The sequence below is a fragment of the Pelobates fuscus genome, chromosome 11, assembly GCF_036172605.1.
Source record: "Pelobates fuscus isolate aPelFus1 chromosome 11, aPelFus1.pri, whole genome shotgun sequence".
NCBI lineage: Eukaryota > Metazoa > Chordata > Amphibia > Anura > Pelobatidae > Pelobates > Pelobates fuscus.
Window position 1 is genome coordinate 6833364 of NC_086327.1, and position 67649 is coordinate 6901012.

Below are 67649 nucleotides of genomic sequence, written 5' to 3' on the forward strand. Positions count from 1 at the left end.
GTGTGGGTGCACTTAATATCAAAGAGGTAAATTATGGTTGAACAGAAATATAACACAAATTCCAGGTTTAGAATGTGTACATTTGCCTTTGTCCTTAAGGTGTATAGATCAAAGAGTAAAGTGAGTTGACAAGCTGTAATTTAACTTTAAAACAGTTAATCTGAGCAGTGTGAGACCCAAAGCCATCGCTGAAGTTCTGCCAACGTGCCATCCATGTTGGCCCAGTGACAGATGCAGATAGTTTAACAGGATAATGTTAAACAGTAGCAGCAGAGTAAAAATAAATATATAAGACTGACAGATAGTATTTACCAATTGCTATCACAATTTTATGTGAAGGAGGGAGGGCACTCTCCGAGTCAGAACTTTCACTATTTTGTAACGTAAAAAGAGAAGTTACCCGCCCATGAGAAAGCCAATAAGTTGGCCAGACGCTGGGAATGTGGAGCAAAGAAGGAACGCTGGAACTTGGACAACGCACTCAGGTGAGGAGTTACGGATTTGGGATTTATTTAACACTGTTGGGGTTTATTCTTTAACTAGCTCAGCTATTTGGGCGTGTGCTCTGCAGTTCCCTCACCAAATAAATGCTATACAAATTTTCTGCATTTATGCCAAGTGCAGAATTTTAAAATTACAGTGTAATTCCACCAAAGTGAGAATGCAAAAGGAATTTTAGACTTAAGGCCAGAGCAGCCAAAATGAAAGCACAGTTAACTTAGAGAATTTTTCCAGTTCGGCCACTTTAAACTTAAATGTCAAGTTCACATCGTAAAAAACACTGATTGTTGTTTATTCAGTAAATTGCAGTGAATTATAAACCCCATCCAATCGGTCATATATCTAAGCTTTTTACTAAGCGGCTATTTTGTCCTCAGCTTTATCACTAGTGATGTCCCGAACGGTTTGCTGGCGAATAGTTCCTGGCGAACATAGCATGTTCGCGTTCGCCACCGGGGGCAAACACATGCGATGTTCGGTCCGCCCCCTATTCTTTATCATTGAGTAAACTTTGACCCTGTACCTCACAGTCAGCAGACACATTCCAGCCAATCAGCAGCACACCCTCCCTAGCAGACCCTCCCACCTGCTGGACAGCATCCATTTTAGATTCATTCGGAAGCTGCAACCATTTTTTTTCAATTTATTATTATTATTTTTTTTCAGTGCATATAAATGTTACAAGCAGATACTCCCCCCAGACACTCTGTATTACTGCAGATACTCCCTCCAGACACTCTGTGTTACTGCAGATACTCCCCCCAGACACTCTGTGCTACTGCAGATACTCCCTCCAGACACCCTGTGTTACTGCAGATACTCCCTCCAGACACCCTGTGTTACTGCAGATACTCCCCCCAGACACTCTGTGTTACTGCAGATACTCCCTCCAGACACCCTGTGTTACTGCAGATACTCCCTCCAGACACCCTGTGTTACTGCAGATACTCCCCCCAGACACTCTGTGTTACTGCAGATACTCCCTCAAGACACCCTGTGTTACTGCAGATACTCCCTCAAGACACCCTGTGTTACTGCAGATACTCCCTCAAGACACCCTGTGTTACTGCAGATACTCCCTCCAGACACCCTGTGTTACTGCAGATACTCCCTCCAGACACCCTGTGTTACTGCAGATACTCCCTCAAGACACCCTGTGTTACTGCAGATACTCCCTCCAGACACCCTGTGTTACTGCAGATACTCCCTCCAGACACCCTGTGTTACTGCAGATACTCCCTCCAGACACTCTGTGTTACTGCAGATACTCCCTCCAGACACCCTGTGTTACTGCAGATACTCCCTCCAGACACCCTCTGTTACTGCAGATACTCCCCCCAGACACTGACACAGAGCAGAATAGGAACTGTTCCCCCTACATAGGGTCACTTGGCAGATATGGATTGACACCTATCCTAAGGATCCCTGATACACACTGACAAGAGCAGAATAGGGACTGTTCCCCCTACATAGGGTCACTTGGCAGATATGGATTGACACCTATCCTAAAGATCCCTGATACACACTGACACAGAGCAGAATAGGGACTGTTCCCCCTACATAGGGTCACTTGGCAGATATGGATTGACACCTATCCTAAGGATCCCTGATACACACTGACACAGAGCAGATGGGTGGGGCCATAAATCACAATGGCCTACTGTCCTCCCCCCGCCCCCACCCCTGCGCGGTGGGTGGGGGCCATAAAATAATGAGAGGGGGGACCTACTGTCCTCCCCCCGGCCCCCACCCCTGCGCGGTGGGTGGGGGCCATAAATCACAATGGGGGGAGGACCTACTGTTCTCCCCCCGCCCCCACCCCTGCGCGGTGGGTGGGGGCCATAAAAATAATGAGGGGGGACCTACTGTCCTCCCCCCCTGGCCCCTACCCCTGAGCGGTGGGTGGGGGCCCTAAAAAAAACAATAAGAGGGGACCTACTGTCTCCCACAGCCCCCACCCCTGAGTGGTGGGTGGGGGCCCTAAATAAAAATCCCCGCCCCCCAATCAAAGGTGACTAGGGGTCCCCAAGTCCCTAGTCACCCACCCCCCCACCCCAAAAAAGTTACCCCCTACTTACCCCCCTCACCCTAAAAAATAGTGAAGGGGGAATAAAATAACTAACTAACCTGTAAAGTTCTTTGGAATTTTCCCACGCTGTGTAAAATGACAAAGAGCACTCTGATTGGTGGGCTTGGAATCTAACCAATCAGAGTGCTCTGTGTCATTTCTAAAGTTCCAAAGAACTTTCCCACGCTGTGTAAAATGACATAGAACACTCTGATTGGTTAGATTCCAAGCCCACTAATCAGAGTGCTCTTTGTCATTTTACACTGCGTGGGAAAATTCCAAAGAACTTTCCCACTTGTGTAAAATGACACATAACACTCTGATTGGTTAGATTCCAAGCCCACCAATCAGAGTTCTCTTTGTCATTTTACACAGCGTGGGAAAATTCCAAAGAACTTTCCCACGCTGTGTAAAATGACACAGAGGACTGTGATTGGTGGGCTTGGAATCTAACCAATCAGAGTGCTCTGTGTCATTTTACACAGCGTGGGAAAGTTATTTGGAATTTTCCCACGCTGTGTAAAATGACATAGAGCACTCTGATTGGCTTAAACCAGCCAATCAGAGTGTTCTTAGCCTAATTGCAGGGCGTGGCAAGGCTTCTTCCCCCGCCCTGCAGAGCTCAGTCTGCGCGGAGCCCTCCATGGGTGAAGATGGATCATTTTTGTTTGCGCCCGTTTTTTTTTGTTTTTTTTTAAATTGCGTCGGTTCTTTTGGCTTTTTATTTGAACTTTTTGGGGCTGAAAAAAGAAGACGTCAAATGGTAAGTTGAATTTTTCTTTACAGGTTAGTTATTTTATTCCCCCTTCACTATTTTTTAGGGTGAGGGGGATAGGTAGGGGGTAACTTTTTTGGGGGTGGGGGGGTGGGGGGGTGGGTGACTAAGGGCTTGGGGAACCCTAGTCACCTTTGATTGGGCGGGGGGGGGATTTTTATTTAGGGCCCCCACCCACCACTCAGGGGTGGGGGCCAGGGGGGCAGGACAGTAGGTCCCCCCCTCATTATTTTTATGGCCCCCACCCACCGCGCAGGGGTGGGGGCAGGGGGAGGACAGTAGGTCCTCCCCCCATTGTGATTTATGGCCCCCACCCACCACACAGGGGTGGGGGCCAGGGGGGAGGACAGTAGGTCCCGCCCCTCATTATTTTTATGGCCCCCACCCACCGCGCAGGGGTGGGGGCAGGGGGAGGACAGTAGGTCCTCCCCCATTGTGATTTATGGCCCCCACCCACCGCGCAGTGTGTATTAGGGTCTCTGAGGACAGGTGTCAATCCATTTCTGCCAAGTGACCCTATGTAGGGGGAACAGTCCCTATTCTGCTCTGTGTCAGTGTGTATCAGGGATCCTTAGGATAGGTGTCAATCCATATCTGCCAAGTGACCCTATGTAGGGGGAACAGTCCCTATTCTGCTCTGTGTCAGTGTGTATCAGGGATCCTTAGGATAGGTGTCAATCCATATCTGCCAAGTGACCCTATGTAGGAGGAACAGTCCCTATTCTGCTCTGTGTCAGTGTGTATCAGGGTCCCTGAGGACAGGTGTCAATCCATTTCTGCCAAGTGACCCTATGTAGGGGGAACAGTCCCTATTCTGCTCTGTGTCAGTGTGTATCAGGGATCCTTAGGATAGGTGTCAATCCATATCTGCCAAGTGACCCTATGTAGGGGGAACAGTCCCTATTCTGCTCTGTGTCAGTGTGTATCAGGGATCCTTAGGATAGGTGTCAATCCATATCTGCCAAGTGACCCTATGTAGGAGGAACAGTCCCTATTCTGCTCTGTATCACTGTGTATCAGGGATCATTAGGATAGGTGTCAATCCATATCTGCCAAGTGACCCTATGTAGGGGGAACAGTCTCTATTCTGCTCTGTGTCAGTGTGTATCAGGGATCCTTAGGATAGGTGTCAATCCATATCTGCCAAGTGACCCTATGTAGGGGGAACAGTCCCTATTCTGCTCTGTGTCAGTGTGTATCAGGGATCTTTAGGATAGGTGTCAATCCATATCTGCCAAGTGACCCTATGTAGGGGGGACAGTCCCTATTCTGCTCTGTGTCAGTGTGTATCAGGGATCCTTAGGATAGGTGTCAATCCATATCTGCCAAGTGACCCTATGTAGGGGGAACAGTCCCTATTCTGCTCTGTGTCAGTGTGTATCAGGGATCCTTAGGATAGGTGTCAATCCATATCTGCCAAGTGACCCTATGTAGGGGGAACAGTCCCTATTCTGCTCTGTGTCAGTGTGTATCAGGGTGTCTGAGGACAGGTGTCAATCCATATGTCAAGGTGTCAATATGTCATATGTCAGGTGTCAATCCATATTCATTGCGATTTAGGAATGTTAGGTGATTTATGCCATTTATGGATTAAAACCAGACTCTGCATCAACTGTGTAATTTTCCATGGGAGTTTTGCCATGGATCCCCCTCCGGCATGCCACAGTCCAGGTGTTAGTCCCCTTGAAACAACTTTTCCATCACTATTGTGGCCAGAAAGAGTCCCTGTGGGTTTTAAAATTCGCCTGCCCATTGAAGTTTATGGCGGTTCGCCCGATTCGCAAAAATTTGCGGAAGTTCGCGTTGGCCATTCGCGAACCGTAAAATTTTATGTTCGCGACATCACTACCTCTAACATGTAAGCTCACTGAGCAGGGCCTCAATCCCTCTGTTACTGTGTCACTATACCCCACTCCCTCTAGCATGTAAACTCACTGAGCAGGCCCTCAATCCCTCTGTTACTGTGTCACTATACCCCACCCCCTCTAACATGTAAACTCACTGAGCAGGCCCTTAATCCCTCTGTTACTGTGTCGCTATACCCCACCCCCTCTAACATGTAAACTCACTGAGCAGGGCCCTCAATCCCTCTGTTACTGGCACTATACCCCACTCCCTCTAACATGTAAACTCACTGAGCAGGCCCTCAATCCCTCTGTTACTGTGTCACTATACCCCACTCCCTCTAACATGTAAACTCACTGAGCAGGCCCTCAATCCCTCTGTTACTGTGTCACTATACCCCACTCCCTCTAACATGTAAACTCACTGAGCAGGGCCCTCAATCCCTCTGTTACTGTCACTATACCCCACTCCCTCTAGCATGTAAACTCACTGAGCAGGCCCTCAATCCCTCTGTTACTGTGTCACTATACCCCACTCCCTCTAACATGTAAACTCATTGAGCAGGGCCCTCAATCCCTCTGTTACTGTGTCACTATACCCAACTCCCTCTAGCATGTAAACTCACTGAGCAGGGCCTTCAATCCCTCTGTTACTGTGTCACTATACCCCACTCCTTCTAGCATGTAAACTCACTGAGCAGGCCCTCAATTCCTCTGTTACTGTGTCACTATACCCCACTCCCTCTAACATGTAAACTCACTGAGCAGGCCCTCAATCCCTCTGTTACTGTGTCACTATACCCCACTCCCTCTAACATGTAAACTCACTGAGCAGGCCCTCAATCCCTCTGTTACTGTGTCACTATACCCCACTCCCTCTAACATGTAAACTCACTGAGCAGGGCCCTCAATCCCTCTGTTACTGTCACTATACCCCACTCCCTCTAGCATGTAAACTCACTGAGCAGGCCCTCAATCCCTCTGTTACTGTGTCACTATACCCCACTCCCTCTAACATGTAAACTCATTGAGCAGGCCCTCAATCCCTCTGTTACTGTGTCACTATACCCCACTCCCTCTAACATGTAAACTCACTGAGCAGGGCCCTCAATCCCTCTGTTACTGTCACTATACCCCACTCCTTCTAGCATGTAAACTCACTGAGCAGGCCCTCAATTCCTCTGTTACTGTGTCACTATACCCCACTCCCTCTAACATGTAAACTCACTGAGCAGGCCCTCAATCCCTCTGTTACTGTGTCACTATACCCCACTCCCTCTAACATGTAAACTCACTGAGCAGGCCCTCAATCCCTCTGTTACTGTGTCACTATACCCCACTCCCTCTAACATGTAAACTCACTGAGCAGGGCCCTCAATCCCTCTGTTACTGTCACTATACCCCACTCCCTCTAGCATGTAAACTCACTGAGCAGGCCCTCAATCCCTCTGTTACTGTGTCACTATACCCCACTCCCTCTAACATGTAAACTCATTGAGCAGGGCCCTCAATCCCTCTGTTACTGTGTCACTATACCCAACTCCCTCTAGCATGTAAACTCACTGAGCAGGGCCTTCAATCCCTCTGTTACTGTGTCACTATACCCCACTCCTTCTAGCATGTAAACTCACTGAGCAGGCCCTCAATTCCTCTGTTACTGTGTCACTATACCCCACTCCCTCTAACATGTAAACTCACTGAGCAGGCCCTCAATCCCTCTGTTACTGTGTCACTATACCCCACTCCCTCTAACATGTAAGCTCACTGAGCAGGGCCCTCAATCCCTCTGTTACTGTGTCACTATACCCAACTCCCTCTAGCATGTAAACTCACTGAGCAGGGCCTTCAATCCCTCTGTTACTGTGTCACTATACCCCACTCCTTCTAGCATGTAAACTCACTGAGCAGGCCCTCAATTCCTCTGTTACTGTGTCACTATACCCCACTCCCTCTAACATGTAAACTCACTGAGCAGGCCCTCAATCCCTCTGTTACTGTGTCACTATACCCCACTCCCTCTAACATGTAAACTCACTGAGCAGGGCCCTCAATCCCTCTGTTTCTGTGTCACTATACCCCACTCCCTCTAACATGTAAACTCACTGAGCAGGGCCCTCAATCCCCCTGTTTCTGTGTCACTATACCCCACTCCCTCTAACATGTAAGCTCACTGAGCAGGGCCCTCAATCCCTCTTTTACTGTGTCACTATACCCCACTCCCTCTAACATGTAAGCTCACTGAGCAGGGCCCTCAATCCCTCTTTTACTGTGTCTAACTTGTCTGGTTAAAACCCACTTGTTTGTTCGTCCACCCATTGTAAAGCGATGCGGGAATTTGTTGGCGCTACATAAATAATAACATAATAATAATATTAATAATAATAATTTCGATGCCCATGATAAATATTTCTTCTGTTTGACCTGAAATCTCACTGTATTCTCCTGGTAATCTCTCTCTAAATAGCTCTGAGTTTTCTGTCCTGAGATATTTACGCATTCGGAAGATGAGACGCTTGCTGTATATCCTGCCCTTATTGACGGGTGAGTCCTGCGGCTACGCAATATACAGAACTTTATTGGGGTCTATTCACTGAACTGGGAATTGTAGAGAACTGACAATGGACTGCAAGCAGTTTCCTTCACATTCTCTGTTTTAGTAACTAACCAGATGTGTGAGTTAAAAAGCCCTTTTGGTATTAATTAGGAGTTTGGTACCTTGTGCATATCTACTGTGTTCCTATTCTATCAGCATGTGCTATAACTCAATTCACCTATTTCTGGAATATACCTTCAAATCCTCCATAAAACACAGACTGACACAAAAAAAAAAAAAATTAAATAAAAAGCCTTCTCTATGGTTTGCTTTATTTCACTAATTTCACCCAGAATTAAAACATCCATCTCTGCCCCTGTGTGATATAGAAAGTTATCAGTGGATGGAGAAGGTCTGTCTGTTATCCAACCACGGAGATTTTAGATATTCATTTCCAGTTGTCGCTGTGGTCCTCATAGCAAGCGTCATTTCTGGGATCCTGAATCCATCTTATTTTATTATTTTATTATCTCATAATTTCTGTGCTGGGACTAGACCCCCACATCCTAGCTACCCCTCCTTTCCACCCCCTAGAAAGGCATGGTGAAGAACGGATTCCAGTGTAGGGTGGGTGGGTATTTGTATTTGTGGGGCCCTGGCTGGTATCAGCAATGTTTGACTTATAGAAAGAACACATTGCTAATATATCATGAGAAGGAATAACTAACAACAGACTCTTCTAGTTGAGAAAACAAGGCTATTGCAGTGTGGGAATATATTTTCATGAAGGTATGACACTACATTCACGGGGATCAGCCTAGCGTATTCTTGAAAGTAGGAATATTTTGAATAATGTAGTAATTCGCTGTTACTGACAACATTGGCTTTGCATCTTTTGGTTTTAGTAATAGTGGCAGTGGCGCAGTGTGGTCTCCTGGAATTCGGAATCATGATACAGAGAGTTACAGGGAATAATGCGTTCCGTTACGCTTTCTATGGGTGCCACTGCGGACTCGGAGGCTACGGAAGACCCAAGGATGACATCGACTGGTGAGTGACCCGTTTCTGTTCAAAGTATCTTCAACAGAAATGAACATACAGACAGTAATCATTTTCTAACAGCATGAAGCCCTCAATGATACAGGTAACCATTATACAATATATGGTCCACACTACTAAGCTGCTACAACATGTCCAAATAATGTCCAGCCACGCATGGCTACAAAAATTGGCACTGTGAGCTGATCTGATGCCTAATTTCTGCATATTCTAATGATATAACTTCTACTGATGTACCTTCCAGTGATATACCTTCTAGTGATGTACCCTTCAGTGATATACCTTGTAGTGATATACCTTCTAGTGATATACCGTCTAGTGATGCACCTTCTAATGATATACCTTCCAGTGATGTACCTTCCAGTGATGTACCTCGTAGTGATGTACCTTCTAGTGATGTACCTTCTTGTAATATAACTTCTAGTGATGTACCTTCTCGTGATGTACCTTCTAGTGATATACCTTCAAGTGATAAACCTTCCAGTGACATACCTTCTAGTGATAAACCTTCCAGTGATATACCTTCTAGTGATAAACCTTCCAGTGATGTAACTTCTAGTGATATACCGCCTAGTGATGCACCTTCCAGTGATATACCTTCTAGTGATGTACCTTCTCGTGATGTACCTTCTAGTGATGTACCTTCTAGTGATATACCTTCTAGTGATAAACCTTCTAGTGATATACCTTCTAGTGATAAACCTTCCAGTGATATACCTTCTAGTGATATACCTTCTAGTGATATACCTTCTAGTGATAAACCTTCTAGTGATAAACCTTCCAGTGATATACCTTCTAGTGATATACCTTCTAGTGATAAACCTTCCAGTGATATACCTTCTAGTGATATACCTTCTAGTGATAAACCTTCCAGTGATATACCTTCTAGTGATATACCGTCTAGTGATGTACCTTCCTGTGCTATAACTTCTAGTGATGTACCTTCTAGGGATGTACCTTCTAGGGATGTACCTTCTAATGATGTACCTTCCTGTGATATACCTTCCAGTGATGTACCTTCCTGTGCTATAACTTCTAGTGATGTACCTTCTAGTGATGAACCTTCTGCTGATACATCGTATACTGATGTACCTTCTATTGATGTACCTTTCAGTGATATAAGTTATAGTGAATACCATTCCAGTGATGAACCTTCTAATGATGTACTTTCTAGTTATATACCTTCTAGTAATGTATCTTCTAGTGATATACCTTCTCGGGATGTACCTTCTAGGGATGTACCTTCTAGGGTTGTACCTTCTAATGATGTACCTACTGGTGATATACCTTCCAGTGATGTACCTTCTAGTGATGAACCTTTTAGTGATGTACATTCTAGTTATATATACCTTCTAGTGATGTACATGGCAACCTTTTTAGGGTCATTCCATTCTGATCCCAGATTGTTTTTGCTTTTTACCCAGCTTATATTATGTTACACTGTGTTCTGGAATCCAAGACATGGCTGATGTTTGGAGGTTGTGTATTGCTGCTGTCAGTAGAAACTTCTTTTTTTCCTGCCAAAAATGTTCTTACTTACATCTTTCTATCCCATTTCTGGTGCCCTACATATCTAGGTTACAGCCTGTATGTCGGAGATTTGGGCTGATACAACCCTATCATATAAAGCCCTAGAACACTGAGTTTGGTAATGAGGAAATGTCAGGGGACAATGTATTCCACATACAGGACGACAGCTTGGTCATTTAATCTTTCTGATATGACAGCAGGCGCAGTAATATAAAATCCATTGCTGATGGGGGGCGGCACCTAACCGCCGGGCTGGAAAGACGCACCGAGTATCAGCTCCTAACAAAAAGCGACTTAATCAGGGGTAAATACCTCGCAAACCGGAGCAATCACCAGCAGGACAGCATGAGGGACGACAGGGAATCCCTGGGGAATCGACTGATACCAAGAACGAGACATTTCCTCCCAGGGAACCCGCAACAGCGAATGGGGCCTAACCGGGACCAAGCCAGAGAGAGGCGGCCGCTCTCCGCGACGGCAAAGCCTCGAGTGAACCCCTCAGCATACTCATTGCCTACCTCCCCCCCACTCCTTTGACCGGAGGGGGTTATCCCGGTCCTCACTGCAAGTCTGGGGCAGCCAGCCTGGAGCGCAAGACAAGCGTGAACCCAAACATCAGAGTTACAGCCCTCCACATGGTGCTCCCAAGATGGCGGCTGATGGGCGGAACAAGCAGGGCAAGCTGCTGACACACGAGCAACAACCAGACCTCTCGCAGCGCCTGGAGGCGATTTTCAACCGCTTCTAGGAAGCGCTGAGAGATAAAAAACTAGCAGCCCGAACAGACTGGCTTGAAACGCAGACAGCGACTAACCGGAGCCGCAGGCGGCGAGAGGTGAGGGGGAAACTCTTGGGCGCAAAACTACCAAGCCAGTCCACTCACACTCCCCCTGGCCTACCCGGGCAGCCGACCGCAAGGCCGAAAGCCCGAAAGCACCGCCCACAAGCACGGAGACACAAGCACCACAAGCGAAGGCTGACCGCCAGATCCTCCGACCTTCCTAAACAGGGAGAACTCTCGGGCCCCAGAAAAGGCCAAGTATGCAGCCAAGAGACGCAGGCCTGCACACCACCCTGAGGCTGGAGTGACACTCTCACCCACCTCAGCGCAACTGTGGACTGCCGGAATCCACAGATAGGCCTCTGCCGCCAAACGAAAGAAGGCATCGGCTGACACCCGAAAGAACCCCAGACCACAGTGACTATCTCCACCATAGAATCAGTTTCTAACAAGCAAAGCATGTTTATTTTTTCTAAGTTTATAGCACACTAGAAGTTTTCGAAGGTTTATCAGCTGCCTAGCATTATCTATAAGAGTTATTTGGCATAAGTAGCAAATCAGTCCTTATAAAACATGTACTCTCTCAAGCGATGCCACATAGTATAGTCAGATATTGACCAATGTGTTCTCCTTCAACATCATGCGTGTACCACACACCTGATACTACACTACAGATAATAAACTTCTAGCTTGCTTAGCATGCACCACGCATGTAGCCCCATGTAGCCAGAGCGCAGCTAAGCGGAAAAAGGCCTTGACAGGGGTTAGGAGGCGGGCTTAGGAGGAAGTAAGCAAGGGTTGGATTATGGGTAAGTAGGATGGGCTATTTAAATGAGCAGCCATCTTAGGTGAGTCATTCTAACTTTCTACCCGGTTGAGTTTGTGTTCACCTCGGTGTGCGCGGACTTTGCTCGGTTGGATTTTTCTTTGTCTCCTCTGCAGGACCAATGGACGACGTGGAGCGATTGCTGGAGGGGATCAGGTCGGCGGCACGGCATCAGGGTGCGGAATGGCTACGGGCACAGCTCGGCCCTGCCCTGGCGGAGGCGGCGGATCGGGATGGCGATGGCGGGAGACCGGTCAGGGCCCGGAGGCCCCCGAGGAGGCTGAGCCCGGGCATGGGGCCCGGTGAAGTTGTCCCCGGTAACAGTGGGGTTCCGGTTGCGACTGGCAGCAGGCCCGGGAGCCGCGTGGTCGAGGCCTTGCCTCCCCGCGTGCGGACGGAGCCTCGGACGAGCACTCGGAGGCAGAAGGATTTCGTGGACGGGGGCGCTGCTGCTGTTGGGTCGGAAGTGGCCGGGCGGCCCCCTGGCGTTGCAAGACCCACGGAGGGGAGGTCCGGGCGGGCTTCCCCCCCATCGGAGAGTACCGAGGATGACGAGGCCGGAGCCGGGAGACCGCGTGACCGGCCTGGGAGGCAGCAGGCAAGTGCAGGGGGCTCCGGCCGGGGCCCTCTTGGCGGGAAGGGTGTTAAGGGGAGCTCTGCCACGGAGAGAGGCGGGAGTAGGCCAGTGGGGGGTGCCCAGGCCTTAGTCCCAAGGGGGGAGGGTCCCGGGGCCCCTAAGCGCAAACGTAGATCAAAAGGTTTGAGTTCCAGGGGCGGGGGGGGGTCTCGAGAGGTGGCCGGGTCAGATAGCGGGTCCCCCGTAAGGGTGGCGGGTAGGTCCGGGCTGTCGGGGTCTAGTCAAAAGGGGGGTAGGGGTAAAGGGGCGGGGGGAATAGGCGCAGGAAATAGGGTTACGGAGGTGGCCAGTCGGAAGAAGGCAGGAGGTCGGGGACCGGGATCCTCGGTAGAGGTCGGGCGGCGGGGGGGCCCGGATTCTGAGAGTGGTAGCGATAGTCCATCACCCGTTAGGTCGCAGGGGTCCCGGGAGGCGCGGGGGAGGTCGGGTCGGCACTGCTCCCCCTCGGACAGCTCGGCAGGGGAATGTGCGGCAGCCCCTAGGTATGGTCGGCAGGGGCGGCCTACTAGTAGAGACGGGAGGAGTCGTAGCCCCAGGGGGTCCAGGGTGCCACGTGGTGGTAGAGGTCAGCGGGAGGCTTCGGTGCAGAGCAGGCGCTCCCGGGGTCGTGACGGGAGGGGTATTGATGTCCGTTACACCCTACCCAGGACTTCTTCTCCTTGTCCTAGGTCTCGGAGCCGTTCCGCCTCCTCGCAGGCTGGGCACCGGGTGGGCTCCCCGGTCGGCGAGACAGCAGCGGAAGTTCCTCTTCCTGGATGTCGGGCGATCCGCAATGCAGCCCCCGCCGTCCCGGTTTCGGGGGGCTTGGCCGGTGAGTCCAGTGGGTCACTACACTCTAACGCATTAATTACCACACTTCAGGCACTACTCCACTCATTGGGGGCGGGGGGTGACACTAGCGGCATCGGTCAGGTGTGGGCTCCGGGCGTTGGGGCTACGGGCTCTCGGGTTGGGAACTCCACAGGGCCTAGTTCGGGCGGGGATATGGTGTTGCCGCAGGAAGTAGGGGAGCTTGGGAGCGAGAGGGCTGAGTTGACAGGGGGCATTCCCGACGCGGCTAGACAGCACGCGTATGTGTCATTTGCGGGCCCGTTGGGGGTCCATTTGAAGCAGGAAGTAAAGGATAAAATATGGAAGGGGGAGTTTTGTGAGATCTTCTCCCTCCTCCCCTTGGAGGACTTTATAGACCTCAAGGAGGAGGATAAGAAGGACGAGAAGAAGGAGGAGGAGGAGAAAAGGAAGCGGTATCGCAAGATTCCGAAATCCTTCGGGAATTGGCTGAGGGCCTTTTGCGTACTGGCTAGCGTGCTCGGCGAGAAATCGCCGGGGTTATGCTCCTCGCTGTTTTGTTATTTGGATGGCATTTGGGAAGCGTACCGGACTTACGGAGGGTTGGCGTGGTGGCGGTACGATGAGCAGTTTAGGCAGCGGCTGGCGGCTAACCCGGGTATGCGGTGGGACCAAATGGACCTGCCGCTCTGGATGAAGTTAATGATGGCGCAAAAGGCGCAGCCCTTTCAGAACTCGGCCGGCGCTAGGGGGCAGTCCGCCTCGTCGGCCGCCTTACCAAAGGGCTTATGTTGGCTCTATAATGAGGGCCAATGCAAATGGGGGACCGCCTGTCGCTTCAAGCACGAGTGCTCCGGCTGCGGAGGCGCTCATGGGCTCAACCGCTGCTTCAAGAAAGGGAAGTCCGGTGGCGCCGGTGCGGCGGCCGCGGCCGGTGGAGGGGGAGCATCCGCTTCCCCTGGGCTTAACCCCAGTGAGACTAAGCGCGATGGAGCCATGGCTAAGCCGCTACGTTAACAGGGCGGACGCCGCTGTGCTCCGGGCGGGTTTTGAGAAAGGGTTTTTCATTCCGTTTCAGGAGCGGGAGGGGGGATCGGGAAGGCTGCGCAACCTGAAGTCTGTGGCTGACTTCCCGGACGTGGTTAGGGAGAAGCTGGGCAAGGAAGTCGGGCTCGGCCGCATGGCGGGCCCATTCACAGTGCCTCCGCTGGGAGGCCTGCGGATTTCCCCACTCGGGGTGGTTCCCAAAAAGGAGCCGGGTAAATTTAGGCTCATTCATCATCTCTCGTACCCAAAGGGAGAGTCGGTGAATGACGGTATTCATAAGGACTTGTGCTCGGTGTCTTATGCGTCTTTCGACCGGGCGGTCGATTTGGTCCGGAAGGCCGGGCGTGGGGCTCTGATGGCGAAGGTGGATATTGAGGCCGCGTTTCGACTGCTGCCGGTCCACCGGGACTGTCATCACCTGCTGGGGTGTTTCTTCGAAGGGGACTACTTCGTGGACTTGTGCCTGCCCATGGGTTGTTCCATCTCGTGCTCCTATTTTGAGAAATTTAGCACTTTTCTCGAATGGGTGGTACGGGTGGAAGCAGGGAATCGTTTTATTGTACATTATTTAGATGATTTTCTGTGCGTGGGGCCGGCTGATTCCTTGGAATGCCTGCGCCTACTGCGGACGGTTGAGTGGGTGGCGGGCCACTTCGGGGTTCCGCTGGCGGCGGATAAGACTGAAGGCCCGACCACGTGTCTGAGTTTCCTGGGTCTGGAGATTGACTCTGGGTTGGGTGAATGCAGGCTGCCTCGAGATAAGCTGGACAAGCTTCGGGGGGCGGTGGCCGCTGTAGCGGGGGCGCGCAAGGTTACTCTGCGGCAGCTCCAGTCTTTGATTGGGCTGCTCAATTTTGCGTGTCGGGTAATCCCGATGGGACGGGTTTTCAGTCGCAGCCTGTCGGCTGCTACTGCGGGGGTTCGGTCTCCGCACCATTTCATCAGGGTGTCGGCGGCCATGAAGGAGGATTTGGGCATTTGGGATGCCTTCTTGCAGGATTTTAATGGGACGGTGTTGTTCAGGCAGGAGGGCCAGTCATCGGCCGAGCTTGAACTTTTCACGGATGCTTCGGGCAGTGTGGGTTTCGGGGCATACTTTGGGGGCTGTTGGTGTGCGGAGAGGTGGCCGGACTCTTGGGGTTCGAGCCCTCTTATGCGCAACTTGGCTTTCCTTGAGTTATTCCCGTTGGTAGTTGCGATGGCACTATGGGGCGACAGGCTGCGTAATCGGAAAGTGGTCTTTTTCTCAGATAACATGGCGGTGGTTCACGCGGTGAATCGTCAGTCTGCGGCCTCAAGGCCGGTGGTTAGGCTGCTTAGGCGACTGGTGTTGCTGTGTATGTCTCGGAATGTTGTTTTTCGCGCGCGGCATGTTCCCGGTTATTTGAATGAGGTGGCTGATGCTCTGTCTCGTTTTCAGTGGTCCCGATTCTGGCTGGTGGCGCCGGGGGCTTCGAAGGACGGGCAGGCTTGCCCGGACGAGATTTGGCAGCTGGGAACATCCTGCTTGGAGGACTTGTGAAGGCTTCTCTGGCACCGGCCACTTGGGCCTCGTACAGTAAGGTTTGGGGCCTGTGGGAGCGGTCGCTGGACGGGCTGGCCATGGACAGCGGGGAGGCCCTGCGGGACGCTTTCCTGTGGTACACTTGTCAGTTGCTGGCAAAAAGGGCGTCGCCTGCCATGGTGGACAGGTCCATGGCGGCGATGGCGTTTTGGTTCAGATGGCATGGGAAGGAGGACTTTACTAAGACCTTCATTATCAGGCAGGCCCTGAAGGGATATCGCAAGGGACGCAGGTCGCCGGATACCAGGCGCCCGGTGTCGGTTCGACTACTGGGGGATTTGGTGGGTTTGTTGCCCGAACTCTGTTTCGATGGGTTCGAGGCTTCTCTGTTTAAGGTGGCGTTTATTTTGGCGTTTTTTGGGGCATTTCGAATTGGGGAATTGGTAAGCGCTAATAAGATGGTGCAGGGGGGCTTGCAATTGTCAGGGGTTCGTGTCTTAGATGGGAAGGTGGTGGTGCACCTTGGCAGGTCCAAAACGGATGTCCGCGGCGTGGGCCGGGACGTGGCACTGGGGGCCTTGCCGGGCTCGGCTTTGTGCCCGTTGGCTGCTACGACGGAGTACCTGGCGCGGAGGCCAGTGATGGGGGGTTCCCTGTTGGTGCATGCCGACGGATCCTCCCTCTCCCGGTTTCAGTTCACGAAAGTTTTTCGGTTGGGCTTGGGGAAGTTAGGGCTTCATGCTGAAAGATTTGGAACACACTCGTTCCGTATTGGGGCTGCCACGGAGGCGGCTCGGTTGGGATTGGGGGACGAGGTGGTAAAACGGATCGGGAGGTGGGAATCAGTAAGATTCCGTTCCTATGTCCGATTGGGTCTGTTGGAATAATGAATTTGGGGACCGTTTTATGCAATAAAAAAAAAAAAAAAAAAAAAAAAACTGTATATGTGTTGGGGTTGAGCGACTTGTACCTGGCTGTACTGTAACGGTTCTCTGTGTTATTTGGGCTGGGGTGGGGGTCTCTGTCGGACTTCCCTCCTCATTTGTTTTTTCCCCCCAGGGCGTGAGGCATGGATCGTGGGCCATTCGTTTGTCTTCTGGGCCGAGAGGAGGGCCGCAGCTCGAGCGCAAGGCCAGCAGCTGGGTTTTCCGAGGGGCCAGTTGGCAGTTCGCTGGTTTGGGTATCGGGGTTTCTGCTGGGGGGATGTTTGTGGTAAACTGTTTGGGATGCTGGCGGCGGGATACGCGCCAGACTTACTGGTCCTGCATATTGGGGGTAATGACCTGGGTCTTACGCCGCAACGGCGGCTGGTGAAGTGGATGAAGCAGGACATCAATAAGTTGAGGGGCCTGCTTCCGGGGGTCATGTTGGTGTGGTCAGAGATTGTCCCGAGGCGCCGGTGGCGGCACGCTCGGGATCCGTTAGCTATGGATAGGTGCAGGAAGAAGGTGAATAGCTTGATGGCAAGCTTTGTGCGGAAGGTTGGGGGCGTGGTAGTAAGGCACTCTGAGCTGGAGGAAGGGTTGCCAGGATACTACCGCTCGGATGGTGTTCACCTCTCGGAGGTTGGTTTGGACCTGCTCAACTTGGGTTGGCAGGATGGTATCCGGATGGCTCTGTTTCTTCGGGGTGGCGGAGCTCAGACAGCTTAAGGGGTCAAGGTCTGAGCTTGTGGCGGGACGGGGAGCCGAAGGAGAGAAAATAGGCTCCCCTGGATGAACGTGAGGTGGAATAACAGATTGTGGTCATCGGTGGTTGAGAGGTTTCGAGTCCTGGAGGTGACTCAGAACCTGGTGGGGCAGGGGTATCCGGGTATACCCCTGCCGTGGTTAATGGTTGGTTGGTACTTTGGAATGTTGGTGTATGTTATAAATATGTTATAAATATGTATAGGTGTTATTATATGGGGGTCATTGCCTTTTGTATGGTAGCCGAAGGAACAGGATGCCAGGGGGCGGAGTATGGGGGGCAATGACCCATGTTTAATATGTTAATTTATTATTGTTATTATTATTATTATTATTATTATTATTATTATAATTATTGGTTAATAAAGCTGTGGACAAATTTCCCCATAATACTTAGTGTCTGTGTGTTATTGGGTTAGGTTATGGGGGTGGTTTGTCCTGGATTCCGACTGCCCAAATGGCGACTATACACCTGTCATGTAGCCCCATGTAGCCAGAGCGCAGCTAAGCGGAAAAAGGCCTTGACAGGGGTTAGGAGGCGGGCTTAGGAGGAAGTAAGCAAGGGTTGGATTATGGGTAAGTAGGATGGGCTATTTAAATGAGCAGCCATCTTAGGTGAGTCATTCTAACTTTCTACCCGGTTGAGTTTGTCCCACCCACCCTCCCTTTGTTTGTTATGTGTTTATTTAACCCGTTTCTTTCACAGCGGCGGGACGGGGAGCCGAAGGAGAGAAAATAGGCTCCCCTGGATGAACGTGAGGTGGAATAACAGATTGTGGTCATCGGTGGTTGAGAGGTTTCGAGTCCTGGAGGTGACTCAGAACCTGGTGGGGCAGGGGTATCCGGGTATACCCCTGCCGTGGTTAATGGTTGGTTGGTACTTTGGAATGTTGGTGTATGTTATAAATATGTTATAAATATGTATAGGTGTTATTATATGGGGGTCATTGCCTTTTGTATGGTAGCCGAAGGAACAGGATGCCAGGGGGCGGAGTATGGGGGGCAATGACCCATGTTTAATATGTTAATTTATTATTGTTATTATTATTATTATTATTATTATTATTATTATTATAATTATTGGTTAATAAAGCTGTGGACAAATTTCCCCATAATACTTAGTGTCTGTGTGTTATTGGGTTAGGTTATGGGGGTGGTTTGTCCTGGATTCCGACTGCCCAAATGGCGACTATACACCTGTCATGTAGAACACTATCTTACACAACCATCACAGACAGAAGGAAAAGCTTAAATTTTATATGCTATGTTTATCCCATGTCTATATTCCCTCTGAACAAAACAAAAATTGTGCTGTCTATTCAGGTGCCACGATTACGTGTATTATACCTGTTACCACACTGCTTGCGACGGCTTTTGTGGCTGAGTTAGCAAACTGTTAAACTTTGCACAACATAAAATAAAGAATTTAAAAACAAAATAATAATAATAATAATCCGTTGCTGATCTGCAGCTGGTCAGGTGGGAGCTGTGTTTAAGTTTATTTTATGAAATCCACGAACAGTAAAATGCTGAAAGAAATGCTCCAGGAATGAAAGATTCTTCATTCATATCATTATTTGCACACTGTTAGTCTATGTTTGTCAGGAGCTTAATTACAGCCTTTTAACATTCAAGAACTCGTGATATGAGAAGGTCCTATTGTGAAAGCATTCAGCCATAGTACGCCGTCACTGGATGCACGCCAGTCTCAGTATTTAGGCTCGAAATTAAAATATATTCAGTCTGAAACCAAACTGGCCATATTAACCATTTCCAGGGCTAGTGAATCCTTCCTTGCTCCCGCAGAATGATAACTTAGTCAAATAATATCTGAATATTGTTTAATATTATCCCTGCAGACCAGTAAATGGACACAGCATGTATAAGGGCCCACTAGGATGGAAAATGCAGGTTTGGGACAAGCTGTAAATAGTATACAGGAGATGATATGAACATTGATATGATAAATATGATGTGACTATGGACCGGCTGTAAATATTGTCCCATGGACAGAGCTGGATTAAAATTGCTCAGAGCCCTAGACAGGATGTCAGGAGCCCCCTACAAGAGAGGGGGGGGGGGCTTCTTAGGACCTCAGGTGGTACAGCGGAGATCATTCTTTTCAGGGTCCCTGGTGGTCCAGTGTAGACCATTCTTTTCAGGACCTCGGGTGGTCCAATGGAGTTCATTCTTCTTAGGACCTCAGGTGGTACAGCGGAGATCATTCTTTTCAGGGTCCCTGGTGGTCCAGTGTAGACCATTCTTTTCAGGACCTCGGGTGGTCCAATGGAGACCATTCTTTTAAGAACCCCTGGTAGTCCAGTGGAGGCATGCTGGGGTCTCTACCAATATCAGGTACAGATAACTATAAGACCAAGTTAATAGCAGTCCAATGATGATGCCAATGATGGACTTACTCCTCCAGCAGCAGAGGGGTTAAACTCTGTATTAGCAGAATTTCATAGTGAAATACTACACATACAGACTCCAGGCACCATAACCACTTCAAATCACTAATCTGATGTCCTCCATCCAAGGTGATGCCGTCATACCTCAGCTCCTGGTGGTAACCTGCTGGAAGCCGCATGGGTCAGGGGTTCTCAACAAAACGGGACCATGGGATTTTCAAATGTGAACACAGTCAGATGTAATAGACATCTACTGCTCATTGTATGGAAAGATGCGTGTTCCCATCAGCCATTGCAACCGATCGCTACTGAAAAATGGCAGGATGTGGTGGAGAAAGTTCTGCCCGTTGCCAAATCTTTAAATAGATAGATATAAATGATAAACACGGATTGTTTTTTATTTGGTGAGTAAATATTCCTTTATTAAAAATAAGTCCAGATTATTATATTTTTCATGGCAGCGCCTGCTTTGTTATTATAGCAGTTTCCCTCCAGCCATGATTCAACCTCCTGTAATGTCCTGAATGTCTTCCTCTCCCCAGGTGCTGCCACAGGCACGACTGTTGCTTCGATGTGATGTCTGCGGAGGGATGTAAGCCCATGTCTATACTTTACGATTTTGACATCACAAACGGGAATGTCACATGCGGTAAACATTTTAAATATTTTTTTTTTCACCAGTGAGCAAATCCTAAAGGAACATTATAGCATTAAACATATAAATGTATATTCCCAACGCTATAGTGCCGTAATCAGAAATCTAGGACACCGGGCCCCAGCTGCCAGGGCTAAAATGCTGGTTTTATTTAAAGGGAATCTCCAGTGCCAGGAAAACAATCCGTTTTCCTGGCACTGGAGGTTCCCTCTCCCTCCCACCCCCCAATCCCCGGTTGCTGAAGGGGTGAAAACCCCATTAGTGACTTACCTGAGGCAGCGACGATGTCCCTCGTCGCTGCCTCCTCCGCGCCGCTCCTCCTAATGGCTCCGTCGGCTGGTTGGCGAGACTGATCCCGGCCAAGGAGACCTAATGCGCATGCGCGGCAATGCCGCGCATGCGCATTAGGTCTCCCCATAGGAAAGCATTGAAAACAAATTTCAATGCTTTCCTATGGGGATTTGAGCGACGCTGGAGGTCCTCGCACAGCGTGAGGAAATCCAGCGACACTCTAGCACAGATAATCTGTGCTATAGAGCAGGAAGTGACCTCTAGTGGCTGTCTAATAGACAGCCACTAGAGGTGGAGTTAACCATGCAAGGTAATTATTGTAATTTATAAAAAAAACTGCAATAATTACACTTGCAGGGTTAAGGGAGTTGGCACCCAGACCACTCCAATGGGCAGAAGTGGTCTGGGTGCCTGGAGTGTCCCTTTAACTTCTCTCTCTCGCAGCCCTGGGTTTTGATAAGCAGTTCTGTCTCTTTAGCTGAGATCATTAAGAGCCAATCCAATGTTTTCCCATCCATATCGGTATGCAGGCAGCCATCTTGGTATTAGCATTATTAAACTCTCAAACTCTGCTGGGGACATGTGATACCAGCGCCAATCAGAAACGGGCCTCTCTTAAACTCATTAATATAAATCCATAAATATTCCTCATCGTGGGGTCTGGAACTGCATGGCTTTATTTATTTACCTATAGGAAGTTCACATTACCCGCAATCTTCTTTTATTTCATCTTTATAAAATTGGAAAAGCAGAGCAAGTCTAAAAATAATAATTACATGGTGTTGTAGGTTTTTAAAGTATTTCTAATTCCCAGAACACAATTTTAGTGAATTCATTACAGAATTGACCAATTTTGGCTAAATTGGGTAGTTGGGAAATTTTACAAAATCTGCACTTTTTGCCCAAATTTTACATTTTGGTTTACTATTGCCTGCAGTTCTCCATTTAATGGATTAACCCCCCGTGTTTATAAATCAAAGCCATGTTTTGTGTGTAACTGGGAGTTGTTTGGTGTAATTTTATATTCTAATTTTAAAGCTAAACACGGTATAAAACAAATAGAAAAAAAAAACGCTGGATATTCTAAATGTATTCAGGAATGAATTTATTAGTTTTTAAGGAATAAAATGTTGTTTTCCCTTGTGCAGATATTCTGAGTAACAGTTACTGTGCGAGACAGGTGTGTGAGTGCGATCGAGAAGCTGCCCTCTGCTTCAAGCAAAATAACCACAAGTACTCAAAGAAACACGCCATATATCTAAAACACTTAAAGTGTAAAGGACTCGTGCCAGAATGTTCCAATTATGTGTTTTAAAATAAACTATATTCTTTATCCGTGGAAATCTGTGATTTTTGTCAACTACCAACACATCAATATAATAAAGGAGAAGATATCTGTATATTGGTGGAACAAATATTGCAAAGCGATCAAGGAATGGGCTAAAACAAGTCAGGCACTGTCTGACAGATACCAGACTAGATAAGTCATAAATATCCATTAGTTAAGGACAACATCAGATTCTGTAGAGATTTTTAATTAAGATCTGGAAGCTTTTCTGGGGAAAAAAAATGAATATTCAGGAATATAATATTTAGTATGTGGGATATCAGATTGTTGAACCAAATATAAATCTTGAAGAAGACTTTTGTCACCCTAGATTACTACGTATGTAGGTCAGTTACATTTACACAGTTTACAGTTTTGCCAAAGCCAGATTTTAGATAGTAAGTGTAGAAAAAACAATCTAGCAAATATAGCAAAATTAGAAAAATACAAACCTTAAATCAGGGCAAAGTTTTAACATTGTAACAGGTCTTCATCAAGCCCTCGGGAAGGAGAGATACCATGCAGGTATCAAACTGGACAGTTGGAGACGCCGACTTAAAACGCAATGTGTGACCAGTTTGCAAGGCTCTTAGTAGATAGTTACAGTTATTGTGAAATAAGAACTCCCAGAAACCAGAGCTATCCACTTAATAGATTGCAGCTTTTATCCAAATGTTACAGAGGTTTACATCTACTTATCCCCGGCTTCTTTAATAGCTTGCTAAACCTTGCAGACACCTCCTGCGTGTGATTAAAGTTCAATTTACAGGGCAGGAAATAAAAACTCTTAAAGTAATTTACATCTGATTGAGAATTAAACCATTTTGTTTTCATGCTGGCTGGCTGTCAGTCTCAGCCAGGGGAGGTGTGACTAGAGTCATCAGAAATAATCACCCCTAAATCCCTTTCCTCAGATGTTGAGGTTAGGAGTCTATAAAATATTCTGTACTCTGCCCTTGGGTTTTTACGTCTAAGATGCATTATCTTGCACTTATCCACATTAAATGTCAGTTGCCACAACTCTGACCATTTTTCTAGTTTACCTAAATCATAGCCATTTGGCTTATCCCTCCTGGAACATCAACCCTGTTACATATCTTAGTATCATCCGCAAAAAGACAAACCTTACCATCAAGACCTTCTGCAATATCACTAATAAAAATTTTCGAGAACATACGTTGCAGGACAAAGGCCTGGCTCTGAAATGTCATATTTTCACTAAGATACGTCCCAACCGTCAAGTCACACGATGTTGTGGTGACACAACCTGTGCACAGTCCCTCTGATCCCCCAACTGGCTGTCAGGGGACTTGCTGTAAAAAGCAGAACGACATGTTTCAATAAAAACTCTTGGAATGTAGTACAGGGCATTGCAGCCATTACGTCAGAGCTTTAGGAGTAATCCGTGAATGGACAGCCATGATTGGCTATCCTGAAATCAGCAGATTAGCATTTATTCATATCCAGAAACAAAAAGAAGTCTCCCCAACAACTATTTACATCTTTATTTAAAAATATAATTTATCATACAGTATATATCTTTTTAATTAACTTAAGGAATGCCATGTTATCTCCCAGCATGCATCTCACTTTATTAGGGAGGAGATAGCTGGGGCAGACAAGGCACTAAAGGGCTTTCACAGGATATGTAGATTTATAACCGCCATCCTGAACGCGTCCAATGTGGTCCTCTAGAAATGAAAGAGTCTGCCAGGCTGGCACAGAGACGTCAGATATTCAGGGCGGCGACCGCCTTCACTACGGTTCTCTGTGATTGGTCCAGGTCTGCTTCTTGCCGGTTGTTATCAATGTTATTGCAGCGTGTCTCCAGCACTTTCTGCCTGTGTCGCTCCTCCTGACGCTTTTTCTTCTGTTGTCGCAGCTGCTCCTTCCTTTGCTTGTTGCTCACCTAGGAATAAGAGCAGAAAACGTATTGGAAACCCATCACACGATCAGTTAATATACAGCGACAGTTCTACCAACACCATCAGCTATTGTACAATGCAATCTCCCTCCACAGAGCAAGTGTGAGTGCTCTGTCATTGGTCTCCCCATTGCAGTTACCTTTATCTGACCAGAGCTTTCATTACTTTCTTCTGCTGTCCTGGAATTGTCCTCGGGAGGAACGTCCTGGGGGGTATTTAAATCTGGTTTGCTCTGTGTGTTATGGTCATTTAATTTGCTGCTGATGTTGCCCTTTACTTGCAATGGTCTGGTCTCTGATCTTTCGGACTCACTCGGGTCCCAAGCGTCGCTCCCCTCAGCCACACAGTCCAGGTCACAATCTGTCAATAAAAGGATAGAATAACAAATACACAAATAACCTCTCAGTGTCAGAGTGGACCTGTCATGGCGTTTCCTTAAAGGGACAGTTAGGTCATCATACAGCACCATAGCAACTTCATCTAAATAAATTGCTTACAGTGCCAGAAGGCTCCGGGCATTTTTTGTTTATTTTTTTAAGTCTAAAAATAAAGACAAAACTTCACATTTATTAACATTTCTGCCAACATATAGATAAAAAGTTTTATGTTCTTTAATATAATGGGATCCATTTCTATGTTCTCTAGGACGTGCTGCCGTTACATGAAGTTGAGAGACACAAACACGCAATATTTACCAATTTGTTTCAGTTCCACCATCTGCAGAACGAACTGGATTGCAGACTCAATGTCGTAGCTTTCCGCCTCCAAACTCCGCAGGATCAGACTGACATCCTAATAAGAGAAAATACACACAGTGTGTCAGCAACAACTCTTATTATGTGATAATGTTAGTAAAGCTGACTGAATGACCATAGGAAATTAATTGCTATGTTTTCCCTGGTACTAGTTACAAGGGTGGCCGAATGGAGCAAAACAATCACCATTTGGCTGGGGGATGTTAGAGGGAGTACCATACACACCTGGGGAACTCGGAGCAGCTTTTATCCTTTCTTGGTTTTTGTGGTAATGTAGAACAACTATAGCCACTGCATGAACACACATGGTTAACTGATTGCACTTTCAATCCAGAAACACTAACCCAAATGAGGATATAGAAAAGTGTGCCTTAAGGAAATAGACAAAGCTCCCCACCCCCCTTCAATAGATTTAATGGTTTAGAACTTCCACACAAAATACTCATCTGATAATATTATGTAAACAAAGGTTTTCACATTCATCGCGGTTTTTAAGCTAGTGAGAGGGAAATCTAGCAACTACACTCACTACTCACAGTCGTTGATGTGCCGAAACTGCTGGAAGGACTGCAGTCCTTGAGGGTTAGCTCATTTTTTTATTTTATTTTTGTAAGCGGAGTATTTTAAGTGGGATTACTACACTACTATAGTGTTAGGAATTGAAACATGTATTTCTAACATTATAGTATTAAACTAAATGGGTGACTAGCCCCCCTCCAGTCTCAATAAAAGGAGATTTTACTCTCTCTTTATCCCTCACTGCGCCAGTCTCGCCAAGGCTGGCTCCACCTCCATGGCTGAGATAATCAATCTTGATGATCTCAGCCAATCCAATGCATTCCCATAGAAAAGCATTGAGAAGCAATTGCGCAGGCGCAACAAAACGCCATGTTACACCAATCAGCATCTCCTCATAAAGATGCATTGAATCAATGGATCTCTATAGGGAGAGTTCAGGGTCTCGATGCAGAACGTGGCGACACTGAACATAGATGCTGCACACTGTGGAGTGACTGTAACTAAAGGTGTTACTAGCAATGTAAACACTCCATTTTCTCTGAAAAGGCAGCATTTACATTGAAAAGCCTGCAGGGGCTGGCTATAAGCACAGTGTCCCTTTAAGATTAGTTTAATTCCAGACTCACAAACAAGTCTAAGCAGCGTTGGACAATGGCATACAATTTCCAGAATTTAGATATATATTGAGGGGCCAGAGAGTGTTTCAGGTGTCTGCTGCAACACAAGCCATATTACAGTAGCTATTTGTGAAATAAATGTCAAATTAAACACTTTTAGTGAAAGAATCACCATTCAGACATTTTGTGGCACGCACCGCACAGCCAGTTGCATTGCGCACTTTCTGCACAGCGTCTCCCTGCAGTTCTGTTTGGTCCTCTTTGAGGTTTAACCTAGGTTTCCCCTTCCGATTGGACTCGTCTTTTGAAAGCATCTGAAAACGAACAGAAAAGGAAGAGTTAGATTACCTGTTTAACCCCTTAAGGACACATGACATGTGTGACATGTCATGATTCCCTTTTATTCCAGAAGTTTGGTCCTTAAGGGGTTAAGGATTGTCAAAGCACGCTCCGGGATCAGGGAAAAGACTCAGAATTACGTTTTCCTGCCACTATCAGGACTCCAAGCTATGTGAGACCAGCCTCTGCACTAAAGACAACCTACAGGCATAGTGTACTCATCTGTCAAATGGAACTGACTAGGTGGATAATAAAATGAAATGTATAAACGTAAACATATCAGACTCCAGGAAACAAACAACCCGCTGAGTGCAACACATAAATGTGGCACAGGGGGAGTTTGATTTTAGGAAGGAGTTACAAAGCTGAAAAGAGACATGTGCCCATCAAGTTCAGCCTTCCTCACATTTGTTTTTTTGCTGTTGATCCAAAAGAAGGCAAAAAAAACCAGTCTGAAGCGCTTCCAATTTTGCAACAAACTAGGAAAAATGTCCTTCTTGACCCCAAAATAGCAGTGATGTCATGTCTAGCAGCCTTTATTATACATTGATCGCGTTTTATTTCTGTTTAAAGATAATCTACCCTAAGTTACTGGACTTGGCATTTGAGGAGAGTGATAAAATGTTGATGCCTTTAATTTTACAGAACGGCAAGATCCTACCGGTAAGTACACATTAATATCACTTGAATTGCATAGAAATGCAGAGAACAGGGCAGAGAAATAAAATATTTCAGAGACTTGCAATTTACAAATGTGTGAAAGGTTAGTGCAAACTGAGGTTAGGAAAAGTAATCTATTCAGTCTGCTCCAATAATCTATAGTAAAAACATAGATTGAATGCAATTTACTAAACCATTGACTTCTGACATGCGCACATAATGCGCTATACATAGCGATATCACGCTCATATATGTTAAACTGAATGCACTCATACCTCCCCTTCAGCTGCCATACTTAAAGTAAACAGCTGTGATGGCTTAATTACATGTTAGAAAATAAAACACTGAAATGCTACAGCCATAAAGGGGAATATAACACCCACCTACTTTATTTAGGGACAGATCACGTAAAATGTCCAGGTTATTAAAATGTCAAATAAATGGACATGGGAATAACACAATAAAATTGACTGTTAGAAGTAATTTAGGATAAATAAACTCTCTAGATTGATAGGGGAAAAAAAATCAATTGGAAGATGAAGCAGAGTGTTAAAAAATAATAATAGACACATAAATAGATACACACACACACACACATCTGTATGCCTCGCTACGCTACACCATGTGAATTTACTGAAAAATGTATTCCATCTCCTGTAAAATGCAGATTGACCTCTGTATGTAGATTTGCTGGGGTCTCTGTATTATCATTAATACGTCGGACGCTGTCGTAGTGTTCGCCGTAGCGATAGGCGATGTGTAGCTCAAGGGAATTGGCTTTCTCAATCCCTCGGATCTGAAAGGCACAAAATAGAAAGGTTTCCTTAGTGATATTACAGCTGACATTTAATTTGATCCCTACAAATATTTCCTTTGGCACGACATTTAATTGAGAAGAACAAACAGACTGACACTTAGCAACGACTGAGAAATAATGCACCAAATGGAGAGAGACAAAAAAAAACGCCTGTCACAAATTCATTCAATTCTGCACAAGTACAAAAGATGACCCAGGAGACTTGTCCCTACAGCCCCCTCTGATACCATCCCGGCTATAATCTACATTTACATCAATGGTCTGCAAGGACATAAACGTTATCTTGCCAGAGTGAAAATACCAAATATGTCCTGCAGGAGACTGATGCATACACTCACAGAGCCAAACAATAAATAAACGTTTAATGTGCTCAATGGAAGATGCCAGAAGACAAAGATTAGAGTTACTCATACATTAAGCAAACAAGATGAGGCCTGTACACCCAAAGAGGGGTCTGAACGTGAACATGGGATGGGATTTAGGATCCAATTTCATGCAGAAAATTAACTTAAGAAATAGAATACTACAGGAATAATTGCAGGACAAACATTTTCATGTAGCAGATATCTATAAGTTTAGGTGGAAACATTTTGTGGCGATTTCTACTGTGTGGACAAAAAGGTTAATTTGGCTGCATATTGTCAAAAAACATGACATGGGGAAAACAATTCTCAATTGGCTACAAATATCAACTTCCTGAAATTAACAGCTCTCAAATCCAGATGGAAAGGGATCTCAACCAGATAGTGTTCTCCCCCCCCCTCCCCTGTCCCATAGTGTTCTCCCCCCCCCCCTCTCCTGTCCCATAGTGTTCTCCCCCCCCCCTCCCCTGTCCCATAGTGTTCTCCCCCCCTCCCCTATCCCATAGTGTTCTCCCCCCCTCCCCTATCCCATAGTGTTCTCCCCCCCCTCCCCTATCCCATAGTGTTCTCCCCCCCCTCCCCTGTCCCATAGTGTTCTCCCCCCCCCCTCCCCTGTCCCATAGTGTTCTCCCCCCCCCCTCCCCTGTCCCATAGTGTTCTCCCCCCCCTCCCCTATCCCATAGTGTTCTCCCCCCCTCCCCCCGTCCCATAGTGTTCTCCCCCCTCCCCTGTCCCAGTGTTCTCCCCCCCTCCCCTGTCCCAGTGTTCTCCCCCCCTCCCCTGTCCCAGTGTTCTCCCCCCTCCCCTGTCCCAGTGTTCTCCCCCCCTCCCCTGTCCCAGTGTTCTCCCCCCCTCCCCTGTCCCAGTGTTCTCCCCCCCTCCCCTGTCCCAGTGTTCTCCCCCCCTCCCCTGTCCCAGTGTTCTCCCCCCTTCCCCTGTCTCATAGTCTTCTCCCCCCTTCCCCTGTCTCATAGTCTTCTCCCCCCTTCCCCTGTCTCATAGTCTTCTCCCCCCTTCCCCTGTCTCATAGTCTTCTCCCCCCTTCCCCTGTCTCATAGTCTTCTCCCCCTTCCCCTGTCTCAGTCTTCTCCCCCCTCCCCCTGTCTCAGTCTTCTCCCCCCTTAATGTTCCTCACCCCTCCCTCTTTTTTAGTGTTCTTTCCCCCCTCCTCCCCTGTCCCATAGTGTTCTTTCCCCCCTACCGTGTCCCAAGTGCTGTATTCTTGACTTTTCACATTGTCATTACTATCTTTCATTGTGATATAAAATCATCTGAATTGTTAATGCAAGCATGTCTGTTAAACTATGCACTAAAAAGAAAAAACTTTATTTTTTTTACATTTCGGCAAATTTGACCCGTTTTCGGCCAAGAATTTCGGTGCATCCCTAGCATGTATTATATAAATAATGCAAATTTACAAATACTAAAACGAAAATACTTTTCACATTTGAGGCGTTTGATTTTTACGCAAAGCCATAAACCACGAATCGTCTGCAGTGACCACTTACAAAACCAGGAATCAAAATCAGCCAGCCAATCTCACTACTTGATATTAAAGTGCTGACCGCCCGAGCTTTATAGGCAGAACACGGGGGTCCTGAATGTCAACTTTCTAGTACACAAAACTAACTGAACTACAATGCCCAGAATCCTAACATGACATCATGTACAGAAATTATTTTTGTTAGAAGATAGAGGGGCAGAAAGGGTGATCTCATGGAGCAAAACTACTTAATATTATTTCATATTACAAAAACAACACAACTAAAGATAAATGAATAGAGAAAACAATAATACCTCCCACATAACCAATTGTTAACCTCTATTTTGCATGAGGCTGCCAGGAGTCTCCCTTTAACAGACACAGCATTAGAGTAAATTCTGAGTTTAGATTTTGTCACGCTGTTGTATGAGAAATCAAGCCAAGTGCAATGATTTTCTACATTTAAAGGTCTATGCACCTCTGAAAATCTGGAGCACAGACCTAACTGTGAAATTACCCTCCTTTTAATTAGCAACGAATGGTTACCTGCCACAGGGGATTATTTAGTTGGTGTATCACCACGTTCACTTGATTATTCCGTGCAAATGCCACAATAGCATCATTGCCGGCAAACGTGCCAGGTTGTGCCAAATTAGCAACTAAAAGAGAAAAGGACATTAAGATCTTGTTGCTGTCTACTGCTAACACTATAATCCAACTTCTCTATACTGTGCTCACCGTGCCTGTCAAAAGGGACGTCATCTTCAACAAAGGGTTCAAAATCATCCCGGTGTTTGACCATGTAATCCACCGTCTCTTGCCGATGTTTCAGGTGGTTTCGGGAATGTCCCTCGAACTGATCGCCCAAAGCTCGAAATAAACAGTTCCTGCAGCAAAAAGAAAAGCATTTTTTTTAAAAGTATGACGACTTGTTGAATTTAACAAACTCAAACTTATCATTAGAATTTACAGCCAGTCCCCCAGATCAGAAGAATAAATTAAATTACCATCGAATGGAACCAGACCAAATCATCTCATCTTTGTAGACACTGTAATATTTACATCGCAGTTTCCTGACAGCCACTAAAGTAAACCTTGGTCCTTTAAATCAAATGTTGCTTATAGCGGCAGTGATTGGAGAATTTTGGAACACATGGCCATCGCGTCCCCAATGCTTCCCTATGAGAAGCATTGTACTGGACAAGAAGAAAAGAGTCAGCAGACTCTTACCTTTAAACATAGCATGCATTCTGACAGTCCCAGGCACTCTTCTCTCCTTTGAGAATGTATTTCCAAAGTAATATAAGCATCTCATAATGAGCCCATCGCAGGGAGCCCTGTTGTATCTAACACCATTGGAATCATTCAAGTTATATCTCAGCTCTACACCTAGAAGTATGGCAATCAGTCGCTGGCACTCTGCCTATTGAAGATTGTGTTTCTAATGATAATCTGTACAGCAATAAAAGAAATGAGTGTCAAAGTTTACAGCTGGAGGACTTTGACACATAAACAGGGTTATTCACTACGGGGGAAATTTATTCCATCACAAATTAACAAAAAATATTCTGTAAGTTTTCTATGTTTCCAGCTCAGGTGTTTTGAGCAGAAATTTGCAATTCCCTGGTGAATTCACAACATCCCGATGCATAGCGACACAGAGGTGAAACTGAAAGAAAATATACTTCCTTCTTCCTGTTGCTTTATTCGCCATTAGCCCGCATCACTGCTGTGCCCTCACGTACGTACAGGAGGACAGCACTGAGATATATCACAAACAAAGAGCTTTGTTTCTGCTGTCACTTACAGACTGGGGGAAGATAAAGGCAGAAGGACCTACACTTTTGTCAACTTCAGACGTGACCAAAAGACAAAGCAGGGCTAACTTTACTTTTTCAATGAAATTTTATCTGAAATAATATTGGGAGTGAAATACTTCATAAAAGTTTACACTTCGGGAACCATAACATCATCGCAATGAAGCTGTCATGGAACCTGAAAGTCCTGGGCGCCATCTTAGTGTAAAGGGTTAAACGGTTTACTTTGGAGTCACAATAGACATATTACATGATTTCTGGTAATGGGACACTCAGGGCAACAAAACCAAAACCACTTTGTGTATCACTACAGCTCACTGTGGTGGTTATGTTCTTTAGGTTGACTCTTTGAATTAATCTAGTAAACAGTGTAAGTAATCACAACCATCATAAATCTAGATAATAATGATGGACTAGGGGTGGCTCCAACAAATGGAAATATGTCATCCCCCATAATGGTACTTAATGGTTTAATAATCATTGGGCGCTTACAGGGAAAGTATAGACTAAGAGCATGATCTGAGAGAGGGATCACAGCTGGACATTCAGTCAATAAATCCAGCAGCTCATTCCATGTATTAAGGGAGTACCAAGATGGTGGCGGACCCCCCTAGAAGCCTGAGAGTACCAAGATGGCGGCGGACCCCCTTAGTAGCCTGAGAGCACCAAGATGGCGGCTGTGTATTGAGAGCACCAAGATGGCGGCTGTGTATTGAGAGCACCAACATGCCGGCCTCTCCTCAGACTCTCTCACTGACCCGTCTCCCGGTACTTCGCGCAGGCGGAGGCCGAGAACCTGCAGCTGGTTCTTGAAGCTGACGAACTCCCCGGCGTCGGCCGCCTCCCCCGCCTGGTTCCTGCGCTCCCTGGCCAGCGCTCTCCGAGCCGCCCTCTCGTCCCTCTTCCGCTCCAGCTCGGCCTTCTTCCCGGGCCGGCTCCGCACTGCCTGCTTGCGGGACATGGCTCCCGGAGTCTGGGTGACTGGAGCCCGAGGGCTGCGCTGCTACCGACACTTCCGGTCTCCAAACAGCTGGGCTCCGGAAGCTGACCATAGAGAGGAGAGAGCGAGAGAGAGTCCGAATCATAGAGAGACCGGGGAATCGATACCAGACACGCCCTCACAGCTCAGCCAGCCTGCTGAATCCCTCTCTATGGAGCCAGTGATATATAGAATTATAGCCTGTGATAATGAAGATATTATTCATCTAACTTTTATATTCATTCAAAATGTATGGAAATATTATAAACTGTGCAATATAAATAATAATTAATACAGTATTAATATACTAACCATATTTCTACACATTTCTGATATAATAAATAGTGATGTCCCGAACAGTTCGCCAGGAACCATTCGCCAGCGAACATAGCGTGTTCGCGGTCCGCCCCCTATTCGTCATGGAGGTGGGAAGGTCTGGGAGGGAGGGTCTGCTGATGATTGGCTGGAATGTGTGTGCTGACTGTGAGGTACAGGGTCAAAGTTTACTCAATGATGACGAATAGGGGGCGGACCGAACATCACACTATGTTCGCCAGCGAACGGTTCCCGGCGAACAGTTCGGGACATCACTAATAATAAACAATGATAACCATACTAAATGTTATTAGTTACATAAATTAAATTGCCTCTTGTTTCTGTAAAGTAGTGATACCGGAGAAACTGACGGAAGCCAAGCACAGAGAGATGGACACAGGTTTCTTCAGGAAGGAAGAGATTCTTTATTCGGTTCACCGATCGGGACTCAGAGGGACTAATGTCACCAAAAAACAGCAAAGTCTGAGTCCTGATCATACAGTGTAGGTCCCTTATATAGGCATGTAGCTCCTCCCATAATCAGTTCAACCTACACATACTCTTATCTAATCAACCGAATAGAGACTAAAATCCTGTTTGACCACATGGCTTGCCCAGCACAATGGAGGAGGGGAAATACTCGTATATCCTGTATTCCTACTTATGCTCCTTACAATACTGATTGTATCTTAGCTACGTGTAACTGACTTAACTGGTACATCAACATATGCAAATGCACATACCATGTGGCAATCTTGTCCTAGTAAATTTATTTTTACTGAGATTCCACCACAGTAGTAGATTTAATCTTCCGCTTAAAAATAAAATAACACATTTGCCACGTAAAGGGGGGCATCAAGATGCCACCTTGAAATCAATACCATATAAACTAAATTCTGAATCCATCTTGGCCATGTTGGCATTGATTTCCACACACTGGACACCCCTCCTCATCATAACTGGCACAATTAACTCATTTCAATGGGGATTTCTGTATATTTGAAGGACATTGGGGTAGCCCCCGTAATTACCACATAGAATGGTGTTCCAATGCCGTTTTTGTAACAGTGTGGTAATCCTTCATGGAAAGAATGGCGCTCTGTGGCTGGTGCGCAAGTTTTGCATCATATCCGTTAATGGCGTTAATAGAGGGCATTGAGTGATCAGACAGAAGGAGGAGTTTAACATATGCCCAAGCAGCGAGTGAAGGTGCGGAGTATAGTAAGAGGAATTCATCCAATGAGGGAAATTAGAGAAATTTTTATGGGGAGAACAAGAGTTCCAAAAGAGAGATCTATCACCAACTACTTCAAACCAAGGGAGGAGGTGATAACACACCCGAATCGGTTTGCACCCCTCTCGGTGGAAACACCACCGAAACGGAAGAGAATGGAGGAGTACACAAATCCTTTGAGAAGGGAACACATCTCCCCTCACAAGAGATAGAGAAAGGTATTTTTAACATCTCAGGAAAGCTATTATCCAAACAAGAGATTAATTTGTTAGAAAAAGGCATGAAATTTGCCCCAAATCAAAAAGCTAATGATTTCAATTTGTATATTGATCTGAAAAAATATGTTCGGAATTTAACAGTTAAAAGACATTTTTTGAAATATCCAATACATTATCAACAGGGGGAACCTAAAGATTCTAGTAGATTGAATTTTAAACCAAAATCTCATTTCTATCCTGTGTATAGTAAAGGTTCACATCTGGAAACCTTTGAGCATATGGTGGAAAAAGAATTGCGAGAATCCACGCAGTCACATAAGAATTCGAAACATCAGAGGAATGATAATCTAACGAGGGCAGATAGAGAGGGCCTCAAAGCCCTTAAAGAAAGAGATGATATTATCATCAAAGAAGCGGATAAGGGAGGGGGGATAGTGGTAATGTCCACGGAATATTATATGAAAGAAAGTAATAACATCCTACAAGATATAAAAACATATAGAAAACTGGACAGTGATCCCACTTCAATATTCAATTCCAAATTGAATGAATTACTAGTGATGGGAAAAAATGAGTTATTTCACAGAAAAACTTTGAATTTTTGTTTAATAAATATCCCACCATTCCAATATTTTATTTTATCCCCAAAATTCACAAAAATCTACACACCCCGCCGGGAAGACCCATTATTAGTGGGATAGATTCCATAACGGCCAATCTATCTGCCTTCGTGGACTCATACCTTCAACCATATGCCCAAGAGGCCTTATCTTACACAAAAGATACTAAATCTTTTTTACAGGAAATAGAAAATTTAGAGTGGCAGGATAACTACAGTTGGGCCACGTTGGACGTGGCATCTCTCTACACGGTGATAAGCCACACTTTGGGGTTGGAAGCGATTAACCATTTTATGAGTAAAGACAAAGATTTATCTAATCATACAAAAGAATTTATTTGGAAAGCAGTATAATTTATTTTGGAACACAATTATTTTTACTTTGATGGGTGTTTTTATTTACAAACCACGGGGACCGCCATGGGCACCAGGTTCGCCCCCAGTTATGCCAACACATACATGAGAAGATGGGAGGATCTTTCTGTGTGGCGAGGGCATGACTGGGTGGCGGATCTGGTGCTATGGCGGAGGTTCATTGATGATGTGCTAATTATTTGGAAGGGCACACACACGTCGTTTGTATCTTTTGTAGGTTATCTAAACGATAACGACTACAACTTACGTTTTTCACCAATTTGGAACAAAAATGAAATACACTTTTTGGATTTGACTTTATTTGGAGAAGGAAGGGAGATAAAAACCAAGTGTTATTTTAAGCCGACAGATGGGAACAGTTACGTCCACAAAAAAAGCTGCCACCATCAACCATGGTTGAGAGGGATTGCAAAAGGACAACTGACGAGGGTGAGACGTAACTGTTCCCATCCTGATGATTTCATACAACAGGCAGATCATATAAAGAAAAAGTTGGTTAAAAAAGGTTATAATAAAAATTCAATAGATAAGGAAATTAGAATTATGTCAGGAAAAGGAAGGGAGGAATTATTACAAAATAATACAAAATTTAAGCAGGATGGAGAGAGATTTCGCACAGCCTTCATAACTCAATATAATACCGATCATTTTAAAATTAAAAAAGTTTGGAAAAATTTTGGCCAATCCTGTTGGGAGACCCCCTCTTGGGAGAAATATTGCCGAAAAAAACAACACTAATATATAGAAAAAATAAAAATTTGAAAAATCTTTTGGCTCCAAGTTATGCCATAAAACAAAGACAAGAACTTTTAAAAAAGGAAGCAAATGGGTTTAAAGGATGTAAAAGATGTAAAGCATGCTCCACTGCTAATTTGGGAACCAATACACACTTTAAAAGCAATATCACAGGAGAAAATTTCCCGATAAAAAACAATATTGGCTGCCTCACGGACTATGTGGTTTACCTACTACAATGTCCGTGCGGTAAGCAATACATAGGCCGCACAAAAAGGGCTTTCAAAATCAGAGCAATGGAACACATTAATAACATCAAAAAAGATTTAAAATCCCATTCAGTACCGACCCACTGCAATTCCTGCCCCTTGTTCAATTTAAAGAAACTAAGATGTACAGCTATAGAGAAAATTTCCCCGCATTGGAGGGGAGGCAATAGAGATCAAAAACTGGCTCAGAGGGAGACATACTGGATCCACAAATTACAGACACTTAATCCTAAGGGATTGAATGTCGATGTGGACTTAGTGTGCTTCCTGAATTAACAGTTATGAGGTATCCATCTGGTCGGAAAGGTATTTCTATAGAAATTAGAGAATAGGCATCAAATAGGCAAGAAGAATGAAAAATAAATAATAAAATAAAAAAGGTTTCGAAGAAGGTATGCAAGACATACACGTAAACAGATACACATATATATACATATTTTTTGTTCAATGTTAATGTTTAGGATTTCTAACAGACAATAATACAACAATTGACTAAAATAAGTATTTAAAAAAGAGAGGCATAATACATACACAAAAGTAAGTTAATATTTGGAAATAATTGTTTTTAGAAATGAAGACACTCACAATAATAATTGTATATTAATAATAATAAAAATAAAAATATTGAGAAAAATTATCATATGAATAGGAGATAAGAGGGTAACTGAAAGATAGATTATGATTGTTAACTGTGTTCATTAAAGATATTCACCAGTATGCAATGTCCTGACTATATATATAATGAAATATATATACATATATATATATATAGTGAAAATATGGCAAAATAGGGATATATTTAGTGAAATACCTTTCAAAATGGGTTATTAATAACTAACACCAAGATCCAATATTAAAAATACAATTAGAGGTTTATAGAGGTTTATAGAAGGACAAGTGCAAACTGATGAATTAAATAAAGAAAAATGATTGAAAATATGCTGAAAATATGTAGTATTTGAAAGAAAAAAGAATGTAAATCAACATGTTGTCTCCTTCCATCTATCTTTTCTTTTAAATGGACGTTAACATCATATATATCCATGATATTACCTCTGGCGACCACCAGAGGGCAACGATTCAAATTTGAACCACTGAATCCAATGGAACGCACAGCCATTTTAATGAAGTCACAATGGAACGCACGGAAGTGCGCCGAACCGGAAGTGAAGACGGACAGGAGATTTTGACCGCGAAAAAAAGATCGAACTAAACAGAAACAGCTGAGACACCCTTCACACTACAGATAGGAAGCCCAATAGGAAGAGGATTCGGTACCAACGCCCACCACACCACCAATGAACTCCCAGCTTGAACATATTTAAGGGTTTGAGAGGGGAGGGGGGAATAGGCTTATTTGTACACTTGATGTTTTGACAGTGTATGTAAATTGTGTGTTTTAACTTGAAATTTGATATTTGGTCCCTGAGGAAGTTTCCTAATGGAGACGAAACGCGTAGGACCAGTAATATCATTTTATGATTTTATTTTTACACTTTAAAGCCAATAAATTTCCTTTTTTACCAACCATTGGGAGTGTGTGGACTTCCTAAATTTGGAGTTGGCGTGGCAACCAGACAAAAGGAGCAACCCCCCGAACTACAGGGGAGGCAACCTGAGGGCTTGAAAAAAACCATCAATTTGTGAGTGCAACCTTGAAAGATGAAATGAATATTTTAACTTAACTTTATTACACTATGTTGTGTTTTATGCTTATATTCTAGTGATACAAGCTGAATCCCTGGTCGATTTGTAGTTTGTAATAGTTGTATATGGTCACCAAGTTGGGAGGTGACTAAAGGGAAGCAAGTATCCGAAAAAGCTAAGTTTTTATTGATATTTTCCACGGGTGAATAGGTGGAAGTTATATTTTTTATTGAGTGATCAATGCCTGTTAATATAACTAACACTTTGTGTTCACAGGGGGAATTGAATATAGGACATTATTTTATACACCGCCGTTACAGATCTTGTGGTATATTAATACCATTGATGTCATGCCAGCTATAAGTTGGCATCACATCATTGGTTATTGATTACCATCAAGAGCTGTACCCTCCGGCCTAATGCCACGGTTATTATGGTTTCATGTTCACAGTGTGGATGGCCACATTTATTGCCACTTCAGAGGAATTCAGGCACTAAAATCTCAGGGGATTCCTGAATGGCCTGATATAAAGAGCCAGTCGATTCACATAACTACCCCAAAATGTGTCGACCCATAAATGTTTCTCTGATATTTAAAACAACTCCAGCACTTATCTACATCCCTGCAACTGCCTATGTACCATGTCATTCACCACACACACACAACAAAGATGAGCGAACTGGACACTGTGGGGATATTTATGGGATAATAGTAGGAAACAGTTGAGAATTGCCCACTATTTCAATTCTCAGATCCCAAAGATCGTTATCATGTAAGTGAAATGTATTCCATATAAATAAAATCACAATTTGTTATAAAAATAGATACAATTTATTGTGACATTTTAAATAATAATAATAAGTAACATGCGTGACAATAATCAATGAATATTCAGTATAACATCAGTATGCATACAATGGCAATACATTCCAATGGCTGACACAGTATAGAATCTACAACATTAGCTGTCAAGACAAGATTTATGACGGTACTTCACAGAGAACGAAAGTGAAACTTACAAACACATAAAAGTTTCTTTCACACATCTTGCAGCGTAAGGCCATAAAACTTTAGCTAAAAACTAGAATAACCCTTTCAATGCTGGCTAGACCTCCTAGGTAATTAAGACATATTCTCATGTAATTTTAAATAAAATAACACCTAAACCAGCTCATTAGTCATTTCCTGGAACCATCCAATAAGAGTAATCTACCATGTTCTATAAGCAGAATTTTAACTTGCCTAAACAGATATTTTATCTTATTTTAGAGCAAAGCAATACATCTGGATAAATAACACGATATGCTAACGTGATTGTAACCACATTAATATATAATTATTATTTTCCCACCTGCAGAATGGGATGCTATAACTATATATTCTTTAGTAACTAAGATTTCTAAATATCAAAATCTGATCGTGATTTATCCAGTCATATATCATGCTATTAGAACATTTTAATTAATTTAGATTAATTAAATGAAACCAGTATAATTACCAGTTGAGTAGACATTCTCATCAGATGTTCTCAGGTAGCTAAGTGTCAAGGAATGTTTCTTTCTCGCTCTGACTCTGCTTTTCTTTCTTAGCCTGCGATCCTGACTTCTTACGATCGCCTCCACTGCTCACTTCCCCCGACTCTTTGACTTAGCCCCTCTCTCCCTTTGTCTTAACTTTTTAAAGGGAAAAATTATCTGTTCATCACTAGGTGATAGACCAATAGAAAACTGGAGGTGTGGTTACCTTCCAGATAGCAATTTAAGTATTTGGTCTATAGAGGGCAGTCTCGTCCCACTAAACATTCCTATCCAGGAAAGAGTTAACGTTTCCTGGTGACAATTTTGACGTAATTTGGCTTATCTTTATGGTTGCCATAATTTTAAGTTACTTGTCAGTTCAAAGAGTTTCTTCAATCTTTGTGTCTGCAATTTCTGCTGTAATTTATAAATTGACAGTTTAAACTTAATTTCAACTTTTACTTTACAATGAGACCTTATACAATTTAGAAAGTAAAATTAATTACTGATCTTCTCTGTCACTAATGTCTGGGTTTAGAAATATTTCTATTCCATTAACATCTAGGCAGAGCATCCATCCCCCTGTCTCCTTTCTTATCACTTGGATTGTTTATACAAAGCATTCCTTAGTTCAGGCTAGTGTTTAGTTACAAAGAGGATAGAAATGTTGTGTCTCTTTGTTAGCCTGAAATCCAAAATGGAGTGGTTTTGATGTAAGTAAACCTTGGTTACTTGTTCTGGAATCCCCATTGAAATGCATTGAGTTGATGGTGCCACTTTGGTTCCAGTTTGTAATAAACAGATTAATTAAACAGATTCCAGGAGGGATATCTGATATCACTGTCCAGAAGATGCAGTTCAAGGACCAGCTAAGATACTGCGCAGAACCCTCAGACTCCCAGACCTCTGGTAGAGGACTCGAGAATGAGGAATAAATAATGAATATACCACCCAGGAGGGGTGAGAAACTCTTTTTCCTTTTTTTTTTGGATTATATTTGAATTTTCAGTAAACTCCCAGTCTGTGCAGGATCTTCTGTGAGCTCTCAGCCAGCCAGGAAGTGACGCAGACATTCCCAATTCCACATTACTACCATGAGCAATGCTTTAATGAAATGGTAGATGTTCCCGGGATTTGAATTTCATATTTTTAATGTAAAAAGGCGGACTACAACTCCCAGAGACCTAAGGCATGTCATTGTGAATAAAAGTATGTTTAGAGCAAAAAAAGGAAACACTGCAAGATGGAAGTAAAGGGGCAGTTAAATTGGGCATAACTATTAAATCAGTATAAACACCTGGTAACCTACCCTATACATTGCACCAAAATAAATACCAGTAGAGTCAGATGCAGCCGGTTACCGAGCAGGTCATTTGCTCACGCTGCTCGTTACATGAAAGGTGCTGCCATGCATGATTCCTTGTTGACCTATATTTTAAATATATATATTTGTGCAGGTAAACATTGCCTGAAAACAGCCGCTCTGAGAAATTCTTCCTACGGGTGGAATTCTACCATCATAGCTGGGAGAAGAGACTTAAAGGGCCACGTACAAGTAATGCTCAGACATACTCTTTACAACCCCTGAAATATTTGAATTCACATGAGATGGTGCATGGTTTAGTTGTTTAGAAGGATTTTAGGCAGCACCAATGTGATCAGTTTGTTGGATCTGAGATTACTAACATGAAGTGTAATCTGTATAATGAACGGTAGGTGGCACTGTCTGACTACCTGTACTTTAGCTGATATGTATAGCAGGGCCAAAGGCTGGATTTATTATACAAGCAGGTAACAATAATGCATCAATCACCAGAAATTAGTTTCACATTAGTTTATAACAATATTTCGAGCTTGTTTGTGTCATTTTCAGCTCAGTAAGCTATTTAGTAAATCCAGCCGGAATTAAGATCTGTCTGTGCTCCGCGTGCTGCAGTAAGCGGATGGGGGAAGTGAACCAGGCGATATTCTGGGGGCAAAGTGCTGAATTTTGGTAACTATGGTGATTGCTCCTTATTTAGCACTTTGTCCCCAAATAGCACTTGTTTGGGAAGAGGAAAAGACTATTTGAAGCACATTATAAAGATATAATTAGGTTATTCACTAAATTGTGAGTCTGTAGTTTGGTCTAATATTCACATTGCGTTAACTTTGACTTTTCCACCGCTCTCACTGCAGTAAATAAAAGACTTGTGCCTGGTGGGAATGTTTGTTTAGGTCAAATAATTTTTAACCGAAATTTAAATATTATTTGGGATGTCCGATGCTCATTAATGAGACAGTCTGGATCTGCCAAATGTCCGATGTGGCGGATCCTGCAGCATTACTGTGGATTAACTGGTGCAGAACTACTAAACTAACACTTCTGGAAAATCACCCCATGCCACCTTCTATCCACTCCAAGCCCCTACCACACGGAGCGCTCCTTCTCCAGACCGCAAAACTGTCCCAGGAGCCCGGGCGTGAAGAGAGACGAGGTAGAGGAGAGACAAGCTAACAACGCCTACAAAAGTGCTAGAAGGAGCCCCTTTCTCCATGAGAAAACAGACTATTTTGAGGACCGGCACCTAGCCGCACCAGCGTAGCCTAGCCTGGAACTCCACGCCCAATCGGGATGTGACCTTAGCCTGGTCTGACTGCATTCACCGATTTCTCGGTCTAGGCACATCTGATCTGGGTGGTTTTTGGTCACTTTGCTTGGTGAAACAAAACCTATCTGGGGATGTATGATATGTACCGTATATATAACTTATGTTAAAAGCATGCTTGTTACATGCTTTATCATCATGACTCCCTGGAGTCTAGGGATTGAATAAAGTTAGCTGTCCTTAATTATATTATCTCCCAGGTAACCCATTGTTCTTGTTTGTGAACCTCTATTGTTGTTATCCCTAGAAATACAACTGTTGGTGACAATAAAAGGGGGTTCTGCCCATTCTAAAGGCACAAGTCTAGTAAGTATTCTGAATGGGGATTTAAGTTGGGTTTTCAGGAATCGACAAGAAAATTGCAAGTTTTAGGTCTACAAATAGCCAAACCAGAGAGATCTGTGAGTTGGAGAATTGTTCCAATTTGGCCTTAAATGTGCAACTCCCTGGTGAACTCACCCCAATTTGCAATGAATAAAACACATGGTGTCTGCATACTTCAGATTGACCCCTGCTTTTTATTAGACTCGGATCAGGGGCACCTCGTGGCCAAGGTGGAGAAATATGATTAAAGTTAGAGAGACGTTAATCTTGGGGAAATGTGCCTGATCCATTTTCCAGGTTTCTTGAAAGTGAGATATTTCAGGAACTATTTAATATATTTTACTTTGAATTCACCAGGGGCCATGTTTGAGCAGTACCCAGCAAGGTGTCTCATCACATTTGACTGTAGGCACGGATTTGGAAATGTTTTTTTTCCGCCAGACTCAGTCCTGTGTGAATAAACCTTTTTATTTCAGAAATATTGTTTCTGTTTAATCATTTATAGCTCGACATAAAAAGCCAGTGATGTGAAATCTCGTCTGTGGATGTGACTGCTGAGCTCGGACCTAGAGCTCTGCAACGTTCTCTGATGGTAAGTACCGATGGATGCAAGAAACGCATTCACGGATGACTGAAAACACGAATCCGACAGGTGATGGACCAATATATTCTGCCGCCACGTTCTTTGTTGAAAGGAAAATGTGTCCGACTTTCCTTCTCTTTATGTGTCAGTCCCAATCTTAAATGAAAGTCCTTTGTTCATTTCTTTCCATAAGCCGTTATATCCGATCCATTTCCCCATAGTCTTCTCTGAAAATGAGATTTGAGCTGACAATCTTTATCTAGTTATCTTGCATTTTTATATTTTTTTATCCTACTTTAATTGATGGGGTTTTTTTCTGTGGTTTATTATATTCTGATAAAATTCCATTTGATTTGAATTAAATATTTTTTTTCCAGTTATATCTGTGTCTATTATTCCAGTATAACCCCTCCTACTGCGCCGTTTGTCAAATATGGGTCTCTAATGTTCCTTCCGATTTCTTGGTGACCCCTGCTTGCTCGGTTAATTCCTTTTTGTGTCTTTCAGTCTCTTTCAGTACGTTTCCTTTGTTACGAAGATACGCAGATTATATAAATGTATTATATGTCAGCCCTGAATCCTGTTTAATGTTAATTGACTCCTCTTGTGACCAGCTTGACGATAAGAGATCATTGCTGGCAAACCCACTCAAGGTTATTTACGAAAGTGAGGACTGTTGGGAACGCAAAGTGAATTTAATATTTTAGTCTATAATAGTCTTATTTTAGGAGAAACAAATCATTCTAGCACATGGAAATCGCAATTTGAAGCAGAGGAATTCGGCGACTGCTGCAGGTGGCTAGATAAACCCCCAAAATAAATGTTCCAGGCAGTGAACTGGAAAGGAATAGGGGTCATTGGCAAATTTCAGGAGACCAAAATAAAAACTAGTACATTATGGCCTGCCAGCGCTGCCCACAGAAAGGGATGTCTTCATCTCTAACCAATTCCAAATGTATCAGCTGCCTTTTTACCCTGCCATTCATTCTGTGCAAACCCTGCTGCACAAACCACCCTATGTCCTACCCCCCCCCCCCCCCCAGATCGGTCCATGCGCCCTGGTTCCATGCGGGGATGCTGGCGAAGATTTCAGTGGGCGAGATGGGAAAATATCAGTCACACTCAAATATCCTATTTTCTTTTCTCCCTCCGTGGGCGATGTTAATATTTCATTAATTGTCTGGCATCGGGACATTGTCAGTCTATACTTTATTACCGAGAAATGCTATTCATCCCTCGACATGTCATGTGTGTGGGCAATGAGTGCATCCGTCCTGGCATCCAAGAGGTTAAACATTTAATAATATACTTATTATACAAGCTTTTTTCAAGATGCAGTTGTTAAGACCCTGTGCCGTTTCCTGAATAATTCAATTTAAAAAAAAAAAAAAAAAAGGATGTCTTCTGGACATTAACCCTTTCCATGCCAGTTTGGGGCAAAATGTTCTGGCTTTTAACAACAAGGTTCACTGCAAACACAGTTATTGGTTTTCAGAATAACAGGAACTGCACAAAATAAACATAGAAAATGAATATTCAAGGCCAGAATCGCTGATATGTAAAATAGCCAAGGAAGATAATGAGTTAATTCACCCTAGAATTATTGCCATTACAGAGATACATTACTGTGAACACTGGGCCTTATTCAATAAACTCTGAATTGTAGCAAATTCAAGCCCCAAATTCAGGCTAGAATAGTCAAGCTGTGATTAAACCAAAGTTGGGGATTTTTTCAAAATCAGCCAATTTTCCCTGAAATTTCCAATTTGCGCTTTGAATTGCTACAATCCAAGCATTTAATTAATCAGTATGACTAAACAGTAAAGTATAGTAAATTGAAAACTGCCAGGATTATTGACTATTTATTTATAAAATATTTTACCAGGATGGATACATTGAGATTTCTCTCGTTTTCAAATATGTCCTGGGTCCACAAAACATTGCATTGATACAATAGGGCACAATATTACAAAAACAATATTAATACACGGCACAGAACAGGTAGGAAATATATAATCAACCATGACACGTGCATTCTGTTTTGAGATGTACTGGAAGCAGTAAAGGCTAACAGTGATATAGAAAGGGCAGTAGATACCTGGAATAGCCTTCCAGTGGGAGCAGTAACAGTGATATAGAAAGGGTAGTAGATACCTGGAATAGCCTTCCAGTGGGAGCAGTAACAGTGATACAGAAAGGGTAGTAGATACCTGGAATAGCCTTCCAGTGGGAGCAGTAACAGTGATATAGAAAGGGTAGTAGATACCTGGAATAGCCTTCCAGTGGGAGCAGTAACAGTGATACAGAAAGGGTAGTAGATACCTGGAATAGCCTTCCAGTGGGAGCAGTAACAGTGATATAGAAAGGGTAGTAGATACCTGGAATAGCCTTCCAGTGGAAGCAGTAACAGTGATATAGAAAGGGTAGTAGATACCTGGAATAGCCTTCCAGTGGGAGCAGTAACAGTGATATAGAAAGGGTAGTAGATACCTGGAATAGCCTTCCAGTGGGAGCAGTAACAGTGATATAGAAAGGGTAGTAGATACCTGGAATAGCCTTCCAGTGGGAGCAGTAACAGTGATATAGAAAGGGTAGTAGATACCTAGAATAGCCTTCCAGTGGGAGCAGTAACAGTGATATAGAAAGGATAGTAGATACCCGGAATAGCCTTCCAGTGGGAGCAGTAACAGTGATATAGAAAGGGTAGTAGATACCTGTAATAGCATTCTGGTAGGAGCAGTAACAGTGATATAGAAAGGGTAGTAGATACCTGGAATAGCCTTCCAGTGGAAGCAGTAACAGTGATATAGAAAGGGTAGTAGATACCTGGAATAGCCTTCCAGTGGAAGCAGTAACAGTGATATAGAAAGGGTAGTAGATACCTGGAATAGCCTTCCAGTGGAAATGGTAAAGGATAACAGTGATACAGAAAGGGTAGTAGATATCTGGAATAGCCCTAGATCTCACAGAACCCCTAGAAGTTAAAGAAAAGCAACTCCCTGTGGGCCTTTTGAAGGAAACATGTCAAAGCATTCTGAAAAGTGAAAAATATAGATTGTTATTAGCACTGATATAAATTCACTAAGAGAAGCAGCCTACATACTAACAGACGGAGAGCGGTTATACTAGGAATATCATTAATAGCGGACTTTGCACATCATTTATTAGTCTGCTGCTCTAACGATTGATTCCTCAGCAGATTTGATGCCAGTCTGAGTGACCCGTTCTCATCAATACCTGCTGCCACATCAGCTCCGCCTGAGAGCCCCATAAACTCATTACAGGGTGCCCTCGGCTGAATTTGGACTCAGATTATCTCCCATCCAGCGAGTTATTATCTTTAAAGTTCCTAATGGTACAGGGAGTGCAGAATTATTAGGCAAGTTTTATTTTTGAGGATTAATTTTATTATTGAACAACAACCATGTTCTCAATGAACCCAAAAAACTCATTAATATCAAAGCTGAATATTTTTGGAAGTAGTTTTTAGTTATAGCTATTTTAGGGGGATATCTGTGTGTGCAGGTGACTATTACTGTGCATAATTATTAGGCAACTTAAAAAAACAAAACAAATATATACCCATTTCAATTATTTATTTTTACCAGTGAAACCAATATAACATCTCAACATTCACAAATATACATTTCTGACATTCAAAAACATAACAAAAACAAATCAGTGACCAATATAGCCACCTTTCTTTGCAAGGACACTCAAAAGCCTGCCATCCATGGATTCTGTCAGTGTTTTGATCTGTTCACCATCAACATTGCGTGCAGAAGCAACCACAGCCTCCCAGACACTGTTCAGAGAGGTGTACTGTTTTCCCTCCTTGTAAATCTCACATTTGATGATGGACCACAGGTTCTCAATGGGGTTCAGATCAGGTGAACAAGGAGGCCATGTCATTAGATTTTCTTCTTTTATACCCTTTCTTGCCAGCCACGCTGTGGAGTACTTGGACGCGTGTGATGGAGCATTGTCCTGCATGAAAATCATGTTTTTCTTGAAGGATGCAGACTTCTTCCTGTACCACTGCTTGAAGAAGGTGTCTTCCAGTAGGACTGGGAGTTGAGCTTGACTCCATCCTCAACCCGAAAAGGCCCCACAATCTCATCTTTGATGATACCAGCCCAAACCAGTACTCCACCTCCACCTTGCTGGCGTCTGAGTCGGACTGGAGCTCTCTGCCCTTTACCAATCCAGCCACGGGCCCATCCATCTGGCCCATCAAGACTCACTCTCATTTCATCAGTCCATAAAACCTTAGAAAAATCAGTCTTGAGATATTTCTTGGCCCAGTCTTGACGTTTCAGCTTGTGTGTCTTGTTCAGTGGTGGTCGTCTTTCAGCCTTTCTTACCTTGGCCATGTCTCTGAGTATTGCACACCTTGTGCTTTTGGGCACTCCAGTGATGTTTCAGCTCTGAAATATGGCCAAACTGGTGGCAAGTGGCATCTTGGCAGCTGCACGCTTGACTTTTCTCAGTTCATGGGCAGTTATTTTGCGCCTTGGTTTTTCCACACGCTTCTTGCGACCCTGTTTACTATTTTGAATGAAACGCTTGATTGTTCGATGATCACGCTTCAGAAGCTTTGCAATTTTAAGAGTGCTGCATCCCTCTGCAAGATATCTCGCTATTTTTGACTTTTCTGAGCCTGTCAAGTCCTTCTTTTGACCCATTTTGCCAAAGGAAAGGAAGTTGCCTAATAATTATGCACACCTGATATAGGGTGTTGATGTCATTAGACCACACCCCTTCTCATTACAGAGATGCACATCACCTAATATGCTTAATTGGTAGTAGGCTTTCGAGCCTATACAGCTTGGAGTAAGACAACATGCATAAAGAGGATGATGTGGTTAAAATACTCATTTGCCTAATAATTCTGCACTCCCTGTATTAATAGTATTTAAAGACACAAACTCTCATTTTGTTAACGCTGTTTCTGGGTTTAGATGTTTTCCTGTTCTGTTTCATTTTGCCAAATAACAAACACAAGTATGTCAAATTAACCCAACTCTCAGACTGATGGCAACAGTGGATGCCGCCATTTTGATGTTGACATTGAACACAGCTTCCCACGATTCTTATCTTCCTATGAAATCATTGCACCACACTCACAGCTTGGAATCCTGGGAGTCATGTTAGTCGATTTACATACATCTGCATCACATGCCATGTTTCAGGGGGTAATTCTAATTCAGTGGAAAATGCATGTTTAATTAAATTGGTATCATATAGATAGAAAAACAGTACAGTACTAAACAGTATTAGTACTAAACAGTACTAATAACATTACTCCGATAATTGCTGTGATATGTTTTGGGAAACAAGGCGTGTTTTGTGAACTCATGCGAGTGTCTCTGTACACAGGGATGACTCAGTTTTGAGTGTGAGTCAAGTGTGTGTGACTCATATTCGGCAGAAATGGGCAGCCATGGGAATGGAGGCTGGAATGGGGGCAGAGGGCTTACTGAATGCAGCAGAGATAAGAAAGACATTATTGATCAGTGTCTCAATGATCAATCACTTTCTCCAGAAATGAATAGAAGACAGAGATTCGCAAAGTTCAGATTGTAACCTAGCAGCAGATACCGAGGTGCTACCACAATTTATTTGAGGACAAAGTTTAAGCAGCAAACGTTTCAGGCAGAAGCCCTTTCTCAGGACATTAGCATTGCGAAAGGGCTGCTGCCCGAAACGTTCCTCAGGACATTAGCATTGCGAAAGGGCTGCTGCCCGAAATGTTCCTCAGGACATTAGCATTGAGAAAGGGCTGCTGCCCGAAACGTTCCTCAGGACATTAGCATTGAGAAAGGGCTGCTGCCCGAAACATTCCTCAGGACATTAGCATTGCGAAAGGGCTGCTGCCCGAAATGTTCCTCAGGACATTAGCATTGCGAAAGGGCAGCTGCCCGAAACGTTCCTCAGGACATTAGCATTGAGAAAGGGCTGCTGCCCGAAACGTTCCTCAGGACATTAGCATTGCGAAAGGGCTGCTGCCCGAAACGTTCCTCAGGACATTAGCATTGCGAAAGGGCTGCTGCCCGAAACGTTCCTCAGGACATTAGCATTGCGAAAGGGCTGCTGCCCGAAACGTTCCTCAGGACATTAGCATTGCGAAAGGGCTGCTGCCCGAAACGTTCCTCAGGACATTAGCATTGCGAAAGGGCTGCTGCCCGAAATGTTCCTCAGGACATTAGCATTGCGAAAGGGCCGCTGCCCGAAACGTTCCTCAGGACATTAGCATTGTGAAAGGGCTGCTGCCCGAAACGTTCCTCAGGACATTAGCCATAGGCGTGCGCAGCCTATTGCATTAGGTTGTGCACCCTAAAGCACAAACACACGGCGCATGTGTATATATGTAATATATATATATATATATATATATATATGTAGGAAGTAGATAGAGCACTCCAGAGGTCTTGTACAAAATTATTTATTCGGTGAAGAGAATCAACTTTTCGACCCTAAGGTCTTTATCAATACCTTAGGGTCGAAACGTTGATTCTCTTCACCGAATAAATAATTTTGTACAAGACCTCTGAAGTGCTCTATCTACTTCCTACATATATATCCACGCTCTGCAGCACCGAGGCTTTTTTGCATGTGAATCTATTTTAAGGTAGAGTGCCAGACTTTGAATATTGTATATATATATATATATATATATATGTATATATATATATATATACATACATACATACATACATACATACATACACACAAATACACACACACATACACTCCTGTGTATGTGTGTGCTGCTCGTGTGCTGTGTGAGGGTGCTGGTAGTGTGCTATGTGGGTGAGGTTGTTTGTGTGTGTGTTTGTTAGGGTCCTGTTACTGTGCTGTGTGAGGGTGCTGTGTGTGTGAGGGTGCTGTGTGTGTGAGGGTGCTGTTTGTGTGATGTGTGCATGTGATGGTGCCGTTTGTGTGATGTGTGTGGGTGTCGTGTATTTGTGAGGGTGCTGTTTGTGTGTTGTGTGTGAGGGTGTTGTGTGTTTGTGAGGGTGCGGTTAGTGTACTGTGTGTGTGAGCGTGCGGGCTGTATGTTTGGAAGGATTGTGGAGGTGGGGGCAGATTAGTAAATATCCCCCCTCCCTACCTTATATAGGGAGGGGGGATCCTTGCTGCCATGTGCCATCCCTGGTGGTCCAGTGGAGAGTGAACTCTAGCCTGCGGGGCTAGAGTTAACTCTCGCGAGATCTGAGTGTTGCCGTGGCAATGCTCAGATCTCGTGAGAGGAACCTGGCGGAGCTGCTGTCTAGAGCTCCCCGGGTCCTCTACTGCCTCCCTCCATGTTGCTGTGGGCTAGTGAGGTAGATCTTTGATCTCCCCGCCAGCCCATGGAGGCTTAGAGCAGAGCCGGCACTCAGATAGCGCCGACTCTGCGTGAGCCGACAGGGGAGATCCGGAGATCTCCGGTGAAGTCCTGGGGAATAAAGTGTGGGAACTCTTTTCCCACCCCCCCCAAAAAAAATAATATACACATGTGTGTGTGTGTGTGTGTATATATATATATATATATATATATATATATATGCGTGCACACGCAGACTGACACATACACAGACACACATATATACGCGTGCACACACACACACATTCACAGACACCCACACACCTACAGACACACACCCATACACACACACACATTCAGAAACACACACACTCAGAGACACACCTACATTCACAGACACACTTACAGACACACATACATACATTCACAGACACACACAGACACACACACATACATACATTCAAAGACACTCACTCACAGACACACAGACACATACACACAGACACACACACACACATTCACAGACACACTCACTCACATATACACACAGACACACACACACATACACACATTCACAGACACAATCACTCAGACACACTCACTCACAGACATATACACACAGACACACACACACATACATTCACAGACACAATCACTCACAGACACATACATACAAATTATTTTTTTTTTTAATAAAAAAATGTCCACCCAGCCTCCCTACCTGGAGTGCTGGCGTGGACTTGTCCCTGGGGTCCAGTGGGTCGGTCAAGCGCCGGTCTCCACTCAGCCGCGGCGAGGGAGCTGTGTGCTCTCTGCTTCCTCTCACCGCGCGGGCTGTCTGCTGTAGCTGGGAGCCGGAATATGACGTCATATGCCGGCTCCCAGCATCAGCAAACAGCGCACGGCGAGAGGAAGCAGAGAGCACACAGCTCCCTCGCCGTGGCTGAGTGGAGACCGGCGCTTGACCGGGGGGTGGGGGTCCTTCACCACCTGCCCCCCCCATGACAGGGGGAACATAGGGTGATGAAGGGGGAGCTGAGTGCCTGCAGGAACAGCGTTCCTGCTCAAATAAAAGTGCAGGAACGCTGTTCCTGCAGGACTCAATACATAGGCGTGCCACGGGGATTAGGGTGTGCCCAGGCACACCCGGCACACCCCGTGCGCACGCCTATGACATTAGCATTGAGAAAGGGCTGCTGCCCGAAACATTCCTCAGGACATTAGCATTGCGAAAGGGCTGCTGCCCGAAATGTTCCTCAGGACATTAGCATTGCGAAAGGGCCGCTGCCCGAAACGTCCCTCAGGACATTAGCATTGGGAAAGGGCTGCTGCCCGAAAAGTTCCTCAGGACATTAGCATTGAGAAAGGGCTGCTGCCCGAAACGTTCCTCAGGACATTAGCATTGCGAAAGGGCTGCTGCCCGAAATGTTCCTCAGGACATTAGCATTGAGAAAGGGCTGCTGCCCGAAACGTTCCTCAGGACATTTAGCATTGCGAAAGGGCTGCTGCCCGAAACGTTCCTCAGGACATTAGCATTGCGAAAGTGCTGCTGCCCGAAACGTTCCTCAGGACATTAGCATTGCGAAAGGGCTGCTGCCCGAAACGTTCCTCAGGACATTAGCATTGCGAAAGGGCTGCTGCCCGAAACGTTCCTCAGGACATTAGCATTGAGAAAGGGCTGCTGCCCGAAACGTTCCTCAGGACATTAGCATTGCGAAAGGGCTGCTGCCCACAACGTTCCTCAGGACATTAGCATTGCGAAAGGGCTGCTGCCCACAACGTTCCTCAGGACATTAGCATTGCGAAAGGGTTGCTGCCCGAAATGTTCCTCAGGACATTAGCATTGAGAAAGGGCTGCTGCCCGAAACGTTCCTCAGGACATTAGCATTGAGAAAGGGCTGCTGCCCGAAATGTTCCTCCGGACATTAGCATTGCGAAAGGGTTGCTGCCCGAAACGTTCCTCAGGACATTAGCATTGAGAAAGGGCTGCTGCCCGAAACGTTCCTCAGGACATTAGCATTGCGAAAGGGCTGCTGCCCGAAATGTTCCTCAGGACTTTAGCATTGAGAAAGGGCTGCTGCCCGAAACGTTCCTCAGGACATTAGCATTGCAAAGGGCTGCTGCCCGAAATGTTCCTCAGGACATTAGCATTGAGAAAGGGCTGCTGCCCGAAACGTTCCTCAGGACATTAGCATTGCGAAAGGGCTGCTGCCCGAAAAGTTTGCTGCTTAAGCTTTGTCCTCAAATAAATTGTGGTAGCACCTTGGTGTGCACACCTATACAAAATGCACAGGACACTTGTTTGTTTTTTAGTTGTTGTATACACACTGTTGGAACTTCAGTGTGGAGTATCTGTGGAGGTCTAGTTTTCTTTGTTTATACTTTGAATTCTGTAGGCATTTTTTTGCCATAGTTATGGAGGTTAGTTGAGATCTAATAGCGCTAGTTATGGAGGTTAGCAGCACTTACATAGCGCTAGTTATGGAGGTTAGTTGCGGTCATATAGCGCTAGTTATGGAGGTTAGTTGAGGTCTGATAGTGCTAGTTATGGAGGTTAGTTAAGGTCTGATAGTGCTAGTTATAGAGGTTAGTTGGGGTCTGACAGTGCTAGTTATGGAGGTTAGCTAAGGTCTAATTGCACTAGTTATTGAGGTTAGTTAAGGTCTGATAGTGCTAGTTATGGAGGTTATTTAAGGTCTTATAGTGCTAGTTATAGAGGTTAGCCGAGATCTGATCGTGCTAGTTATGGAGGTTAGTTAAGGTCTGATAGTGCTAGTTATAGAGGTTAGTTGGGGTATGACAGTGCTAGTTATGGAGGTTAGCTGAGGCCTGATAGTGCTAGTTATGGAGATTAGCTAAGGTCTGTTAGCGCTACTTATGGAGATTAGCTAAGGTCTGATAGTGCTAGTTGTGGAGGTTAGCTGAGGTCTGATAGCGCTAGTTATGGAGGTTAGCTGATGTCTGATCGCGATAGTTATGGAGAATAGCTAAGGTCTGATGACGCTAATTATGGAGGTTAGCCGAGATCTGATAGTGCTAGTTATGGAGGTTAGTTAAGGTCTGATAGTGCTAGTTATAGAGGTTAGTTGGGGTCTGACTGTGCTAGTTATGGAGGTTAGTTAAGGTCTGATAGTGCTAGTTATAGAGGTTAGTTGGGGTCTGACTGTGCTAGTTATGGAGGTTAGCAAAGGTCTAATTGCACTAGTTATGGAGATTAGCTAAGGTCTGATTGCGCTAGTTATGGAGGTTAGCTACGGTGTGATGGCGCTAGTTATGGAGGTTAGCTGAGGTCTGATAGCGCTAGTTATGGAGGTTAGCTAAGGTCTGATGGCGCTAATTATGGAGGTTAGCTAAGGTCTGATGGCGCTAATTATGGAGGTTAGCTGAGGTCTGATAGAGCTAGTTATGGAGATTAGCTAAGGTCTGAAGGCGTTAGTTATGGAGGTTAGCTGAGGTCTGATGGCGCTAATTATGGAGATTAGCTAAGGTCTGATGGCGCTAATTATGGAGGTTAGCTAAGGTCTGATGGCGCTAGTTATGGAGATTAGCGAAGGTCTGATAGTGCTAGTTATGGAGGTTAGCTGAGGTCTGATAGCACTAGTTATGGAGGTTAGCTGAGGTCTGATAGCGCTAGTTATGGAGGTTAGCTAAGGTCTGATGGTGCTAGTTATGGAGATTAGCTAAGGTCTGATGGCGCTAGTTATGGAGGTTAGTTAAGGTCTGATAGTGCTAGTTATGTAGGTTAGTTAAGGTCTTATAGTGCTAATTATAGAGGTTAGCCGAGATCTGATAGTGCTAGTTATGGAGGTTAGTTAAGGTCTGATAGTGCTAGTTATAGAGGTTAGATGGGGTCTAACTGTGCTAGTTATGGAGGTTAGTTAAGGTCTTATAGTGCTAATTATAGAGGTTAGCAGAGATCTGATAGTGCTAGTTATGGAGGTTAGTTAAGGTCTGATAGTGCTAGTTATAGAGGTTAGTTGGGGTCTGACTGTGCTAGTTATGGAGGTTAGCAAAGGTCTAATTGCACTAGTTATGGAGATTAGCTGAGGTCTGATGGCGCTAGTTATGGAGGTTAGCTGAGGTTTGATAGCGCTAGTTATGGAGGTTAGCTAAGGTCTGATAGTGCTAGTTATGGAGATTAGCTAAGGTCTGATGGCGCTAATTATGGAGGTTAGCTAAGGTCTGATGGCGCTAATTATGGAGGTTAGCTGAGGTCTGATAGCGCTAGTTATGGAGATTAGCTATGGTCTGATGGCGCTAATTATGGAGATTAGCTAAGGTCTGATGGCGCTAATTATGGAGGTTAGCTAAGGTCTGATGGCGCTAGTTATGGAGATTAGCGAAGGTCTGATAGTGCTAGTTATGGAGGTTAGCTGAGGTCTGATAGCGCTAGTTATGGAGGGAAGCTGAGGTCTGATAGCGCTAGTTATGGAGATTAGCTAAGGTCTGATGACGCTAATTATGGAGGTTGAAGTGTACATAGTGTAAATCTGCATTAGATATTTAGTAAGTGATCATGAAATGCACTCACGAGATATAGATGAAAGATAGCGTTCTAGGGTGCCTCCCCCGATAATAATGGGGGGCTGATGCCTTTCTCCACTTGCTCCAAAACGATAAGTGAAAAAACAGGACTTCCAGGGTGTTGGAAAACATAAAACAATTTATTAAGCATGAATCATCACCCAGTAATGAAAGTTGAAATACAGGCTTAAAATGGAGGTTAGCTGAGGTCTGATAGCGCTAGTTATGGAGGTTAGTTAAGGTCTGATAGTGCTAGTTATAGAGGTTAGTTGGGGTCTGACTGTGCTAGTTATGGAGGTTAGCAAAGGTCTAATTGCACTAGTTATGGAGATTAGCTAAGGTCTGATGGCGCTAGTTATCGAGGTTAGCTGAGGTCTAATAGCGCTAGTTATGGAGGTTAGCTAAGGTCTGATAGTGCTAGTTATGGAGATTAGCTGAGGTCTGATGGCGCTAGTTATGGAGGTAAGCTGAGGTCTGATGGCGCTAGTTATGGAGATTAGCTAAGGTCTGATGGCACTAATTACGGAAGTTAGCTGAGGTCTGATAGCGCTAGTTATGGAGATTAGCTAAGGTCTGATGGCGCTAATTATGGAGATTAGCTAAGGTCTGATGGCGCTAATTATGGAGGTTAGCTGAGGTCTGATAGCGCTAGTTATGGAGATTAGCTAAGGTCTGATGGCGTTAGTCATGGAGGTTAGTTAAGGTCTGATAGTGCTAGTTATGGAGGTTAGCTAAGGTCTGATAGCGCTAGTTATGGAGGTTAGTTAAGGTCTGATAGTGCTAGTTATGGAGGTTAGTTAAGGTCTTATAGTGCTAGTTATAGAGGTTAGCCGAGATCTGATAGCGCTATTTATGGAGGTTAGATAAGGTCTAATAGTGCTAGTTATGGAGGTTAGCTGAGGTCTGATAGCGCTAGTTATGGAGATTAGCTAACGTCTGATGGCGCTAATTATGGAGGTTAGCTAAGGTCTGATGGCGCTAGTTATGGAGGTTAGCTAAGGTCTAATTGCACTAGTTATGGAGATTAGCTAAGGTCTGATGGTGCTAGTTATGGAGGTTAGTTAAGGTCTGATAGTGCTAGTTATGGAGGCTAGCTAAAGTCTGATAGCGCTAGTTATGGAGGTTAGTTAAGGTCTGATAGTGCTAGTTATGGAGGTTAGTTAAGGTCTTATAGTGCTAGTTATAGAGGTTAGCCGAGATCTGATAGTGCTAGTTATGAAGGTTAGTTAAGGTCTGATAGTGCTAGTTATAGAGGTTAGTTGGGGTCTGACTGTGCTAGTTATGGAGGTTAGCAAAGGTCTAATTGCACTTGTTATGGAGATTAGCTAAGGTCTGATGGCGCTAGTTATGGAGGTTAGCTGAGGTCTTATAGCGCTAGTTATGGAGGTTAGCTAAGGTATGATAGTGCAAGTTATGGAGATTAGCTAAGGTCTGATAGTGCTAGGTTTGGAGTTTAGCTAAGGTCTGATAGCGCTAGGTTTGGAGATTAGCTAACATCTGATGGTGCTTGTTATGGAGGTTAGTTGCGGTCTGATAGCGCTAGTTATGGAGATTAGCTAAGATCTGATAGCGCTAGTTATGGAGGTTAGTTAAGGTCTGATAGTGCTAGTTATGGAGGTTAGCTAAGGTCTGATAGCGCTAGTTATGGAGGTTAGCTAAGATCTGATAGCGCTAGTTGTGGAGGCTAGCTAAGGTCTGATAGTGCTAGTTATGGAGGCTAGCTAAGGTCTGATAGCGCTAGTTATGGAGGTTAGTTGAGGTCTGATAGCGCTAGTTATGGAGCTTAGCTAAGGTCTGATAGTGCTAGTTATGGAGGCTAGCTAAGGTCTGATAGCGCTAGTTATGGAGGTTAGTTGAGGTCTGATAGTGCTAGTTATGGAGGTTAGCTAAGGTCTGATAGTGCTAGTTATGGAGGCTAGCTAAGGTCTGATAGCGCTAGTTATGGAGGTTAGCTAAGGTCTGATAGCGCTAGTTATGGAGGTTAGCTAAGGTCTGATAGCGCTAGTTATGGAGGTTAGTTGAGGTCTGATAGTGCTAGTTATGGAGGTTAGTTAAGGTCTGATAGTGCTAGTTATGGAGGTTAGCTAAGGTCTGATAGCGCTAGTTATGGAGGTTAGCTAAGATCTGATAGCTCTAGTTATGGAGGCTAGTTGAGGTCTGATAGTGCTAGTTATGGAGGCTAGCTAAGGTCTGATAGCGCTAGTTATGGAGGTTAGCTAAGGTCTGATAGTGCTAGTTATGGAGGTTAGTCGAGGTCTGATGGCGCTAGTTATGGAAGTTAGCTAAGGTCTGATAGTGCTAGTTATGGAGGTTAGCTAAGGTCTGATAGTGCTAGTTATGGAGGTTAGTTGAGGTCTGATAGTGCTAGTTATGGAGGTTAGCTAAGATCTGATAGTGCTAGTTATGGAGGTTAGCTAAGGTCTGATAGCGCTAGTTATGGAGGTTAGCTAAGGTCTGATAGCGCTAGTTATGGAGGCTAGCTAAGGTCTGATAGCACTAGTTATGGAGGTTAGCTTAGGTCTGATAGCGCTAGTTATGGAGGCTAGCTAAGGTCTGATAGCACTAGTTATGGAGGTTAGTTAAGGTCTGATAGTGCTAGTTATGGAGGATAGTTAAGGTCTTATAGTGCTAGTTATAGAGGTTAGCCGAGATCTGATAGTGCTAGTTATGGAGGTTAGTTAAGGTCTGATAGGGCTAGTTATAGAGGTTAGTTGGGGTATGACAGTGCTAGTTATGGAGGTTAGCTGAGGCCTGATAGTGCTAGTTATGGAGGTTAGTTAAGGTCTGTTAGCGCTACTTATGGAGATTAGCTAAGGTCTGATAGTGCTAGTTATGGAGGTTAGCTGAGGTCTGATAGCGCTAGTTATGGAGGTTAGCTGAGGTCTGAACGCGATAGTTATAGAGAATAGCTAAGGTCTGATGACGCTAATTATGGAGGTTAGCCGAGATCTGATAGTGCTAGTTATGGAGGTTAGTTAAGGTCTGATAGTGCTAGTTATAGAGGTTAGTTGGGGTCTGACTGTGCTAGTTATGGAGGTTAGTTAAGGTCTGATAGTGCTAGTTATAGAGGTTAGTTGGGGTCTGACTGTGCTATTTATGGAGGTTAGCAAAGGTCTAATTGCACTAATTATGGAGATTAGCTAAGGTCTGATGGCGCTAGTTATGGAGGTTAGCTAAGGTGTGATTGCGCTAGTTATGGAGGTTAGCTGAGGTCTGATAGCGCTAGTTATGGAGGTTAGCTAAGGTCTGATGGCGCTAATAATGGAGGTCAGCTAAGGTCTGATGGCGCTAATTATGGAGGTTAGCTGAGGTCTGATAGAGCTAGTTATGGAGATTAGCTAAGGTCTGAGAGCGTTAGTTATGGAGGTTAGCTGAGGTCTGATGGAGCTAATTATGGAGATTAGCTAAGGTCTGATGGCGCTAATTATGGAGGTTAGCTAAGGTCTGATGGCGCTAGTTATGGAGATTAGCGAAGGTCTGATAGTGCTAGTTATGGAGGTTAGCTGAGGTCTGATAGCGCTAGTTATGGAGGTTAGCTGAGGTCTGATAGCGCTAGTTATGGAGGTTAGCTGAGGTCTGATAGCGCTAGTTATGGAGATTAGCTAAGGTCTGATGACCCTAATTATGGAGGTTAGCTGAGGTCTGATAGCGCTAGTTATGGAGGTTAGCTAAGGTCTGATGGTGCTAGTTATGGAGATTAGCTAAGGTCTGATGGCGCTAGTTATGGAGGTTAGTTAAGGTCTGATAGTGCTAGTTATGTAGGTTAGTTAAGGTCTTATAGTGCTAATTATAGAGGTTAGCCGAGATCTGATAGTGCTAGTTATAGAGGTTAGTTAAGGTCTGATAGTGCTAGTTATAGAGGTTAGATGGGGTCTGACTGTGCTAGTTATGGAGGTTAGTTAAGGTCTTATAGTGCTAATTATAGAGGTTAGCCGAGATCTGATAGTGCTAGTTATGGAGGTTAGTTAAGGTCTGATAGTGCTAGTTATAGAGGTTAGTTGGGGTCTGACTGTGCTAGTTATGGAGGTTAGCAAAGGTCTAATTGCACTAGTTATGGAGATTAGCTAAGGTCTGATAGTGCTAGTTATGGAGATTAGCTGAGGTCTGATGGCGCTAGTTATGGAGATTAGCTAAGGTCTGATGGCGCTAATTATGGAGGTTAGCTGAGGTCTGATAGCGCTAGTTATGGAGATTAGCTATGGTCTGATGGCGCTAATTATGGAGATTAGCTAAGGTCTGATGGCGCTAATTATGGAGGTTAGCTAAGGTCTGATGGCGCTAGTTATGGAGATTAGCGAAGGTCTGATAGTGCTATTTATGGAGGTTAGCTGAGGTCTGATAGCGCTAGTTATGGAGGGAAGCTGAGGTCTGATAGCGCTAGTTATGGAGATTAGCTAAGGTCTGATGACGCTAATTATGGAGGTTGAAGTGTACATAGTGTAAATCTGCATTAGATATTTAGTAAGTGATCATGAAATGCACTCACGAGATATAGATGAAAGATAGCGTTCTAGGGTGCCTCCCCCGATAATAATGGGGGGCTGATGCCTTTCTCCACTTGCTCCAAAACGATAAGTGAAAAAACAGGACTTCCAGGGTGGTGGAAAAAATAAAACAATTTATTAAGCATGAATCATCACCCAGTAATGAAAGTTGAAATACAGGCTTAAAATGGAAGTTAGCTGAGGTCTGATAGCGCTAGTTATGGAGGTTAGTTAAGGTCTGATAGTGCTAGTTATAGAGGTTAGTTGGGGTCTGACTGTGCTAGTTATGGAGGTTAGCAAAGGTCTAATTGAACTAGTTATGGAGATTAGCTAAGGTCTGATGGCGCTAGTTATGGAGGTTAGCTGAGGTCTGATAGCGCTAGTTATGGAGGTTAGCTAAGGTCTGATAGTGCTAGTTATGGAGGTTAGTTAAGGTCTGATAGTGCTAGTTATAGAGGTTAGTTGGGGTCTGACTGTGCTAGTTATGGAGGTTAGCAAAGGTCTAATTGAACTAGTTATGGAGATTAGCTAAGGTCTGATGGCGCTAGTTATGGAGGTAAGCTGAGGTCTGATGGCGCTAGTTTTGGAGATTAGCTAAGGTCTGATGGCACTAATTATGGAAGTTAGCTGAGGTCTGATAGCGCTAGTTATGGAGGTTAGTTAAGGTCTGATAGTGCTAGTTATAGAGGTTAGTTGGGGTCTGACTGTGCTAGTTATGGAGGTTAGCAAAGGTCTAATTGAACTAGTTATGGAGATTAGCTAAGGTCTGATGGCGCTAGTTATGGAGGTAAGCTGAGGTCTGATGGCGCTAGTTTTGGAGATTAGCTAAGGTCTGATGGCACTAATTATGGAAGTTAGCTGAGGTCTGATAGCGCTAGTTATGGAGATTAGCTAAGGTCTGATGGCGCTAATTATGGAGATTAGCTAAGGTCTGATGGCGCTAATTATGGAGGTTAGCTGAGGTCTGATAGCGCTATTTATGGAGATTAGCTAAGGTCTGATGGCGTTAGTTATGGAGGTTAGTTAAGGTCTGATAGTGCTAGTTATGGAGGTTAGCTAAGGTCTGATAGCGCTAGTTATGGAGGTTAGTTAAGGTCTGATAGTGCTAGTTATGGAGGTTAGTTAAGGTCTTATAGTGCTAGTTATAGAGGTTAGCCGAGATCTGATAGCGCTATTTATGGAGGTTAGTTAAGGTCTAATAGTGCTAGTTATGGAGGTTAGCTGAGGTCTGATAGCGCTAGTTATGGAGATTAGCTAACGTCTGATGGCGCTAATTATGGAGGTTAGCTAAGGTCTGATGGCGCTAGTTATGGAAGTTAGCTAAGGTCTAATTGCACTAGTTATGGAGATTAGCTAAGGTCTGATGGTGCTAGTTATGGAGGTTAGTTAAGGTCTGATAGTGCTAGTTATGGAGGCTAGCTAAGGTCTGATAGCGCTAGTTATGGAGGTTAGTTAAGGTCTGATAGTGCTAGTTATGGAGGTTAGTTAAGGTCTTATAGTGCTAGTTATAGAGGTTAGCCGAGATCTGATAGTGCTAGTTATGAAGGTTAGTTAAGGTCTGATGGCGCTAGTTATGGAGGTTAGCTGAGGTCTTATAGCGCTAGTTATGGAGGTTAGCTAAGGTCTGATAGTGCTAGTTATGGAGATTAGCTAAGGTCTGATAGTGCTAGGTTTGGAGTTTAGCTAAGGTCTGATAGCGCTAGGTTTGGAGATTAGCTAACATCTGATGGTGCTTGTTATGGAGGTTAGTTGCGGTCTGATAGCGCTAGTTATGGAGATTAGCTAAGATCTGATAGCGCTAGTTATGGAGGTTAGCTAAGATCTGATAGTGCTAGTTATGGAGGTTAGCTAAGATCTGATAGCGCTAGTTATGGAGGTTAGTTAAGGTCTGATAGTGCTAGTTATGGAGGTTAGCTAAGGTCTGATAGCGCTAGTTATGGAGGTTAGCTAAGATCTGATAGCGCTAGTTGTGGAGGCTAGCTAAGGTCTGATAGTGCTAGTTATGGAGGCTAGCTAAGGTCTGATAGCGCTAGTTATGGAGGTTAGTTGAGGTCTGATAGCGCTAGTTATGGAGGTTAGCTAAGGTCTGATAGTGCTAGTTATGGAGGCTAGCTAAGGTCTGATAGCGCTAGTTATGGAGGTTAGTTGAGGTCTGATAGTGCTAGTTATGGAGGTTAGCTAAGGTCTGATAGTGCTAGTTATGGAGGCTAGCTAAGGTCTGAACGCGATAGTTATAGAGAATAGCTAAGGTCTGATGACGCTAATTATGGAGGTTAGCCGAGATCTGATAGTGCTAGTTATGGAGGTTAGTTAAGGTCTGATAGTGCTAGTTATAGAGGTTAGTTGGGGTCTGACTGTGCTAGTTATGGAGGTTAGTTAAGGTCTGATAGTGCTAGTTATAGAGGTTAGTTGGGGTCTGACTGTGCTATTTATGGAGGTTAGCAAAGGTCTAATTGCACTAGTTATGGAGATTAGCTAAGGTCTGATGGCGCTAGTTATGGAGGTTAGCTAAGGTGTGATTGCGCTAGTTATGGAGGTTAGCTGAGGTCTGATAGCGCTAGTTATGGAGGTTAGCTAAGGTCTGATGGCGCTAATAATGGAGGTCAGCTAAGGTCTGATGGCGCTAATTATGGAGGTTAGCTGAGGTCTGATAGAGCTAGTTATGGAGATTAGCTAAGGTCTGATGGCGTTAGTTATGGAGGTTAGCTGAGGTCTGATGGAGCTAATTATGGAGATTAGCTAAGGTCTGATGGCGCTAATTATGGAGGTTAGCTAAGGTCTGATGGCGCTAGTTATGGAGATTAGCGAAGGTCTGATAGTGCTAGTTATGGAGGTTAGCTGAGGTCTGATAGCGCTAGTTATGGAGGTTAGCTGAGGTCTGATAGCGCTAGTTATGGAGGTTAGCTGAGGTCTGATAGCGCTAGTTATGGAGATTAGCTAAGGTCTGATGACCCTAATTATGGAGGTTAGCTGAGGTCTGATAGCGCTAGTTATGGAGGTTAGCTAAGGTCTGATGGTGCTAGTTATGGAGATTAGCTAAGGTCTGATGGCGCTAGTTATGGAGGTTAGTTAAGGTCTGATAGTGCTAGTTATGGAGGCTAGCTAAGGTCTGATAGCGCTAGTTATGGAGGTTAGTTGAGGTCTGATAGTGCTAGTTATGGAGGTTAGTTAAGGTCTTATAGTGCTAGTTATAGAGGTTAGCCGAGATCTGATAGTGCTAGTTATGAAGGTTAGTTAAGGTCTGATGGCGCTAGTTATGGAGGTTAGCTGAGGTCTTATAGCGCTAGTTATGGAGGTTAGCTAAGGTCTGATAGTGCTAGTTATGGAGATTAGCTAAGGTCTGATAGTGCTAGGTTTGGAGTTTAGCTAAGGTCTGATAGCGCTAGGTTTGGAGATTAGCTAACATCTGATGGTGCTTGTTATGGAGGTTAGTTGCGGTCTGATAGCGCTAGTTATGGAGATTAGCTAAGATCTGATAGCGCTAGTTATGGAGGTTAGCTAAGATCTGATAGTGCTAGTTATGGAGGTTAGCTAAGATCTGATAGCGCTAGTTATGGAGGTTAGTTAAGGTCTGATAGTGCTAGTTATGGAGGTTAGCTAAGGTCTGATAGCGCTAGTTATGGAGGTTAGCTAAGATCTGATAGCGCTAGTTGTGGAGGCTAGCTAAGGTCTGATAGTGCTAGTTATGGAGGCTAGCTAAGGTCTGATAGCGCTAGTTATGGAGGTTAGTTGAGGTCTGATAGCGCTAGTTATGGAGGTTAGCTAAGGTCTGATAGTGCTAGTTATGGAGGCTAGCTAAGGTCTGATAGCGCTAGTTATGGAGGTTAGTTGAGGTCTGATAGTGCTAGTTATGGAGGTTAGCTAAGGTCTGATAGTGCTAGTTATGGAGGCTAGCTAAGGTCTGAACGCGATAGTTATAGAGAATAGCTAAGGTCTGATGACGCTAATTATGGAGGTTAGCCGAGATCTGATAGTGCTAGTTATGGAGGTTAGTTAAGGTCTGATAGTGCTAGTTATAGAGGTTAGTTGGGGTCTGACTGTGCTATTTATGGAGGTTAGCAAAGGTCTAATTGCACTAGTTATGGAGATTAGCTAAGGTCTGATGGCGCTAGTTATGGAGGTTAGCTAAGGTGTGATTGCGCTAGTTATGGAGGTTAGCTGAGGTCTGATAGCGCTAGTTATGGAGGTTAGCTAAGGTCTGATGGCGCTAATAATGGAGGTCAGCTAAGGTCTGATGGCGCTAATTATGGAGGTTAGCTGAGGTCTGATAGAGCTAGTTATGGAGATTAGCTAAGGTCTGATGGCGTTAGTTATGGAGGTTAGCTGAGGTCTGATGGAGCTAATTATGGAGATTAGCTAAGGTCTGATGGCGCTAATTATGGAGGTTAGCTAAGGTCTGATGGCGCTAGTTATGGAGATTAGCGAAGGTCTGATAGTGCTAGTTATGGAGGTTAGCTGAGGTCTGATAGCGCTAGTTATGGAGGTTAGCTGAGGTCTGATAGCGCTAGTTATGGAGGTTAGCTGAGGTCTGATAGCGCTAGTTATGGAGATTAGCTAAGGTCTGATGACCCTAATTATGGAGGTTAGCTGAGGTCTGATAGCGCTAGTTATGGAGGTTAGCTAAGGTCTGATGGTGCTAGTTATGGAGATTAGCTAAGGTCTGATGGCGCTAGTTATGGAGGTTAGTTAAGGTCTGATAGTGCTAGTTATGTAGGTTAGTTAAGGTCTTATAGTGCTAATTATAGAGGTTAGCCGAGATCTGATAGTGCTAGTTATAGAGGTTAGTTAAGGTCTGATAGTGCTAGTTATAGAGGTTAGATGGGGTCTGACTGTGCTAGTTATGGAGGTTAGTTAAGGTCTTATAGTGCTAATTATAGAGGTTAGCCGAGATCTGATAGTGCTAGTTATGGAGGTTAGTTAAGGTCTGATAGTGCTAGTTATAGAGGTTAGTTGGGGTCTGACTGTGCTAGTTATGGAGGTTAGCAAAGGTCTAATTGCACTAGTTATGGAGATTAGCTAAGGTCTGATAGTGCTAGTTATGGAGATTAGCTGAGGTCTGATGGCGCTAGTTATGGAGATTAGCTAAGGTCTGATGGCGCTAATTATGGAGGTTAGCTGAGGTCTGATAGCGCTAGTTATGGAGATTAGCTATGGTCTGATGGCGCTAATTATGGAGATTAGCTAAGGTCTGATGGCGCTAATTATGGAGGTTAGCTAAGGTCTGATGGCGCTAGTTATGGAGATTAGCGAAGGTCTGATAGTGCTATTTATGGAGGTTAGCTGAGGTCTGATAGCGCTAGTTATGGAGGGAAGCTGAGGTCTGATAGCGCTAGTTATGGAGATTAGCTAAGGTCTGATGACGCTAATTATGGAGGTTGAAGTGTACATAGTGTAAATCTGCATTAGATATTTAGTAAGTGATCATGAAATGCACTCACGAGATATAGATGAAAGATAGCGTTCTAGGGTGCCTCCCCCGATAATAATGGGGGGCTGATGCCTTTCTCCACTTGCTCCAAAACGATAAGTGAAAAAACAGGACTTCCAGGGTGGTGGAAAAAATAAAACAATTTATTAAGCATGAATCATCACCCAGTAATGAAAGTTGAAATACAGGCTTAAAATGGAAGTTAGCTGAGGTCTGATAGCGCTAGTTATGGAGGTTAGTTAAGGTCTGATAGTGCTAGTTATAGAGGTTAGTTGGGGTCTGACTGTGCTAGTTATGGAGGTTAGCAAAGGTCTAATTGAACTAGTTATGGAGATTAGCTAAGGTCTGATGGCGCTAGTTATGGAGGTTAGCTGAGGTCTGATAGCGCTAGTTATGGAGGTTAGCTAAGGTCTGATAGTGCTAGTTATGGAGGTTAGTTAAGGTCTGATAGTGCTAGTTATATAGGTTAGTTGGGGTCTGACTGTGCTAGTTATGGAGGTTAGCAAAGGTCTAATTGAACTAGTTATGGAGATTAGCTAAGGTCTGATGGCGCTAGTTATGGAGGTAAGCTGAGGTCTGATGGCGCTAGTTTTGGAGATTAGCTAAGGTCTGATGGCACTAATTATGGAAGTTAGCTGAGGTCTGATAGCGCTAGTTATGGAGATTAGCTAAGGTCTGATGGCGCTAATTATGGAGATTAGCTAAGGTCTGATGGCGCTAATTATGGAGGTTAGCTGAGGTCTGATAGCGCTAGTTATGGAGATTAGCTAAGGTCTGATGGCGTTAGTTATGGAGGTTAGTTAAGGTCTGATAGTGCTAGTTATGGAGGTTAGCTAAGGTCTGATAGCGCTAGTTATGGAGGTTAGTTAAGGTCTGATAGTGCTAGTTATGGAGGTTAGTTAAGGTCTTATAGTGCTAGTTATAGAGGTTAGCCGAGATCTGATAGCGCTATTTATGGAGGTTAGTTAAGGTCTAATAGTGCTAGTTATGGAGGTTAGCTGAGGTCTGATAGCGCTAGTTATGGAGATTAGCTAACGTCTGATGGCGCTAATTATGGAGGTTAGCTAAGGTCTGATGGCGCTAGTTATGGAGGTTAGCTAAGGTCTAATTGCACTAGTTATGGAGATTAGCTAAGGTCTGATGGTGCTAGTTATGGAGGTTAGTTAAGGTCTGATAGTGCTAGTTATGGAGGCTAGCTAAGGTCTGATAGCGCTAGTTATGGAGGTTAGTTAAGGTCTGATAGTGCTAGTTATGGAGGTTAGTTAAGGTCTTATAGTGCTAGTTATAGAGGTTAGCCGAGATCTGATAGTGCTAGTTATGAAGGTTAGTTAAGGTCTGATGGCGCTAGTTATGGAGGTTAGCTGAGGTCTTATAGCGCTAGTTATGGAGGTTAGCTAAGGTCTGATAGTGCTAGTTATGGAGATTAGCTAAGGTCTGATAGTGCTAGGTTTGGAGTTTAGCTAAGGTCTGATAGCGCTAGGTTTGGAGATTAGCTAACATCTGATGGTGCTTGTTATGGAGGTTAGTTGCGGTCTGATAGCGCTAGTTATGGAGATTAGCTAAGATCTGATAGCGCTAGTTATGGAGGTTAGCTAAGATCTGATAGTGCTAGTTATGGAGGTTAGCTAAGATCTGATAGCGCTAGTTATGGAGGTTAGTTAAGGTCTGATAGTGCTAGTTATGGAGGTTAGCTAAGGTCTGATAGCGCTAGTTATGGAGGTTAGCTAAGATCTGATAGCGCTAGTTGTGGAGGCTAGCTAAGGTCTGATAGTGCTAGTTATGGAGGCTAGCTAAGGTCTGATAGCGCTAGTTATGGAGGTTAGTTGAGGTCTGATAGCGCTAGTTATGGAGGTTAGCTAAGGTCTGATAGTGCTAGTTATGGAGGCTAGCTAAGGTCTGATAGCGCTAGTTATGGAGGTTAGTTGAGGTCTGATAGTGCTAGTTATGGAGGTTAGCTAAGGTCTGATAGTGCTAGTTATGGAGGCTAGCTAAGGTCTGATAGCGCTAGTTATGGAGGTTAGCTAAGGTCTGATAGCGCTAGTTATGGAGGTTAGCTAAGGTCTGATAGCGCTAGTTATGGAGGTTAGTTGAGGTCTGATAGTGCTAGTTATGGAGGTTAGTTAAGGTCTGATAGTGCTAGTTATGGAGGTTAGCTAAGGTCTGATAGCGCTAGTTATGGAGGTTAGCTAAGATCGGATAGCTCTAGTTATGGAGGCTAGTTGAGGTCTGATGGTGCTAGTTATGGAGGCTAGCTAAGGTCTGATAGCGCTAGTTATGGAGGTTAGCTAAGGTCTGATAGTGCTAGTTATGGAGGTTAGTCGAGGTCTGATGGCGCTAGTTATGGAAGTTAGCTAAGGTCTGATAGTGCTAGTTATGGAGATTAGCTAAGGTCTGATAGCGCTAGTTATGGAGGTTAGTTGAGGTCTGATAGTGCTAGTTATGGAGGTTAGTTAAGGTCTGATAGTGCTAGTTATGGAGGTTAGCTAAGGTCTGATAGCGCTAGTTATGGAGGCTAGTTGAGGTCTGATAGTGCTAGTTATGGAGGCTAGCTAAGGTCTGATAGCGCTAGTTATGGAGGTTAGCTAAGGTCTGATAGTGCTAGTTATGGAGGTTAGTCGAGGTCTGATGGCGCTAGTTATGGAAGTTAGCTAAGGTCTGATAACGCTAGTTATGGAGGTTAGCTAAGGTCTGATAGTGCTAGTTATGGAGGTTAGCTAAGGTCTGATAGTGCTAGTTATGGAGGTTAGCTAAGATCTGATAGTGCTAGTTATGGAGGTTAGCTAAGGTCTGATAGCGCTAGTTATGGAGGTTAGCTAAGGTCTGATAGCGCTAGTTATGGAGGCTAGCTAAGGTCTGATAGCACTAGTTATGGAGGTTAGTTGA

General features: G+C 44.4%; 2 protein-coding genes across 2 annotated transcripts; one reads left to right on the forward strand and one right to left on the reverse strand.

Annotated features, from left to right (window-relative positions):
- Positions 1–415: 415 nt before the first annotated feature.
- Positions 416–22252, forward strand: LOC134577466 (basic phospholipase A2 caudoxin-like). The gene is made up of 5 exons (XM_063436225.1): positions 416–485; positions 7653–7729; positions 8627–8771; positions 20533–20639; positions 22085–22252. The coding sequence occupies exons 2-5, from the start codon at positions 7693–7695 to the stop codon at positions 22249–22251; spliced, it is 456 nt and encodes a 151-aa protein (XP_063292295.1). The 5' UTR covers positions 416–485; positions 7653–7692; the 3' UTR covers position 22252.
- Positions 22253–23990: 1738 nt separating this feature from the next.
- OTUD3 (OTU deubiquitinase 3) lies at positions 23991–32595 on the reverse strand. The gene is made up of 8 exons (XM_063436927.1): positions 32316–32595; positions 30479–30627; positions 30287–30399; positions 27752–27874; positions 26277–26393; positions 24884–24980; positions 24328–24548; positions 23991–24172 (listed from the first exon to the last, which is right to left on the reverse strand). The coding sequence occupies exons 1-8, from the start codon at positions 32516–32518 to the stop codon at positions 23993–23995; spliced, it is 1203 nt and encodes a 400-aa protein (XP_063292997.1). The 5' UTR covers positions 32519–32595; the 3' UTR covers positions 23991–23992.
- Between the last annotated feature and the right edge of the window lie 35054 nt (positions 32596–67649).

Bases quoted from the DNA above. Each gene is read 5' to 3' on its own strand.
- OTUD3 (XM_063436927.1), bottom strand. From the start codon at position 32,518: ATGTCCCGCAAGCAGGCAGTGCGGAGCCGGCCCGGGAAGAAGGCCGAG. The intron at 30,628-32,315 runs GTCAGTGAGAGA...TTTTTGCTGCAG, and splicing joins CGCGAAGTACCGGGAGACGG to GAACTGTTTATTTCGAGCTT. The intron at 24,173-24,327 runs GTAACTGCAATG...TCTTATTCCTAG, and splicing joins AAAGCTCTGGTCAGATAAAG to GTGAGCAACAAGCAAAGGAA.
- LOC134577466 (XM_063436225.1), top strand. From the start codon at position 7,693: ATGAGACGCTTGCTGTATATCCTGCCCTTATTGACGG. The intron at 7,730-8,626 runs GTGAGTCCTGCG...TTTTGGTTTTAG, and splicing joins TATCCTGCCCTTATTGACGG to TAATAGTGGCAGTGGCGCAG. The intron at 8,772-20,532 runs GTGAGTGACCCG...TCCTCTCCCCAG, and splicing joins CCCAAGGATGACATCGACTG to GTGCTGCCACAGGCACGACT.